The sequence below is a fragment of the Amblyomma maculatum genome, chromosome 6, assembly GCF_055883805.1.
Source record: "Amblyomma maculatum isolate TAMU_Amacu chromosome 6, ASM5588380v1, whole genome shotgun sequence".
Classification (NCBI taxonomy): domain Eukaryota; kingdom Metazoa; phylum Arthropoda; class Arachnida; order Ixodida; family Ixodidae; genus Amblyomma; species Amblyomma maculatum.
The window spans coordinates 124,555,485-124,627,573 of record NC_139349.1 but is presented as its reverse complement, the minus strand read 5'-3'; the positions used below and the strand labels follow the sequence as shown (position 1 = coordinate 124,627,573).

At 44.0% G+C, this 72,089-nt stretch overlaps 1 protein-coding gene across 1 annotated transcript; it reads right to left on the bottom strand.

Moving 5' to 3' along the window:
* Positions 1-17,594: 17,594 nt before the first annotated feature.
* On the bottom strand, positions 17,595-68,113 carry LOC146186709 (uncharacterized). Its single transcript, XM_084608094.1, has 4 exons — positions 67,710-68,113; positions 20,713-21,084; positions 18,672-19,007; positions 17,595-17,626 (listed from the first exon to the last, which is right to left on the bottom strand). The coding sequence occupies exons 1-4, from the start codon at positions 67,762-67,764 to the stop codon at positions 17,595-17,597; spliced, it is 795 nt and encodes a 264-aa protein (XP_084464220.1). The 5' UTR covers positions 67,765-68,113.
* Positions 68,114-72,089: the final 3,976 nt, after the last annotated feature.

Here is a 72,089-nt window from a genome sequence, read left to right as displayed (position 1 = left end):
TGCACCGTTTCGACAGTGCCGCGGAGGTTATAGGAAGGCAGGAGCGGTTCCCGCTATGATTTCGTAGCGATGGCAAGCACTGTGCGATTGTAGCGTGCTTCATCAAAGGAAACAGGCATGCACTTTGTACCTCCGTACCTCAAGCGCGGGGATAGACGGCGGGTAATGAGTTAGGATTTTTACTGTTGGTACCAATAATGGAATGATCTATCGTCTGACAAGGAACTCTTGAGCAGCTTGACCAGCCTGTGCAAGAAATGTTTGGCGCGAAACAATACAATGAAGTTCCATGCTCCGCATACACGGTATACACGGTATCACGGGCCTCCACACTCTGCCAGTTCGACTTTTTCATCCCCTTAAGAACTAAATTACAGGTTAATATGCGTATCCAAATCTGCAATAAGAAGATTTTAACGTCTTTTGGCTTTAAGGCTCCGAATAGACACCGCATTAGAAGTGCAGTTCACAGAGCCCACGAGCATTTTTTTTTGCTTCGCCTCCGACGAAATGCAGAATGAATTTGATGCTGCGGCTGCGCGGCTTTGTTGCTTTTCTGGAAGTTACGCCTTTTAAAAGGACAATGTCACTGAATCCTGCACAGCATACACCAGTACACGGAAAATTTTACAGCGCAGAGCGTATACTGAGGAGAGTGTCCCAACTAACGTACGGCGCCCCGAGACAGAAGTTTGTACCGTTTCCTCTGGTCAACGAGAAATCATCTCATTTTAACCCCTTGGCGTCCGTAAGCCATTGAACCCATAACAAAACGAATTTCAGTTACATTACTCTTTCATGGCCACTATCCTCTTCTCTGATCATTTTTCCCAGGTTCTCCCCACCAAGTGGTACGCTTGGGTTTCCTTCGCGATTTTAGCAGCTTTTTTCGCCTCCCCTGCGCTTATTTTTGTTCTTGCTTGCCTCCGTACTAGTCAAAGAATCGCACGAGACCACTGAAGCCACTGAATGAGTAAATCACGTTCAATGGGATAAAAACAATTGCGAACGCAAAAGCAGCACAGCGGCCGCAACATACGCGGCCTCTGCTTCTGCACCGCCTCTTTGTAGGCTCCTGTCGGCCACTAGGTGTCACCACATGTATCAGCAAACTCCATTGCAAGGTGTCAATACAGTTATCCGACAGTCTTTGGTAAAAAGGAACTCTCACGACTTTATTTGTTAGATGAGGCCTCGACGTCGCAGAGTTGATCGTTAACGGCGGCCGTACAGATGAAGGGGAACTACGAGTTCATCGGGCTCTCGGTGAAAAACATGACGCTTTTCCAGAGGGGCCGCGAGAGAGGCCAGGAAGACTGAATCTTTTCAGAGCGTACAGCCGCGGGCATGCGGCAGTATGCCTTTTTATACTATCGGCTGGCTGTGCTGCGGCCGCGTCAAGGACGCGCGGTCGCTGTCCCGAATATGATGTCGAAGCATGCTTGGAGGAGTGGGGGGATCTCGTAAGTTCCGCTCTATATGTGAAGTAGAAGATCTTTTAACTTCCGCTGTATAGGTGAGGCCGCTTGTGACAGTGACCTATAATCTATTCAAGTGATCTGGTTCGGCGGGAGCCTATTGCTGTCGTACACTACCTAGACAATATGATTTCGTTCTGCCACTGCTGCCATATGTATTTTGTTTCTTTTGAAGTACGGATTTTCTGTGACAGGGGGCAGTAGTTTTGGGTTTCGAAAGCTTTGATATTAGCAGTTAAAAGAGCGCTAAAATTTCTCTATATTCTCTATAAAAAAGGCAAAGTGAACATTCTAAACATTTTTTTTACGCCAGAAAAAATTATACCTGATGTTATATCTGGAATTGTACCTCTGTGCTGCCCATAATTTGCTCCGCTGTTTAAGATAACCAAGAGACTGAGTATTATAAGCAGCTGAATCTCATTGCAGCGATACTATCTTCTAGCGTGCCGCAACAATAATACTGTCCTAAGATGAGTGGGAGACACATAAGTTCCGCATTTAAGGGTTTCACGCGAGAGCTTTAATTGTGAGCATCTATGGTTCCGCTGGCCCATTACAATCACTATGATAAACACGCCGGACCTACATATTGTTACGGGGTGGCAAGTCGGAGAACAAAACGATGACCATTGAGCATAGAATGGTTTTTAATGAGTCCCGATGGTCCTAGCATGAGCTCTCCTGCTCGTTTCTTCTTCCCTGTCGGTAAAGTATAACCCCTCCGTGTGGCTGTTGCTATGTGGCCGCTTTCCGAAGCGCGCGACGGTTGCACTCCTGGCTTCATGTCAGCTAAGAAATGGTAACGATCGCATAAAGTCACCCCGAGCTTCCGACCTTCGCCTCGCCCACGGCGGAGCCGCAGTCGCTTTGAGCCTCCACTGATTGCTTGGCGCGTGATGCCACACCCCGCGGACGCGGAGCACGTAAGCGATTGCTGATTGAACCAGAAGGTATCCATATTATTCGGTAAGGGAATTATTAGGTCACGAACGACACATAAGACCGAGAGGCCTACTGTGTCGACGACTCCGCGTTATCTACGACACGAGGATCTTGCGCTCTAACTTAACAAGATAGCTCAATGGATACCATTAGCTTGCTCTTGCCTATTTATCTCTACTGCTGCAATACGACTCGACCATGGAGAAGCAGAAGTTCAGCGGCGAAATTAAGGGGAGAAATCAGGACATTTCTACTCCAAGCTTTCAGGCGAGTGATTCGGATCAGCCCGAATTGCAGTCAAAGCGCGCCAATTATATAATTTAGTATCACGTACAGCATGTTATGCTTGCTTTCTCGTTTAAACAGTTTGTATTTCAAACCTCTTTATTGAATAGTGAGAAAACAAATATTTTTTTTTATCACCACTGCTTTTCACTTCAATGTGATTGGCTTCTAACCGTACTCGCCACTCCTTCAGTGCCATTTCGCAAGGTCAGACAGTGAACTTGCCATCTTGCTTAATCCCTAAGAAAAGTGCAATAAGCAAACGACACCACGTTGTTGCGTCGTCGGGAAGTGCTGTTTTCTGGCTTCACTTAGACGATTAGTGCTTGCGTGCTTGGGCTGTGCACCGGAGAGTCAAACATTTGCAGCAGAACACATTGTTTCTTCCTCTAGCGGGAGCGCAAGAAAGGGGCCCTAACGAGACGCTGGTACACGACCACGCCGCGCATGATCGACCGGGTCCAGAAAGAGTTACGGCTTGTGTGCGTCACCAGGATCGTTACGAGCAGCTCGCGGTGCCCTGGCAAGCCACGGCAGTGTCATTTGCCGTTAGCTGGTTCTCCATCTTTGGGTCTTTTAGAAATCAGTTTTCGGTGGCTCTTTGCAATTATGGCAACATGGAGCCTCGTTGAGTACGTGACATGCAGGACACCTTCGACAATCATTTATGCTCTAATTCACTTTGCGTGAGAATAAAAAGAGTTGATTTACAGGCACAAGAGGGTGACCTTATTGTCAAAGTTTGGTACTTATAGGACGTCTAGGTTAGCGCCACTTTTTCTACAGTCCTCCTTTATGTTCATCTTTCAATTTTTATTGGGTGAAAATTGCGATTGAAAACAATTATATAGCAGCTGAAAGAGTTTGAAAACAATGATTGTCTTAGACAAGCAAAAAAAAGGATACGCTCATAAGACATCACTTCGTGACGCACAATAATGGAATATATGCTTTGCCTAGGCCCATCCCGATGCACTGCTAACATATAGGATGCCGCTCTAGGTACAGAAGAAAACGACAACGCACACCTCTGTCGACGAATGAAACAACCACATAGTGCGACAAATTTTAGCTCATCGTCTAATCAACTTCCCACACACCGGCAAAGCTGCAGGTAGATTATGAACATGACTGGTGGCTTTGCCGGGAAGTAACCGGAGACATAAATAATTGGAGCAACCTATTACGCTCTAGCCACAATCACGTCTTTGGTATTGGATATAAGGAATAGTTATTTACCTTAAATGAAAAAAGGCACCCCGTCTAGTATCCATCTGCTCCATGTCACAGCTGCCAGTTACAGCTCGGCAAAACAATGGAAGCGTTTAAACGATATTGTGCGCTCCGTTTAGTTTAGTGAATACCTGTGCGCTATATCTAAAAAAAAATGAGCATACATAAATTTCTTCTAAGCTTTTCCGAGTAAAGTAACAAGGTCCTTAACAAAAAGCCAGAGAGAATTTAGTTATATTGCTGGCGCTGGAACTAACCTGGCGCGAAACTCAGCTTTGCGTAGTGATTTATTGGAGCAAATACCGAAGGCCAAAATGCAGAAAATGATAAAGTAAAATATAGAAAGTAGGTATCACCAAAAAGAAACCTGAGTTTGGGGAACATATTTATAAGGGGAATGCAAGAAGCGTGTATGGTTAACGAAGCCAACCAATATCATAAAATGGTGCGATAAAAGTACTTTTTAATATTCATTAACGACCCGTCTAATTACACTGTCTCATTTATTGACATATGTGCTGATGACTGTGTGCTGCTCCGTGAAATAGCAACCAACTTTGACATAAGTGCTATTTATATTAATATTAATTATATCTCTTTGGTTGATTTAAAGGATTAACCGGTTTGAAACATATTGCAGCGCGTTTTGATTCTCATTATCTATTTATAACTGCCGTTCTTATATATACAATGGAATATACCTGAAGGCTCTTACCACTTGCAACTCGGAGTAGGATCGCACGGATAGTTTATAATCTATTTCTTAAGGGTTTTCCCTACAGCGCAATGAACTACTTATTACACCATCATTTGTGTCTTCTCGTTCATAAACTTGGCACAATCACAAGTAATACCGAAACATTATCAGAGTCTTTCATCTCGTAGACAGCGAATGACTGGAATAGTCTTTCATCTCTTCCAATAACCACCGCACGTCCATTATTTCAGTCTGCTGAGCACTGAACAAGGGCGTAGGAGGAGGCTGAGTTCGCAAGCAGCGCCAACGTTTTGACAAGGAAACTTGTCTTCATGCTGGCGGCGCGTTCATCGTTGGCGGGTTTAAATTTGCTTTAGCTTCCGAACAAGAAAATCTATAGAGGTTGGTGGGAAAGGGAGAAAGGAGCAGGACAAGGAGTGAAATTTACAAGTGTTGAAGTGCAGCCTAGTTGTATAGCTCATTGGAATAAACAGCGCGAAGGAAAAGGACAAAACCAGCGCTGTGTTTGTGTTTTTTCATCTTTATCCTCGCCCTTCGCGCTGTTTATTCTAATGAGTGAAAGAAAGTTTCTTTCGGTATATGATACACAATAGTCATTCTTTCACTCATTGCCGGATTCTTTATGAAACGCAAGGAAACATCCTTTCTCCCTTTGCCCTGCTTCTTCTTATCCCCCCCCCCCCCCCCCCCCCCCCCCCCCCCCCCCCCCCCCCCCCCCCCCCCCAGCCTGACTTTTCCTATCGAGACGGGAGCGTGGCGCCAGCTTTTATTGCTTTGATTTTCTCCACAGGGGACATAGCGCTGGCCGGCAGGCTTTTCGCCACTGCCTTTTGGCTGGGTATCTGTTAGATGCCTCACCAAAGCACATGGGCTACAAAACGTGCTGTCTGCAGCACGCAAGGATGAATTCGGAAGCGCGGAGGAGAGCATGATGGCTTTCATGATCAAGTGGCATTATCATCAATTCATCTGCGTCGCAACGTTTAGGCCCCATCGGGGTACATAAACCTCCAGCTCAGTGACCTACATGACACTTGATTCGAATAAATGCCGAGAGGCGGGTAAGCGCCCAAAACCCGAATATAAGCAGGTCAAGAAAAACTTATGGTACCTGATTTAATTTTATAACGAGATTCCACTTCCCAGCTACCTAAATTAGGGTTTCATAAGCACCCACTCAAACCATGAGCTGGTAGCCTTTTCAAGATTATAAAACTCCTTGGTGGTTTGGCCACTGCTGAAGATTAAGAAAAAAGTTTCTTGAGGTCCAAAGCTTTTAAACTCTTTCTCAGCCCACAAGGAGAAAAAGCCGCGAGAAACTGTTAACGTTATATTGTTGGGTCGCTATAAACCTGCGCAGCTATGTCACAGAATTAACTGCCCTGCAATTAAGCGAGCTTGCTTGATCACACGCCAGCCTCCGCTTATGACATGCAAATTTCAGGTTGTGCTCAAAATTATCCTTGACAGTGGCAAGAACTACATATATTGAAGACTCAAATGGCATCATAATAACATTTATAGCAATATTGAAGGAAAGCTGGGTGTGAATTGCATAACGAGTTTCACAAAGTACAGCAGATAGTTATCTAATTACGCCACTATTGTCGCTTTTGCGGCGTATCAAAGAATGCACTCGATGTTAAAAGCCGCCCATAATTTGAAGTTAGCAAAAGACTCTCACCTCTGGAATAAAGCTGCAACGGAACGCGAAATGCTAAGATTATCTTGGCTAGGTTTATTGGAGTACACTTGTAGTTTATTCTCTTCCTTTAGCATTTTAATGGTTTCAAGCACTGAAGGGTCACAATGCTCAGCCTTTCAATCGGCTCTGACTTTCTGCATATCTTCTATTGACTTTCTTCTATCACACTTTCTAGGCCTTTTATCTCCTTCTTTACCCTGTACATTCTTTCGCGTTTTAAGTCCTGTAAAAATGATAGTTCATATGGTTTTTTAAGTTGGTCCGTAGCTTATTTTCTACCACCGTTTGACGTGTGTGAGTGAACGCAGGAACTTCCTCAATTGCCTGCCTACGCATTCTTTTTGTTATGTAGGGCTTGCCTCGCTTTGAATTTAAACGATGACCTGAAAACAGTTCAGTGCCGACCATTACATTTTTTTTTTTTGGGGGGGGGGGGGGGGGGGGGGTGTTGGTTCTGTCTTAAATTGGTAAATTTTTCGTCACTTTTCAACTGCATTCTCCTGCAGAAACCCTGAGAAGCCATTCACCTCAATGCTTTCATTCCAACTCTCGCATTGTCCTGACGCTACGCTGCGAGAGAAAGGCCTTACTACTGAACGCTTTACAGTATCGGCATCTTTGCACACCGTAAATGCTCTGCATAAAGGCTGAAGCTTTTTTTCGTTCAATTGTAGCCTTCGAACGAATATGCCAAACAAAATAGATGCATAGGCAATCCAGAGTAGCCACAGAACAAGCCAACAATGACTAAATTGGCTAAACTATTTCAACGTTAGGTAATCAATAGCCAAAAGTAATAAGCCGATCCAGAAAGATCGTAAATCAATCCAGAAGTCTAGAATCTGATCCAGTAGGCACATAACATGCCAACGTCGGCTAATTTTGGAAAGTATCAAAAACTGGGTAATGAATAGCCAAAACCCAAACAAAAAATAAAAAATATATAAATAAAATTTAAACACAAAACAAAATAATATAATAATAATAAAAGAAAGACTTTCGCCGTACTGCTCATAAGAAGTCTGAAGTGCATCCTAGAATTTTTCTTAACGCCTATTCGATTGTATGACGATACCATCTACGACAACGTGACCCATATGCCGAACAACTGAGCAAGTATGGGTGTATTAGGTCGTGAAAATGTGTGCTGAACATGCTGCTGCACACCTGTGTTCTGCGGATCTGTACATCCACAGGGACTTCGCATCAAGCGAGATGACGCAGATGTGCTGGGATCATCTCCGACGTGCGGTGACTCTGCAGAGGGCTGCCACGCTCCCTCGTGTTCAGCCCAAGAATGGGCGACCATGTACATGCTTGTTGTTCGCCGACAATTTTAGTGGAAATTGCCAAGCCGTATACCGCACAATACAAGGTGGTGGAATAACTCGGCCCAATCTTACAAATAGATTCCGAAAGGTCGAACTCCTCATTTAAAGGAAGCTCTCTGCAAGGAAGTAGTACATGTTCCCGGCTAAAGCGGCCCATTACGTTTCATAACAGATATTAACATTTCTCTCTTGTCTCAATTTGTTGCCATGGTGTCAGTGATACGCCTTATGTTATTGAATAGGAGGTTAGATAACCTTTTGTATAAAACTATTTGTGACGATTGTTGCGCTATAACACGCGATCTAATCTGAAGAGAACACCTTTCAGCACAGAAGCAGTATATCCCGCTTCGTTAAACTGCCTCACTGCTGCTATTGCAAGTGTTAAAACAAAAAGAAAAAGAACCCGCCTCATGTGGTTTACAAACTCATGTCAGGACAGTGCAATAAGCTAAGCCGGTCATTGCATTAGACAACTGTGATATCTCAGCAACCGGCTTTTTGGCTTCTTAAACTGTCAGTACTAACAATTTACGGATACTGCGCTTCAATTGTCGTTGTCATTATGCTCATCATGTCCTCTGACGAAGTCGCTCTAATGACCGTAATTATCTTTCCTTCACCCTATAGAGCAAGGCATAGGACTATTACTTCGTTAAACACAGCAAGGCGTGGGAAAAGAACTATAAACGAATCACAACGTAGCCCAGTTAAGCCCCAAATAATGCCCCTGCATGCTTATCCGTGCTTACCCTAGCTACATCACCCATTATTTTTTTTCATGAACACAATGTGAATTTTTTGTGCTACCTGCGCCTATTCTCAGAGTAATCAATTTCTGCGCCTTCTGGACAGCATACATTCCGTACGTTAGGTATTTGTGCAACGTCGACAGCATACCTAAGTAAAAAATGTCATTAGGCACACGCGCGCCTCTAATCGTACATACTTTTAGCCCAACCAAGTGGCTGTCGGCCGCACAATTTTGACTCTGAGTGGGATATTACAGAGCTTTCTTTTCACTACAAGTGGCCAATGACATGACAGCGTTTTTTGTGCAGGTTATTTTGTTTCATTTACCACCTTTCGTGCTCTGCTTTCTTACTTTTATTGCGTGTAAATTGTATATTCCTCTAGGAGAGCAACATTCATAGATGAGAGCTTCTACAATTTTAAGAGAGAATGCTTTCCAAATTTGTGAAACGTCCCATACTGCATTGCAAATCTACCCAGCCGAATGTCGTAGCGTTTATTTCAGGACACCTGCCGCTTACAGCTGCTGCTATAGTCGCAAATTAACGAATTCCTTGCCTGTAGAAGACATCCAAATGCAGACTTGGTCGCCGAAGCTTTCGTATATTTTTCTAAGGACTTTAACTGCAAGCCGGCAATAAGAATAGCCAAGGCATTCATTCCATAATCGACGCCAATGTGCTTGCGCATAGCGCAGTATGCTTTGTTAAAAGCGCCCCCTTTTGATGCATATTAGTTGATGCGCGGTGTGAGCAGAGTTGAAGACAGGACAAAAATAATTTATTTCGGAAGCACTTCAGTCTGCATAGTTTTTTTTTTTTTTGTAATGAGGCCATCTGCGTCTAATCCACGAGAAGCCGTTTTAAGTTTCCGACACAATTGTCGCGGGAGGTATATTTGTTCACCTGGGAAGCCGCTGCGTGAATTCTTAGCGTACTTAAGAGAATATGTGTAACTCTGAGAGCGGACACCGAATAGCCTTAGACAGGATAGCACACACATCATGCCGGTTTCAAGGAGTAATGGAGGCATTGAAGTATAGTCCACTTTACATCCTACAAAGCTCCACCAAACGGATTTTCATCCCTGTAGACCAGAACTGACAACTATATGTTCTGCGAGACAAGGGAGAAGCATGCACCAGCCAGTTCTTGAATTCATTTGCAGTCCTAAAAATATTTGTAACTGAGGTGAGATGTGGTAACACGTAGGCAGCCAGTGAAATCTGTCGGCTGAGACTTACATTTACTACAATTAAGTTAATAATAGGCCAAAAGATCACGGTTGTGACGTGGCACTGTAGGGCGTTGAGGAATGTTTTGCACTCAGCGTGAAACGAAATATGCAAAAACCATGTACATGACAGTAAGCGCATTGACAAACTCACCTTTCACCGCGGATTCAACAATTTTCGCGAACGTCTTTGTATAAGATGCCGTCTGGAGTTCTCTTCATGCCGTGATGATGCAGTTGTAGCGCATTAAGTACCCTGCTTTTTATCAAGCTAGACTCCAATGCAAAGGGAGCCGGAAGGGGTGGGACGATTACTAATAAATACCAGTAACATTGCCAACATTGCTTTTTCAGAACTTTACTCCAACTTCACTTGCATAAGTCGCCAATCAATCGATCCGTGTTTACAGGCAGCAGATAATTAGTGTTTTTCAATGTAATTCTTTTCAAGCAAAATATGCATAGACTAAACGGAGCAACTAGGTCTAATTGAGCTGGCAAGGAGACGCTCAATAATTAGTTTCACTGGCCTAAACTCAGGGGCCGACAGCACTAAACGGCGTGCTTTCTTTTCAACTCGTAGCACTCGCTGCTACTAGTGACCCTACGGATGTTTTATAGACACAAAGCTTTTGGCAAAACAATGAGAACGTGCTACCACGACACGGTGAGGACTGTATAGTAGTCCTAGGCCATGCCTGAATGTCCTCACTACTGTAGTACAACACCTTGCACAGGGCGCTACGCCGTGAACAGTCAAGGGAACGTTCGGCGATCAGTCGTAGAGCTTGTGTCAGCACACACACACGCGTCGGAGCGAGCGTCGTCGTCGTTGCCTTCCCCGACCGTCAGGCCTTGAACACGGTTTTCGTCGGTGTCTTCAACATTAGGCGCTGAACATATCATAGCCGAATGCTTGTTTTACAACTTCCCAAGGGCAAAAAGGCGCCATCTAGGCGGCTTATGGCGATGTGACGATGGCAGGATCGTAGTAAGGTTTCAGGCGGTTACTGTGTACTATCTCACGGTTGCGCCGACAGTGGTCAGTGGATGGCGTAAGGGGTTTGATGATGTAGTTGACGGGGGATGTTTGTTTTACGATACGGTAGGGGCCCTGATAGTTGCTCAGAAGTTTCATGAAAGGCCGGGACTGGAGGAAGGTAACTTTAACCAGACCAGAGTCTGCACGGTAAGCAGGAAGAAGTGCAGATTGATCTCAGGTGGTTTTCTGCTGTTGCTGGGCGTGATAAGGGAAGGACCGGGTAAGCTGGCGGCATTCTTCATCATATTTTGCAGCCTGTGAAACAGTCGGGAATTCGGAAGAATCCGGTCGGTATTTGAGAACGGTGTCCATGGTACAAGAGGGCTCAGGACCGTACAGGAGGACGTATGGCGAGATTTTGGTGGTTGTTAGAGTGGCAGAGTTATAAGCAAAGGGGAAGAATGGAAGAACGCGGTCCCAGTTGGAGTGGTCGGAAGCGACATATATGTCGCCCATGGTGCGATTGAAAATCTCCACTATTTCATATGTTTGCGGATGGTGCGCGGAGGTGGTATGGTAGACGAATTTGCATTCTCTAAGAAGAGCTTCGACAACTTCAGAATCAACTTCACTAAGCAATTCTTTGGAAGCTCCGTGACGAAGAATAATATGGTGGAGGATGGAGGCAATGTCTTGGGCTGCAGCAGATAGCAAGAGCGCCGTTTCGGCGTAGCGTGTGAGATGATCAATTGGAACGATGATCCAGCGATTGCCTGTTGATGAGTTAGGAAGAGCGCCGTACAGGTCGATTCCAACACGCTCAAAGGGCTGAGCTGGGCAGGTCAGCAGCTGTAGAGGAGCGGCGGGCTGGCGAGGTGGGTGTTTTTGGCACTGACACTCTTGACAGGACTGGACGAACCGATGAACATAACGGTACATCCCGCTACAGTAGTACCGCTGTCGCAGGTGAGTGAAGGTTTTCAATAAGCCGGAGTGGGCACACTGCGGATTGTCGTAGTAATTGGAGCAAATCACAGAGCGCAGATGGGCCTTAATAACAAGCAGCCACTTTCTACCATCTGGAAGGTAATTCCTGCGGTAAAGGAGCTAGTCTCTGATGAAGACATGGTGAGAGTGGCGACGGAGAGCACGGCAAGGAGGTCATGACGCGCGGCCAGATAAAAAGTCTAAGAGTGAAGTGATTCATGCGTCTTTGCGTTGCTCGGAAGTCATATCGGTGGGCATGACGGTGGGATGTAGCACGGATATAGCAGGAGTGGCTTCAGTCGGCAAGGAAGAGCGTGAGGAGCATCAGCATCGGCATGTTTATGGCCAGAGCGATATACATTAATGTCGTATTCTTGAAGCCTCAGAGCCCAACGGGCCAGTCGACCAGAAGGATCTTTCAAAGAAGACAGCCAGCACAGGGAGTGATGATCGGTGACGACATCGAAAAAACGGCCATACAAGTAGGGACGAAATTTTGCAATTGGCCAGAGGATTGCGAGACACTCTTTCTCGGTGACGGAATAGTTTGTTTCATCTTTTTTCAGTGTCCGGCTGGCGTAAGCGACAACGTACTCATCAAAGCCAGGCTTCCGTTGAGCGAGTACTGCACCGAGGCTGACGTCGCTGGCATCAGTGTGGATTTCTGTGGGAGAAGAGTCAAAATGACGCAGGTTTGGCGGATTGTCTCGAAGGCATCAACACAGTACGCAGACCAGGCTGAAAGGTCGTGGCTGTACAGAAGTTGGTGACAGGGTTGATGACTGTGGCGAAATTGCGAACGAAGCGGCGGAAGTAAGAGTAGAGGCCGACGAAGCTGCGGAGTTCTTTCACATTAGTGGGCTTGGGAAATTTTGTCACAGCGCGAAATTTTGCCTGATCGGGAAGAACGCCATCCTTGGAGACGGCATGTCCGAGAATGGTTTGCTGGTGTTCTCCGAAACGGCATTTCTTTATATTTAATTGGAGGCCAGCATCGGTCGGACATCGTAGAACTATCTCAAGGCGCTGGAGGTGAGATGGAAAATCTGAGGAAACGATGACAACGTCGTCCAGGCAACAAAGGCAAGTGTGCCATTTGAGCCCTCTGAGAAAGTCGTCAATCATGCGTTCGAATGTGGCAGGGGCATTGTACAGTCCGAACGGCATGACATTAAACTTATACAGCCCATTGGGTGTGACGAAAGCGGTTTTTTGGCGATCGGCCTCTGGCATCCGCACCTGCCAGTAGCCGGAACGCAGGTCTATTGAAGAAAATAACTCAGCTCCCTGCAGGCAATCAAGGGCATTGTAAATACGAGGGAGAAGGTAAACGTTCTTTCGCGGGATCTTGTTCAGTCGGTGGTAGTCTATAGAGAATCGGATGTAATTGTCTTTTTTCTCGACCAGGACGACCGGAGATGCCCAAGGGCTGTGCGACGGTTGGATCACGTTGCGCTAGAGCATATCGGTAACCTGTTTGTCATTATTGCGGCGCTCAGCTGCTGAAACACGGTACGGACGCTGGCGCAAAGGGGTATTGGTGCCGTTATGAATACGGTGAGTAACGGTAGTTATGCGTCCCAACGAAGGCTGCTGGGAGTCGAACGAAGCCGCGACACGTTGTAGGATGGCGACAAGCTGGGCTGTCGATGGATCGGTGAAAACTTCGAGGGAAGATGGAGTGGCGACAGAAAGAGGCGTTGTGGCGCTGATGTGAAGGCCGGCGGTGGTATCGACGAAGGGATAGGTGGCATTAGAGTCGATCAAAGCAACGCTGCGCAGAGACTGGCCACGGAGCAAAGTAGTAAGACAGGGCACGGGTTACAAACAAAAATAGCACTTGAGCAACAAAAATGTGTTAGCACAGCATGGGGCAGCAACACTAATTTTTGATCAGCGCATCGTAACGAGGGTGTGTAGATAGCAGTGGCGTCGGAAAGAGCAGCACAATAAAGAGGCAAAAGCACTGAATAGAAAGGCGGAAGGTCGGTGTCCTCCGCGACGTGCATGGTAGCAGCAGCATCACCGGGTACGTCGAAAGAAGTGTCACCGAGGGGTGATAACTCAAGTTGAGCACTTATTAGTTGAGGAATTTTTTTCTGCGTGCTCGGGAGCTAAAGAAGGGCATCTAGAAGCCTGTGCATATTGTGCATGAAGAATCCGATCAGACATCTGTAAAACGAAAACAGCAGAAGCTGTTTCGATTACATTTAACGTGTAGATAACCACCTCGTCTAAAGTAGGCTTTGTATAAGATATTTGATATGATGATGATGCAGTTTCGTTAATATTACTATGATGATGCAGTTCTTTCGGGTACGTATTTAAGGTATTTGATTAGGAACTAACACTGCATTGTATGACAGGTTTACACGCACATGAAAATTTTGCAAGAAATTGCTTTCATAAAATTTGATGAGGCCCGCAACATGAGGCCCGAAACAGTCTGTGCGTGTATCGCGTGAGTAATTTGTTTGCAGTTATTAAAGTATTCCACCAACGCATGACAACACAGTCTTATATAAAATTTCTTATTAACAGTCGTTGCTTCGTTTGCGATTAAACTTTATGCGATTACGATTGATGGAGTCGAACACGGATATTTGATGGTATCAAGATGACCAGTTTTACATGAAGAAATAAATTTTCCAGAGCAACTTTAAGATTTATTCTGTCTTGCATGTCGTGATCTTCTGATCGGAAAGTCAGCACAAGAGTTTTCAACTAATAAAACCAATCGCTACAAATAAAACATTGAAATATTTACCAGGACTAGAATACACAACCAGAAATAGTCTGGTGGACGAATTTTTTTTTTGTAAACGCTCTTCAGTACACCAGATACTAATATCAATAACACTTTATTATTTAACAGCAGTCAACGCTCATAACAAATGTAAACAAAGTCGTGGAACCCAAAGGAAAAAAAAAGCATAGAAAGAAAAAAATGAAACATTCAATAACCTAAATTTTGTTCATTCGATTACTGAAAAGTGCCCTTTCTGTAACTGTAATCGAATAATTTTTTTAAAACTCTCTAGTCTTGTTTGGGACGAGAGAGGGCAAACAGAAAGGAATGTTTTTTTTTGTCTTATTTACGAAATGTGATTGCGGTTCGCCTATGATAGCAGTCGTCGCCTCACGTCATAAAATTGTTCTTATCCATGATACTCTGCGCGGGCTTAATATTTTCCATGTGCCGCAGATCGGTTACTGCTGCATTATACTCCTATGTGAGTTGATACGCAGGTTTCATATATGTTACCTCTTAGGAATGCGAAAAAACGCCATTTGCCTTTGTCTGATGGGATCTGGGATCCTAAATCGCCGTATAAATTAACGTGTGAACACTTCGATTACTAATATGGATAAGTCGATGATAACCTGATATTAATACAAGCGCAGGTAGAGACTGGGGAATAGAAGAATAGAAGAGGAATAGAAGCAATATCTAGAGGAATAGAAGCAATAGAGGAATAGAAGCTAGAGGAATAGAAGCAATATGCAGCTAGGGAAGCGTTTCTAGAATAACAATTTAATGCATCATATTTTGCTTGAATAAAACATTTAGGTCTTAATTAAAAAAAAACACCAATTTCTAGTTTAGCGCCTCTTGTAGCAGAACCGGGTAGATCGAAATCTGACCGTTCAGCCAGCATATAAAATAATCGCGTCCGGCGCAACAGACAACGCGCGCTCCGCGTAAGCGCTATGCAGAAGTGAGTGTAAATTTAACCAACACCAAACACTGGCGAAACGTACACTTTCTCATCTCTCCTGTAAGTGAGAAAATAAGCGCTCTAGCGCCATCTCTTGGACGATGATAAAGATTGTGAAGTATGGAAGCAGCCACTTGGTGAGCTGGTGCTTCTATGAAACTACGTCGGCACACCGATGTCCGTACAGCCGCGCTGATGCGGAGCATGCAACAACACGTACTCTGACAACATGAGAACAACAACCACAGTCTTGCAAAATGTTCCACTTTCTGCTTGTATCTTCGCACTCAGCTTTCTTGCAAATGATGAAGTCAGTCTTTGGAAACGTTGCACAGAGTCAGAAGTTCACGGGTAATTCGCGGTATCAATAATCACTCCCTGCAAGTAATCAGATGCAAAAATATTTGAAAAGAAGGGTGATAAAAGCACTCAAAGATTCCTTAAAAACATACGTCCTCCAATTTTGGAAACTATACAACCAAAGAACATTTCAGTTGTGTCAGAGGCATGTGTTTGTACAAGATGCCAATCTCTAGTTATGTTTGGTTGAATATTTCCAAACCGGTAAAATAAAAGAATACGCGTCTAAATAAAACTCTAACGTACCATTCAGCACATGCCGAATGCGGTATGGATGCTTAAGCTCATGGCGACGCATAAAACAGGCAGAACAGCCATGGAAGATGCGCTCGAAGAACCTGCAAGGAAGGACAACACTGCAATTCATTTCATCGGACGGAAATTATAATCGAAGAAGGTGGTCCCTCAGTGGCATCCATACTGAGAAAGGCGTATGGGGGCACACTAGGGTAAAGGGCTTTCTCAGGACTTTAGCAGAGGAAGTGAGATTTCCAATGTCTTACCTAGCTAACGTTCGATGGAACATCATCAAGTCAAAGTGAATCACTATTAACATATGAAGATTGGGTCACTGGTCAAATGTTTCTTCGCAATATGACTGTCAAGATAAAAGGAAACGGTAACATACGCTTCAGGACCCTCTGCAATCGTTTCGCCTAGAAATGATGAAGTGAGCCTTGATCCTTGCTCAGCATGTTGGCCGTCGTTTGGATGATTAGGGACTCCAATTGTACTATTGTCGAAGTGCTCTTTTTAGGGGCAAACTTTGCGAGAGGTGCGAATGTTTTTGCTTATTTTCCGCTGCATTTGGACATTTATTTACTGCGGTTAAAATGTGAAACCTTAGCATTAGGTGTCTGAAAGCATTAGGTGTCTAATGCGCCACTGAGGCGCCTATCGCGTTTCAATGGAAATATATATGCCTTCTTTAAGAATTTGGTTCGGGGTGGTAAAAAATATGAATTTGGGCACGCTTTGAGGTGATTGTGCAACACGTGGTGTTTCTTTACATGGTTGTGTAGGCTTCATTTGTGTGATGCGTCAATAAATTTCAAGTGCAAATCGCTTTCAAAATACCGACAACGATGAGCGCACAGAAATGATAGGAAACAACTATTGCCCTAAACAATACTTATTCGAGTGGAATTAGTAAACTCTTAGCAAAACTTTCGCAGAAAAGGAAGGCCATCACACTTCGTTTTATGTGTCTCTGCTTTTGTGTTTTTTACCTTGATGGCGCATGTTACCACTTACTGCGCTGTGGCGTCATCAGCAGTAGTTCAGCTACTTGCCATTAGGTACGCGGCTCTAAACTATTTTATTTCCAGCCCGTAGCGCATGCCACAAGTTTCATATCAACATTAGGCTGCCGGCTGAAAAATGCAAATTTGCAGTTCCACAAGGCCCTTAATGTTTTTTTTTTTTTGGTACCACCCTGGATGCTTTATCAGAAAGTGTGTCCACATTACAGAATGTACTATGCGTTAAGATAATTGCAGTTTATCTGCATTGCGCACCCAAAGGAACCTATAGCTGAAGAAGGAGAGAAAAGAGAACACTTTGAAAAACTTCAAATCTACCGTTCTGTCAGTAGAGCATGCGCTTTTACCAAATAAGTAAAAGTGCAAACTTTTGCGGTTTTAACGAAGTCGACGTTTTAGTTGTGAAAACTGTAGGGAGATTTTATTCTTGTATTCTCACTGCAGTGTAATATGGTCTTCTTTGCCTGGAAACTTCTTCAGAGAACTCTAGATAGAAAATTGAAGACGTACGCGAGCTGCAAGCAAATCAGATGTGGAAAGAAGGTCCTATTTTGTTCATGGACCCTGCGAGTTAGCCTTCTGGAGCAAGGTACTCTTCCCCTGTTAATACTCACCATAGGCTCCCCACGTAAGCTCTGTCGGGAGAAATAAAACAACAATTATTGCAAGACGATTTTATACAATCCTTAAACTAATGCTCTCTGATAAAAAAGGAATGAACAATAAGAGGCTCTTAAACTTAAAAAAAAACGAAAGCCATTGAAGGCAAAATTAGCGGAACATTCCTTTCTATGTGTTTTTCTCTTCAGAGTTAAGGCAATGTGTAAACTTCTTTCAGGCACTGTACTTCAAAACCACTGCGCAGATATAGGCACTGAATGCACAGATACTGCGCTGATTTGTCACGTCTAACAGCTCACTATTATTCGCACAGTTGCATACAGGGCCAATATGTTTAGTTTATAAACTTGTGTTTTGAAAAATATGAGAGTTACGTTTTTACGGTTTGCTCCGGCAAACGGTATGTGCAATATAGAATTTATTGATCGGAAGTTTAAATATCCGATTAAAAACCTTCAACATCTTACTTTTGATTTCAACGCGAAAGAAAGAGAAATTGAAGGCCGGCAAGATTAAAAATGAGCCCCGTTTTAAATTTGCTTAACCGCAAGTGTAGTTAGAAACGCCAAATGCAAGCAACTCACTGTGCCGGATTTTCAGCACGGCACGCTTATAAAGTTATGTCGCTTCACTGGTTAATGTCGCCAGAATTGTATTGTCTTGTTCAACATTTTCCGATGCATAGACGGCATCTGTGAATGATGTCAAGAATTACGATTTGTACCATTTTAATACTATGCGGTGTCAAAAATACAAGCACCCTGCATGCTTTGATTTGCGTATTTTTGATGCTCGAGAAATTAAACCGAACATTACCACAATTTCAACATGAAGCTCATGTTTCACATTGATGGCCTTCAATTTAGAAGTATATTTTGCCCTTTGAATTAGAAATGAAAACTTATTTATCTAATTTTAGCTAATTACATGTAAATCACTTGTATTTGCGCCGGTGAAACTCGAACTAAAGCGTATGTATCTTTTATATGTGTCCTATTGTTGTTGCAGAGACGCAAAAGTAATTTGGTATCTAGATCGCTTTCCAGAATGCACACTGACCGTGAGCGACATTCATCCTGCGCGTCATAGCGTAGTTGCTGTGCGGAATCTCCAGGACACACTCGAAGAGGTCCGCCAAAGAGGACAACCGGCTGTCGGCCACATCAGCATGCAGGGCCACGTCGAAGAGGCCATCTTCAGTCGCACGCGTGAACGTCCGAAGCGCGGCTTCACTAGCAGCCTTCCGTCTGCTTCCCTTTATGAGGAACAACTTTAGGTCCGGCTTGGGGTAAGTTCCCTGCGCCATGCACAAAAGGCTCACGGATGAATCCGCCGCCTGCTGTTCACAGGGAGCCATCGAACTGCTGTAGTTGAAGGAGAATGACTTCGCAGGCACTGCAAGGTGGAGAATAGAATGCCAAAGGTAAACACTGGTAGTGAAATGGTATAACACCTAGCATATTGTAATGCTATATATCAATTCGTAATATCTGTTTTGTGGTGCAGATGCAAGTGCAGATGCAAAAATCGTGCTAAGCACGTGTGCATTTTTCAGACGTCGATTTACAACCCACTCTGTATTGCCATCTATGCTATCATATTATTTCATTGCACCCCCCTACACTAATTTACCTAAGGGCACTGGAGGTGTCCGAAACAAAGAAATATACAAATAACGGTAATAATAATGATAGCAGAGCTACAACCGCAGCTTTGGAAAATAATGGTTAATAATAGCCAGTGACCAAGGAGATCGGTGTATAAAATAGGGACCGCACTTAAGATTTCAAATGATTTTGTCTTCAGATGATCACATATGGCTTTTACAGTGGCACAGTCCTCGTCAGGTGAACTAACCATTATAAGACCTTCATACACAAATATCCCTATACAGCAAGTTGAGGGGGCTATTCAGCTCCATATAGACAAATGCGTATAGGGGAGAGAGGGGCTTTTACAGTGACACAGCCATCGTCTGGTGAATAGCCTGTTAAAAGAAATTTATACATCAAAATCCACATAAAAAAACGTTTAGGGGGCTATTCAGCTCCCTATAGGTAAATGCGTAAGCTTCTTTCAAATGGCGAACCAGTAAGAAGCCGGTATTACTAATTTCTCAAATGCCAACTGCCATTGATGATATCAGAGCACCTGCCGAACGCACACCACCTTGTTCTTAATCTCTCAGTTACTTTGCTCTCATGATCGCGATCTGCGATAGTTGCCTTCCCCAAATATTTTCATTTCTTTAGCACATTAAACGCTTCGAATCCTATGGTAGATAGGTGTTCTTTTCAAGATTTGCAAATCACAATTTGGTACTGCCACGGCTGAATCAGGTGAGTCTTCTAGAATGTATCAGGAGTCCTAGTTTGCGTCTTGCGTTCCACCAATGAATTTTAATGCTAGAGCGCTAAAGGGCAAGCTACGCAGAAACTCCAACGTCGGCGTCGATGGAAGCGTCTCGGCCAGCGTCGGTGGGCATTGCGAGCAAGGCGCTTCACTTGGCAGCTGGCAGCTGACGTGGCCCAGCTCTGATTCTTCGATGGTTTGCGGCACAACGAGATTGCCTGATACCATAATGTTGGGAGTAGTTTCCAACTTAAGCCACTCATTTGAACGGGGAAGGTGGAATGAGGGTCAAACCTCCAGTATTTTAGGGTGCCTAGTTAAGCAAGCTAATCCTAGGTCACGCAGGCACGTTTATACGACTCGATGATTCATATATCAGGTGGTCGCCCACGACCTGTAGCAGGGCAGTGTTATAGCTTATCAGATTAAAGCTATCGTGCCAAGCCCTTAATGGTCGAATATAATTGTCACCAGCACTTTTCATGTATCACTAACCTCTAGAAATGGATCGGCTGCATGCCTTAGCTTCTAGACGACCGGTCGAAAAAACAGCGGAAGTGTGAGCGGGTAAAAAAATGAAGCGATGAAGTAAATTTCCGTTCTTAGCGCATGTTCCCATGGCGCTTGATATTTTTTTTTTCATTGAGTGGTGTGTATCCACGGTAGCACATTAAGAAATATCTAGCCGGCTTTTCCTCCACGAGGGAGATGACTGGACGTAGAATCAAAGGTGGTGGAGGCTGCTCACCGAAGACGGTCATATCTTTGTGCCGAGAGTCCTGGCCAGCCAGCGACGCCACAACGCATGTGTACTTTCCGCTCAGCTCCCAGGTAGGTTCTACGATTCGAATGGCACGGTACTGCGAATACACATCACGAGAGTTCACGGTGAATGCGTCGTCCAAGCGTCCCCGCAGTACACCGAATGCCTCGCGGATCCTCATTTCGGGAATCCACTGGTAGACGGGCTCAGGCCCGTCGTTGAAGAACCACTTCACCACCAGCTTGAGGTCGTTCTCGTTGTACACGTACTCACAGTCCAACACCACGGGCGTCTCTGTGCCGTTTCGCACCCACCGCGGAACGCTCAGACGCCGAATGACGACCGCCCAGCACATTCCTGCGGAATCAAGAGGCAGAGGAAGAAAGCAATGAGTATTTTTACCATGCGTTTCGAAAGTATCGCGTCATGGTTATTATTTACCCTCAGATCAGCACCACGGTCAGAGCCATTGCAGGAAAAGCAAATGTCCTAAATAAGTATAAAAACTTAGTGGCTGTAGACAGAAGTGTCTTTGAGGTAGATATAAATATATTGTGTGGAATTAAACATTTAAAGAAGGTTGATCTCAAGATGGTGCAGTAATGACGGGACATCTTGATCAGCGAAAAATCCTGGCGTCTGTGCGCAAATAATTCGAGTAATAATGGGAAGAAATTCCTGTCGCGTTGCACATGGTCGTTGTATCGGTACAGAAATGGTTCTGATGTAGACGCCCTAAGGGTAGAAAAGTAGCACAAATGTTATTGATGGTCTCATGTCATTCTAGAAGGCTCCGCCTAGTGATTCAAAACTCACTGGCATAGAAAATGAAATTCCATGACATCCATGCATAGATGACAAGGTATCCGTAGAGATCTGGACTTAGTACCGTACTTCAAAACTGACAAAAATGTGACAAAAAGATACGGCGGCTACAAACTGGTTTGTTATCTGAGAATTCCGAGAAATGTGTACAGGTTCAAATATCGAAGTTTGATATTTTAAGCCTCGCCATTACCTACATACAAGGCATAGAGACATCCAACTGAGTAGCGCTTTTACCAAACTAAAATTCTGATCTCATTATAGAGTGCTTGCTGCTGTAGGTATTGCCTGCTTACCTTTCTAGGCATACGTAAGCCATTTCTGAATCGCACACACCCTATCATATGGGAACTTTAGCGAGTTCACAAAACAAGTAAATGCATTCTCGTGCTAGACTCGCGTCGTTTAGAGGACAGCTCGACTGCACGCCTCTTGGTGGCTGCGTTTATATGCGGATATTTCTTTGGTAGCAAATAGCAGGATAAATGCCAAGAAGAATGGGGTTGCTAACCCAGGTAGCACAAGGAGAGGAGAAGGAGAAAAGGAGGGCGGAAGGCATTGATGTTAACCAGAAGCGGAAGGAGAATGGGGGAATAAAGAGCGAGGGTAGAAGCGGAGAGGAGGTGAGAAAGTCAGTCTGTCAATCAAGTGAGCTATCAAGGGGGGCCCTGGTGGATCCGATGTAGGCAATGCAGGAAAGCCCCGGTGGGCTCAATGTGGGTGCTGAAAGGGGCCTGACGTAGGCCTTAAGGGAGCTAACGTCAAAGCCCCGATGAACTTGGAACCGATGCAGGCAGCCCATTTTTCCCGCAGTGCCAAAAGTGCACATCCCGTAAACTCCCTCCGATGGTCCTACTTTAGACAGATTCGAGCAGTCGCTCTGGATGAACATTTATTTTTATTTTGGTCAGCCCCTCAGATAATAACGCAGAACCGATGAGGGTTCTATTGCGCAAGCCGCTCTTCAGCTTACCCACATTATTCTTATAGGGATCCGACGCAGATAATTGATGGGAAGCCCTAGTAGGTCAGGCCCTCAGATAATGACATAAGACCTATGTGTGTACTATAGCACAAGCCGCACCTGGGCTTGCTCACATTATTCTCATAGGGCTCCTGTGCAGATAATTAATGGGAAATCCCAGTCCAAGTTCTTACAATGAATATTTACGGACATAATTAAGCATATATTTTATATACGCCTACCCGTTCGAAAAAGCCACAATATTAAATTTCACTATAATTCATGACATTAATCTAGCCCAAATGACTTCATGTCCATCTTGATCAGGCTGTGGATATGTCTGTTCTTAACACTAATATTGTGCTGAGAGCTGCAGATTGTCCACGACAACCACATAAGGAGCAACAGTTAGCAGTCAGTATGTTTCAGTATTTTAGCGCAATTTGCATGAGTGAAATGTAATATTTATAACACAATAAAAATGCCAGCAATGTTATACAAATCACCTACAATAGAAATTTAGGGCAACGTTTAACACAAATAAAGGATAGAAAGAATACTTGCACGATAGTGTGAGGAAACGCCGGTGTGTTCAGCCCCGCTACGGCCAATATAGGACCCACATCGACATTAATTCGGCAGCCCTATTTGCGCTAGTGCTAATTCTTGCGACAAGAGCCCGAATTTAAGTAGTGTCAGCAACCATTCTTAAGAAATGTGAGGAACATACGGAAGCTCTAGTTGATATACCCTCCAAGACAAATGTGGGACCTGCCGCGTATTTTTTGTGTGCGGGCACCCAATTGGGCTGGGCGTATTTTAACCTAGAGCCCACTAGCTAATGCAAGCGCTTTCAAGTTCCCCACAAGGGACTAATGGCCGCTGTACGGTTGCTTTTTTGACCCGCTCCGCACGCATGCGGCCCGGACGTTTTCTGCCTCAAGCGGACGGGGTGCGGAAAGGGTGTTGTACGATCGTTTTGCTGACTGCCGGTCAGCCGGACGGTCCCAGCGTCCCGATTGGCGCGTTCGGGCGTCGCCTTCTGTCCAATACCATCATTCTCTAACTGCTGCGTGACCACCGCGGAGCTCTTTCGCGTCTTCCTTTCTAGCGCGCTGCATCTCGGCTGTGTCGGAATCGCCATGGCGTGGTTTTTGTCGAGGCTTTTGGTGTGGTCGATGGCTCTCGTCAGCTACCACATGAGTAGCAGTTCAGCAGAGCGCCCTACTACCTACATGGCCGCCAGTAGTGATGTCTATTGGTCTTTAGTTGGTCAGTTCATCGCCGCCGACGTAATCCACCAGCAGCAACGTAAAAGGCGTAAGCCTACAAAACGTCTTTTGAGAGGTCGGCGTCGACTCGGCGAGTATTTTACGTTGGTGCGGGACATGAGGAGCGGAGACGGCACAGACTTCTTCCAGTACTTCCGCATGTCTGTGGAAAGGTAAGTAGTACATACATGTTCATATCATCCTTGGCTGTATTTCGTGAATTTCTTGAGCGCAGTACGCCGGAGCAGGTAGTGTGCTCGCGTCAGGGATGCATGAGATGGGAAGTGCGTTTTCATCCGTCAGAGCATAGAGGAGACTGGGAATGCAAACGCGGTTACATTTGTGCATTATTAACCTCAACGAAGCCTTTCAACGAAGCACGCCAAAGGCGCGGAAGTGCTCGTCAATGAAAAAAATAAAGTATGGACATCAATTTCTTGCCTAGTTGGTTCTGTTATTTTTTTTTGTGTGTGTGTTTTTTTTGCCTCAGCTTCGCGGTAATTACCTAGGCTCACCCGATATGAAGGAGTACGGCCAACATCACGTTCATGAATTTCTCAGTCAGTAAAAAGCATGAACTAATTTTAATTTTACCCGTGGCCGCTGTAGCATATCGCCCTTGCTACTCAGCATACATGCATCTGCCGTGCTTTTTTGCGTACAGGAAACGTGGGGTTGTCTAACTCATTTTATTCAATAGACAAGTGTTTCATTATGCTGTTGTTATTGTGCAGGTTTGACAGTCTCCTAGAGTTAGTTAGACCTCTGATTGAGCCACTCAAAGCCTCAGTGGTCAGTTTGTCAGCTGGGGAGAAGCTGGCATTCACATTAAGGTAAGCGTGTGTGTGTGTTTTTTTTTTTTTGTTTTTTTTTTACAATCCAGTGACGTGTAAGTAGCATATACCATGTGCAGGTGTATGCAATGCTGTCATCTGTTTAAGGTGCATCCACATTTTAAGCTCTTTAGTTATTGTAGCGCATGTATGAAAAAAAATGTATTGTTTACTTGTAATTCACAGTGCACAGCACCTCATGGGCTTTCTTGTTCTACTTGTGTGCATAGTCACAGCTGTACTAGTAAGCTTTTTAAGTGGTTATGGTTAGCTCCTGCATGTAATCATCCTTTCAGCATTTCAGCATCTGCTCAGTCAAGAAGGCAATAATGTCATTTTGGATTATACTAACTTTTTATTGTGGCTGTAAGCATTCCTTTACATTTGTGGTCAATTCTATATTGTCAAGTATTGCCATGCCTAGTACACCATGTGCTTTTCGTGAGATCTCCCAGTTTGTTTCTTGATTGCACATACCTTATTTTACAAACAATGCAAGACATCCATCGACCAGTGCTAAGTAGAAATGTGAAAATACGTTAGAATATTGTGAATATTTGCTTCACTGTTTAGCTTGCTGTCAGTATTTTCTAGTCAAGCGGTTCCAAAGCTGCTGAAGCGGAAATGCTGAACGCTGACAAAATTTCACAGCAGAATAATGCTGCAGCAATTATAGTAATCAGCAAACACAGAAAAGTAGTCAGCTCCCCTGATTTATCTTATTGTCTTAGGCTAAAAAAAGGTATAAAAATTTCAGGCCACCATATCATGCTGAACTAATATTTAAGCATACTTCTAGCAGAATGTTGACCATGGCCTATTGACACAAAGGGCTCCCAGCTGCAAAGAAAACATGTAGACTTGCTTGAATTTTGATTTAGGTGTGATGATCCTAAGTAAATTACATCTCCATAGCTTAATTGCATGCCTTGAATGTCAGGGTCTATTGATGACTTGTTTTGCAAACATACTGCAATTTTTTATGCATGGCTCATCCAACATCGAATATGTAGACACAATACAAGGAAAACAAAAGACCATATATTTACATAGCATGTAAAGGGACTGTGTAAGTCTAAAAAACAGACCGATAATAAAATATCTAATGACAGTGCATTGCAAATTTGCGTTGTCGTAAGGGAGCAACAGGTCTTGATACTGTTATTTCAATTTAAGGTGGTGGAAAACTAATATTTATAGATTTTGAGTCCTCTGTTGGGGACTTGCATGCATCCAGCACATTTACGTTACTTCCTTTTATAAGGTTTCACACTCAAATGTCCATACATTAATTTCCTTTGGATCCTCGTTGATCAGATATTTAGATGCCCAACCATATAGTGAGAATCTGCACTTTTATATTTACCAAGTGTAAAGCTGTATACATTTTGCTGGCTTTTTACAAGGCACATGATTCCATTTCTCGTGTTAATATTGGCAGAGCATATCACATATACTGGGCCTAGCTCACATTCTCAAGCTTATGGATGGGTGAGATAATGTTAGTATTTGCATCAACCAAGCATTCAGTGAAGAACTGAAAGCTACAATACATGTCATAATCTTTTTACTTCTATAATCTGAGTCATTTTGGAACGTTTAAACCCTACAAACCGAAACCAAACAGTACAAGTGAACAAGAGCTCAGTGGCCTGGCTCGGTACTGAGGAAAATCATTGCCAAAGTGCCTCTGACTTCAGGCATTGCAGCAAGTGTGTTCCGAGATTTGTTTGCATGTTCCCTTGTTTAGTTAACAGAAACATTAGTGGTGTGAATGCCAGTGGCACTGCACTTTGTGTTCAAAGTAGGCACAACCTATACGAAAGAAAAATACCACTGCCAAGCCTTGCATAGTCTCGTTCTTCGACTACTGCTCCTTGCCCTCAAGGACTTTTATGACATCAGATCAGCTCTGAGATATGAAGCAAAGGGGGCAGGTGTAGTAAGACGCCGACTACGCCGATTCTTTTATTACAGCTAATGATTGGTTGCAGATGTAGTGATCTGCTGACTAAGAGAATAATAATTCCAAAATTCTTCGTGCTTGTACCAAGTACTTCATTCTTAATCAAAGAGTGGTTCCATGCCTATGTATTGCCTGTTTGACCCTGTGCTTGCATTTCATGCTTTTCAACAATATGAACTAGTATCTCACCACCATATCAGCTCGGTGATGGACACTTACTCCTGAACTCAAGGATTTGTATTTGATCCAGGCTGTGGTGCCTACTTTTCAATTGAGGCAAAAAGCAAGGTGCCTGTGTACATTGCAATGTTAGCGCACTTTAACGAGCCCCAGGTAGTCAAAATTTTCAGACCCTCCTAACCTAACAGCATCCCTCATAACCTTGGTTCACTTTGCAACGTTAAACACGTAAACCAAATTATAAACTGCTTCACTGAATGACATCTGTGCCTAAAAGTTTGTTCCATGTACAAATAGTGCTTTGCATTGGTCCTACTCACTGGGTTTTCTATTTTTGCAGGTACCTGGCACACGGTTCCACGTTGAGGATTATAGCAAAGTCGTACAGGATCTCCGACTCTATAGCAGGCCGTATTGTGAGGCAAACATGCATTGCCTTGCGGCAAGTTCTTCAGCCCTTGTATCTCCCAGAGCCAACCACAGCTGACTAGAGACGAATAGCTTTTGAATTTGAAGACCTTTGTAATTTTCCAAATTGTATTGGGGCAATTGATGGGAAGCACATTAAGATAGAGGCGCCTGCTAACTCTAGAACAATGTTCCACAACTACATGGGTGGCTTCAGCACAGTTCTACTTGCTGTGTGTGATGCCAGATATCGATTCATTAAAGTAGACATTGGGGAATGCGGTTCTCGTGGGGATGCTGGGCTCTTCAACAGCTGTGAACTGGGGAAGGAATTCAGAGCGGGCTCTTGGCTAGGACGCGGCATGTGTTGACCATTTGTATTCTGGGTGAAAATCTCTTGAATGCCTAACAGTGCTGCTGTTCTGCTGCCGCTGCCAGGTTCTGGTCTGCATCTGGTTCAGCGGGCCCTCTCATAGCGGTCCGTTTGATCCAGGCCCAGGCCAGCTGGTGACTTTTCATGTACTGGCATGGCACCACAGCTCGCACTGCATTGTGAGTGGCTTCCCGCAACTGGTCCGTGTGCTGCATTTAGGAATTCAAGCAATTTTTGGCTTGCAGTGGTAGCACAGCGCTAGGACGCGACATGTGTTGACCATTTGTATGCTGGGTGAAAATCTCTTGAATGCCTAACTGTGCTACTGTTCTGCTGCCGCTGCCAGGTTCTGGTCTGCATCTGGTTCAGCGGGCCCTCTCATAGCGGTCTGTTTGGTCCAGGCCCAGACCAGCCAGTGACAATTTATGTACTGGCTTTGCATCAGAGCTCTCACTGTGGTGCGCTCGTGTAAATGTGTGGCCTTTGCCATTTATAGCAGCTTCTTCATTCATTTTTCTTTCATTCCTTTGCCTGTTTGTGTTTGTGGTTTTCTGTTTTTGTTCTATGTTTCTTTTCAGGTGACTTCAGACTTGTCCAAAAGGCAGCTGTGAAGTTTACAGGGGCGTTGCAGCCTGCAGTGCAGTCATGTGCATATCCTAACCGGATATATATATATATATATATATATATATATATATATATATATATATCTGGTTAGTGAACATATACCCAAGCAAGCGGAGGGGAGGACAGCCGTCGATGTAGCTTAGTTGGAAGAGCACTGAACGCGACATTCGGAGGTCGTGGGTTCGACTCCCACTAGCGGCGCGTTGTTTTTCCTTCCGCTTTGCATTTAATGCTCTTTATTCCAGTAATCAACACACAACATTCCTGTAAATGTCAACAGTATGAATAATAATAAAAAAATTTGCCTTGCACTCTGAGACTGTTCGCTCCTTTAAATGCTATATGTATATATATATATATATATATATATATATATATATATATATATATATATATATATATATAGGCATAATAGAGCGAAGGGTACGCTTCATTTAAAGAAACATTTTATTAGACTCGACGTTTCGATCGGAGACCGATCTTTCTCAAGAGTACGCGGCCAAGTAAGCGGCCAAGTACGTTAAATGTTCTCGCATCCTATATATAGGCATATATATATATATATATATATATATATATATATATATATATATATATATGGGGATGAAGGAAGTTGTCAAGCAAATCGAGGACTGATATAGGTATATCTATATATATATAATATTGCATGCAAGCTAGACCATAAGCATTCATACAGCATATGTACACACATACCGATTGTTATGTGGCGGTATATATAGTTACTGGCAAATAAGGAAATTATGTGCAGTTCACTACACACTGCGTGCCTCCTGCAGGATATGTTCTAGCTGCTGACCCAAATTTGTTCCACTGGGCTCATTGTGCTGCTGTATGAAAATGCTGGTGCGATTTACTGTCAGTCGAGAAGCATATATCTTTTATCACTTCCCACAGATAACAATATTAAATAAAACATCTCGTGTAATGTGTCTAACAGAAGCTAGAATGTTCTCTTAATGTTAACTAATGTACTTCAAAAAGAAGGTCTTAAAAATACTGTCATGTACCCCCCTCTCTCTCTCTCTCACCATCTAGCCTATTAATTTTTATTTTTCTCCAGATAGCCCCCTTCTTACCCCAGATGGCTTCAATGCAAAGTCGCGCAGAACAGCGGGAGAGTTGTCCAGCGGAAGCGCGTTTTCTTCTCGGCGTGGAAAGGGCGGGGGACGAAAAAACCTTATGTGGTGACATGTTCAGCCTATCACATACAGAAGTTGTGCTCAGTCGTCTATCAAAGAAATATTTTTTTTTAGGCATATAGATGCGTATATCCAGCAGGAAATAAAAACAAAGCAACAGAAAGGTATTCTTGAAGTGACAGCTGAAGAAGGATGCTGTGAAAGTTCAAGATGTAAACGAAAGGGCAACAAAAACAATGTAGTCCAGCCCGAACTGGCCCAGATACAGCCGGGAAAGGTAGCAAGATATGGAGAGGGATCTACAGGTGCATAGCCTCAAGTGTGAACAAGTGCAAACTCTCTTTGTCAACCCCCCCCTCCCCCCTTTTCATGAGGACAAAAAGTACAATATGGAACAGAGGTGTGAAAAGGAAATTGGCAGACCCAAGGACACTACCTGAAGAGCTAGCGCTCATGGGCAAACAGCTTATTCCCAACTGACTGATTACTTGGGTGCAGTTCATTTATGATACGTGCAAGCTAAAGCATCAGAATTTCAGCAATATGCATAGCAATTCCTTTGTGGGAATAGAGGCTGGATAGTTGCCAAGGCTGGCAATTAAGGTACATTTACATCACATGCAGTTTGCCCCTGTTGTTGCTGCATATTTGTTCCACAGGGCATTTGTGCTGCTTTATGAAAGCACTAGTTGTTGGGTAAATGCTTTATTTTCTGCTGAGAAATTACTGTGCAACTAAACACATTATTTTAATTCAAGAATTGCAGAAACAAAATTAAAGCATATTGTGTAATGTGTTTAAAACAGAAGCTGGCATGACATTAACAGAACTAAAGGAGAGCCTTGGAGTGTTGTATACACCAGTTGTCCTAGCTTTCAAAAAAAGCTTGTGTGCCTATAGCTAGCCCACTAGCTAGGCGCACCAGCTGTGGCTGTTGAGGGTTACCTGGCTCGAGTTTCATTATGCAGCATTCATTATCAACCCTTTAATGATTAAGACTATACAATTACCATTTCAACCATTGGCTTCAAGAAAAACTAGCATCAATAGAAAAGCAGTAGACTATCTTAAAAAAAAAAGCTGACAGAAATGTGTGCACCCAGGCGCTATTTATTTTGCACTTTTTTTTTTCATAATCTTGAATGGGAACAAGCACAAAACGAAAACTTCTGCATAACAGCAATTCCACTTCAATGTCCCAATGATGTTTTTCATGTGCCCTGCGTGAAAGATATGCATGAGCAGCTAGTCAAATGATAGCTCTGGTTGGAGGTTAGTAAAGTTATGTAAATCGTACCTTGATGCAAACATTGCACGTAACTATTTCTAGACTACTTACAACTTTAGAATTGATGCTTTGTTCCTGAGGTGATAAGTAAAAATTGCAGACTATGTGTTTTTGCTAATAGGATAAATACGGCAAATGAAAAGCCACTGCAGGTATGGCAGACTAAAACCCCTCTATCCTTAATTAGGACAAACAACTAAACAGTTTTCAGTTGCTTTCACTAGCCTAGGCCACTCTGTCGTATTTAAAGGCTTGATTGTATTTAAGCTTTCCTCTCGGGGTCACCTTCAAGTGAAACGGTCATGCCACAGTGGTGGTCCTATTAGGCCGATGTCCCCCCCCCCCCTTTTCTCTTTTAAGAAGCATTTTGTAACAAGTAAAATTTCCTACTGGTTAGTTTCGAAATCGAGACAATGACCTTGGAAGCAGCGCAGCATTATTCAAGCTGTAATATTTTAAGATAAATATAAAAATGATTACATATATGAATATCGCTCATGTATGTATAACAGTTGCATGAAAAGAATAAGTTAATGTAAAAGATTTTTGTTATTCACCATTTATTGTTTAAAAACAGAGCACGAGCATTTCACAGACAAAGGCAGTCTTTTCGCTCCCCCTAGAACCAAACCCTGTGGCTGCCGCTGCCGTGACATGTAAGAGATTGATTACTCACACATTTAAGATGTATGCATGACATGGACTATGTCATGCTTAGCCAGGTCATAGTGACTATAGCTTGAAGGTTACTGTGCAAAGCAAAGAGACATCAGCTTTAGTCACACTGCACTTTGGAAATGCATACAATAGCATGTAACAGTGCTCTGCTGAACAAAAAGGCAGAAATTCTGCAACCTTTTTATCTACAAAGACAGAGCCTTTGCTTCCAGCATCTGCTTGCACTCTAGAGATGTGCCTAAAGAACTGGCCCCATGATTACTATTTTGTGTTTCACTAGTCCATATACCTTTTCATTGATATGTTGAAGAATATGTATTACATTTTTTAGTGCTGTTAGACAGATTCACGAGCTGTGCCAGTTGTAATTTTATCTCTAGAAATCACCTGGACAAAATACATTGTCTTCAATATGAAGTGAAGTATCATTCTTGATTACCAATACATTCTTTACAGGTCAGGCTGTATTGAGACCTAGTACATAGACTGAGCCAGTATAAATAATGTCGGTGGCATATATGCAGTGCTCAAATCATAGTTCGACGACCGATGAGCACGATTGCTACTATAAACGAAGCCGTTTTGATTTACTGTTTTGTGGGTGCAAGTCAGCCCAATAAAGAGCTATTAGTTGCAAAAGTAGCACGCACCGGTCCCATTGATGGCAAGGTATATGAGTGCAGTGAGGATAAAAGACAAGAATCTGCATTGGCGACATTCACCAGCCGTTAAAATCATGAATGCTGAAAGAAACATTCAAAAAGGAATGATATGACGGTTCGGGCATGTATACAATACAGAAAAGAGCTACAAAAAAAAAATCTAGTGGAGCCTGAACCAGCGCAACCCGGGAAAGATAACAATTATGGAAGAAGATCTACCAATGATTAGCCTCAAACCAATGCAAGCTCTCTTTTGCCTTCCACTACATTCCCCTAAAGGAAAATTAAAATGAAATATGTGACAGATGTGTGAAAAGGAAATAGAGACTCAAGGTGTTACCTAAAGAGAAAAACAGCTCACTCACAACTGATTGATTTCTTGGATGCAGTTCAGTGCTGTAACATGCAGGATTTCAGCATGAAACATGTATAGCTATTGGCAATTTCTATGTGGGAATAGAGCCAGGGTAATTAGTTCCCATGACGGCAATTAAAGTATTTACATTAGCTGCAATTTGCCACGTTTTGTATTATATGTTTGTTGCACAGGGCTCTCTTTGTGCTGCTGCTTTATGAAAGCATTGATGTTGGTTAAATGCAGTTTATTTTAATTTGAGAAATGCTTGTGCAATAAAACACATTATTTTAATCCTAGAGTTCCTGAAATCAATACTTAGGATATTGTGTGGTTTACTTAAAACAGAAGGTGGCTGTGACATTAAAACAACTAAAAGAGAAAAAAACAAAAGACTATGCAGTGTGTTATATACCAGGTATCCTAGCTTTCAGAAAATCAATGTGCCCTAGCTCAGTGAAATAATCCAGCTGTGGGCTGTTGAAAGTTGCCTGGCCTAGGCTGGTGTTTCATTATTTAACCTTAAAATTATTAAGGCTATATAGTTAACATTTAAATTATTCGTTTCAAGAACAATTAGTATCAATAAGCAAGTAGAAAACTGTTTTCCAAAACAGCTGACAGAAATGTTCGCACCAAGGTGCCTTCTATTTTGCATAACTTTTTTTTTCTCTGTCTTGAACGGCAAGAAACCCAATAAATAAAGTGTCTGCATGACAGCAATTCCTCTTCAATGTCCCGAAACGTGGCTCGGACAACAAAATTGGCTTTTGTCAGAAGTGCTCTCCATGGTGTGGCTTTGCATGATGTGGGTGAGAGATATGTGTGAGCAGCTAGTCATATGAAAGCTCGATTTGGAAGCCAGCTATGGAAATCATGCCATGAAGCAAACATTGCGGGCAGCTGCTTTTCAGCACTATCTGCAACTTTAAGCTGATGCTTTGCTCCTGGGGCCAATAAATAAGTCACTAATTAGTTTTTACTACCTGCAGAAAAACCATGGCAAATGGAAAGCCACTGGAGACTAGGGCAATCAACTCTGAATAGTTCTCAGTTGGTTTCACTAGCCTAGACCAGTCTACCTAATTTAAGGTTTGATTAAATTTAGCCGGGATACTTGGTATGCATGGTTTGCTGGCATCTCTTGGGGTCAGCTTCAAGTGAAACGGTGATGACGCAGCTGTGGTCTTAACTGATATAGTGGAAGCTGTCCTGTAGTCTCTTATCAGATGCTTTGTATTGGAAGGGGGTGCATGCTTCTGGGATCATGATGAGAATAAGCAGCATTTTGAGGTCAATGGTTTGGTTTGGTTTGTGGGGTTTAACGTCCCAAAGCAACTCGGGCTATGAGAGACACCGTAAAGGAGGACTCCGGAAATTTCGACCACCTGGGGTTCTTTAATGTGCACTGATATCGCACAGCACACGGGTGCCTTGCTTTTCGCCTCCATCCAAAAGTGACCACCAAGGCCAGGATTTGATCCCATATCCTTGGGAACAGCAGTCGAGCGCGCCACCCCAGCGGGGACTTTGAGGCCAATGAGATGAGATGGCTAACTATAATGTGCATTACAAGTGCACATACACACTGCTTCCTGTACTTTCTTTTGTCGTGACTAAGTAAATTCTAAAGGGCTTGATCCCAGTGCACTGTGGGGATAGCTCGTGGGAAAAGAAAAGAGGAAACTGCATGAAGAAACAAGGAGAACAAGAATTGCTACATAGTACAATTGCATTTATTCTTTCCTACTATCCTTGTCCTTTAGCAGTGTTTTTGCCAGCTCCACAAGACCCATATTAATGCGTTGTGTAAAAGTTTTAAAAACAAGTTAAGCCGACATATTTCCACTGAACAAATTTTTGTTCCATGAAACACAGTGTTGTAATTAACTTGCACACTTTCCAAAGAGAAATGTCCTTCTTGAGTCCCACAGCCTGGCTGTTTGTGTCATTACCATAACTAGAAAAGAAATAAGTTCACATATACAGCTCGTTAAAATGTATTTTTGAGACCCATGTAATTTTCATTAATAAGCACAGCAATACTTGCAAACAAAACTACCACTGTGGTACCGAGGTTTCTATTATAGTGTGTGAGGGCTTTTAAGGCTCTTTGTATTTGCGTAGAAAAGTAAAACAGACTGAATTGCATGGCTGTTACTCTGTGAAAAACTGCCGTCATAATACCGTTCATTGCACTGTGTACAATGTTTTTGTGAATTCATGAATTGTGAGGCACACTGAGACCTTCAGCTCACACACTCCGCTTCCCAAATCACTTTTTCTTATGTTAAAATATTTAGCAGTAAAGTCACCACTGCAAGGCTTGGCAGCTCATTTGCTAGTCATTGCACATAATGAATTAGGCTGCCCGCTTAGATTGTAACCATTCTGTTATAACCTTATCCTGCAAGGCTAAGGTAACACTCTGCATAGGTGCAAAGCAGAGTAGTGAATCTGTGAATGCAAACAGCAAATCCAATCTAAGCAGAAAAGGAATGAATTCAGATTAAGTTACATGTGACCTTAGTGCCAACAAGTCAGGTGTTACATCCATGCCTCGCAGCTTTCATAGTGGATCAACATCACCATTATAGAACCAATACCTATGTGATAATGCTCAACACACGATGAAAAGATAAAGTAATGAATCTTTGCAAATGTGGTATGAGACCATGCACAGTGGTGGCCATACAGCAAATGTAAACTGATATGTGAGAAAACCCAGTTGATCACTTTGCAAGGTGCAAAAAATTTAGGCGAGCAGCAAATGCAACAAAGACTAAAAAAATCAGTATTGCATTCTTCATGGTTGTAAGATTTGCACACGTACATCATCAATATCACTCAGTAGGCAAGTAATCATGGGCGTCACAGCAAAATGGAAGCAGCAAATAGGCACAGACATGAGCATCGACATCTGATTTTGATGGCATCGAAAATATCTCAATTGGTACCCCTTAGCAAAGAAATGCAGCTGAACAGCTACTCAATACCATTGAAACTGAGTTGGCATGCAGTCTGGCGAGAGTAGAGCTGTCAAAGCAACAACTATGGGATGTAATGTGTGCAACTCCATAACAGCATCATGTCAGTATAAAGCCTATATACATCATTTGTCTAAGCAGTTGTCCAATGAACTTAACTCATCCAAGTTATGCATGAAGAAAGCAGATTGTAACCACAATAATTTCTTCAGTTGTTTTCTTTCTAACCAAATACGTTTTCATGCTCAACATGCCTTAGGTACACCAAAGTGTCCATATCATGAGGCACAGTTGCATATGGTGTGCTTTTTTTTTCCTTAAGCATAACCTCCCGCCATACTGTACTTTTTTTTGGGGGGGGGGGGGGGCATCGCGTCTAAATGTTTTTTTTTTTTTTACGACCTGATGTGGTAATAAAGTGTTTAGACCATCACATACAGAAGTATTCAGTCGACCGATTCATCGCACAGATACTTATTGCAGACATAGGTGCACCATAGCTAGCAGGAAATAAAAATAAACAGGAAGGTACTCTCAAAGTGACAGCTGCCGTGAAAGTACACGATATTTTCACAGTTTGCACAGTGCCGTCGAGCACTCAATCAGCATAAAGCGCGAACCGCGGAATATAGTGACATATTAGTAGCCCGAAAGCCGTGCAGCTAACGTCGTCGAAGGGCTCGGCGCTCGCACGGGAAGGGCTCGGCAAGCGCAGCACATACACGGACCGCGATCGACACAGGCGATCGACACATCGAGGAAACAACATCGCGTGCTCGTTTCTGTTGCGGTCACTGCGACCAGCGGAACGGGTGCCAGACTAGCTGTCACCAAGTTAATTTCAGCATTAGGAAAAAACAGTGTGTGACGAACTTTGCAAACATGGACAGTCCTCTTCTAGGTGGCAGTCGCTCAAGTCGTGAACACTTTCGCAACACATGCACGGGCACTTTTCGATGCGCTGAGGAGCCGATTCGTGCGCATGAAAATCACCGTGAAACTGTTGCTGGCTGTCGGCCGTGAAGATCCTCGCGGCTAGCGATAATCACAAACACATCGTGACACCGGTGCGACCTAGTACACTTCGCCGGTTGGAAGATCACTGTCTTCAGCTCAGCGCAGATAACAGTGGCGCATATGATCCGACTTGAGGGGAAATCACAGTCAATAGGAACACTAGTAAGCAATGCGCGCAAAGTATATTGGTTTTTGCGGCAGAGCAACAACTACCATCTACGCTTGGCTCGTCGCTTCGCTATCACCGCTGGCGGCCATATTGCCTGGCAAGATCGGGGAGGAGGAGCCAGAGACGTCATGAGCCCTCGCCTACAGCGCAACCAATAGCTGCAATCCGGTCGCCTTGCTGATCAGCACGTGCGGGCAAAAAGTTGAGATTGAGTCAACTTTTCTGCGGACGACGGATGCGGGTGTGCGCTATTGTATGCCCCGCCGAACCGGTCGCCTCGGTGCGGCCGCATACGTGCGGAGCGGGTCAAAAAAGCAACCGTACAGCGGCCTTAATTGTGGTATCATGCGGGCATGCCCACCTTCCAGCCTCATTACGGCCGATGTAGCGCCTAAAGCGGTTTTGTGTGGCCAGCCACAATTTGGCTGGGGGTTGTTTTTGAACCTAGAGCCCACTTGCTGTTGCACGTGCATTCAATTCCCCACAAGGGACCAATTTTGGTACCATGCTGGCCCGCCCGCCTTCCAGCCCTATTACGGCCCATGCGGGACCTAAAGCAGTTTTCTCTGGACAGCCCCGATTGGGCTCAGTGTTGTATTTACAGGGGTGGAAGCAGGCTTGAGCATTTTGAAGCAGTTTTAGGAGCAGTAGTAACGCCATTTTCGTGCAGCTTTGAAGCCACAAAATGAGAGTTTTGAATCATTTGAATTACATTTTGGAGCACGTTTTCAAGGTCAAACACCTTTGATAATTGCAGTTGTTTTTTTCTCAGAGTACAAAATCTACAATTGGATTCTCTTTTGTGCAAGTACAATGCCTGTCCAACCTCCCACTCACCTCTGACAAACGGCCAAAGCATGTAAATATATATAACACAGGCCAACTTTCGTAAAAACTTGGAAAAGACTAGCAGCAAACGTTAAGCTTGTTAGTGCGCTTTATAGCTGAACCCCTTATATCGCGTACCTAAGTGTTTGCCTATTTTGACCTCATTCTAAATATACTTGCGAGCAAATACTTATTATTCTCCATGCTTCCTTCCCTTGCACAAATTTCATTTGTATTAAGCCCAGTGCAAGATGCGTTATATATTTGCAACTGAAGCAATGGCAATGTTCCCGTGTTCTGCTAAATTTAATGGCAGAACAATAAAATAGCTAGTTTGGAGCAGTTTTGGAGCAATATAGCATTGTGGAGCAGGATGATGCAGAGAAAATGGTTTTGGAGCAGAATGGAGTAATTGCAGCAGCACTTGCATCCCTGTGCTTATTGCGACAGCAATACTGCGCCAGGTTTCGGCCTGTCGCATCGTCCAGGGAAGGGCCACGTTTGACTTTGAACAGCCGCGAAGAAGAAGAAGAGGAGGAGAGTTCGGTCACCGTAAGCTAATTCTTTCGCTCAACAATCGGTTTAGCAGCATTGAACCCTTCTTGTTTACATGTGGGTTGGTAGCTTACGCTCTCGCGTCATACTCTCGAAGGATAAGCTTAAGTGTCCCCAATAATGTAGCACCTTACACTGATAAGCTGTGATAGAGGAATAATGTAGCAGGCAAAAGACGTTTCCGCCATTGCTATCGTAATTCAACTACGGTTAACCAGAGTTAAACTACCACTAATTTTTGAACCTAGAGCCTACCTGTTTTGCACGTGCCTTCATATTTCCCACCAGGAACCGATATTGGTATCATGCGTACACGCCCGCCTTCCAACCCCATTACGACCGATGTGAGACCTAAAGAGGTTTAGTTAAGGCTGCCTCATTTGGGCTTCAGGACGGCTTTCGCAGATTGAGCTCTTATTCATATTCCATGAGCCTTCAAGTAACCTACAACGTGCTGATTGAGCAGCATGTGAGCATGCCCATTTTCTTGCTCCCCTACGGCCATTGTAGGTCCCCCAGAGATTTAACGTGGGCGGCCTCATTTTGGATCTATGAGGGCGTTTCCATTAAGCGCCAACATTTAGGCTGGATTGCCCTCAAATATCCTACAACGGACTCTTGCGGTCTGAATGCAAGAGTGTACTCTGCATCAACCCGAGCAACGCCGCTATGGCACCCATGCAGCAGAAACAGGGGCAAGCCCTCAAGGGGCTTGCCCACTTTTGCTCCATCGGGGACCGATGCAGGTTTTATAATTGTTGCGCCAGCCCCACTTGCCTACATCGAACCTACTGGGGCCCCTAATTGTGCTACCTGGGAACCTAGCGTTATTTTACGCCATTCAGTTAAGAAGTGGGATGTGAAGATAGAAAGGGATTTTTCGATGGTCGATTAGAAATATCTTTAGTTTACTTAGCCTCCATGGTTATCAAAAAGCGGTCGAAAATTTGCCGTGGTTTTGTTGCCGAAACGCACTATCATCACAATGCTGCAGGGCAGATTGTTATCTTTCAGCAAGCGGAGATTCTTTCTAAATTTAATCTACTAAAACGTGTATAGCTAGAAACGTCTATTCGGTATGTGTACGTTTTTACTGAAAGAGGCCGAGACCGGCAGCCATTATGTTTCCGCAAAATAATAGACTTGTGCTCTGCAAGCCATGAATTATTATTTGTGCCTCTTAATGTCACCGATAGAAATTTGATCGAAGAAAATATTTAGCTTTAATAGTTATCGCTTATCCCATGCGATCTGATAAACCGCCTTCGTAGTGTCATGAAGACAACTACCATCCCTAGAGTGGACACAATATTTCTTTGAGCAAAGCACTGGCGGCGGTATTGAGCTCGCGCCTGCTGTTAGTTGCATGATGAATGGTTGCACGATACTGTCAGAAGTCTATACATAACGAAAGAATGAAATGAAGAAAATATGCGTCGACCAAAGACGAGATTGGGACCTCCTAGCGTTTAAATATCTAGCGGTAGCGCATACAGAGTACACATGTCAATGGTTTTGTTTTTTATTACCGAAATATTAAGAGAACCTTTGAAGCTTTGCTTGGATTTGTCTGAAAGGGAAGAAAAACAAAACATATGGCAGTTGTTGCTTCCAAGCTACTTCAAACAGGATGCCCAAAACAATGTATGATCGGTCAATAAAGCAGCGAAAAGACAAGAAAGACGCTTTCCATTTTGTTTCGAACTTTATCATGTTGAAATGATTTATGCTCTGCTTCATAGACCGCAATCTCTATTGGGTTTTCCACACGCAACATATTTAATTTAAAAAGGCACTGCTGACAGGTGGCGTCACCTCGCAGTTGTCGCCGCAAACCTGAAAGCATAGTCGCATTTCAGCTCTTTAGTTACACTTCCTATTGGCCACTGCAAGCAAGAGATCATGAGCTTTCTACTATTTTCACTTTCGTCTCGCGTGATCCAATATTTGTCTCTCCTTCGACGGGAGGACGGCAGCGACCAGACAGAAGACAAACAGCCCGGCACGCTATCCACGCCTTCCGAGCGGGGCCTCCGCTCAATATCCTTTTCGCCGGTCCCTTTTGTATTTATCACTACAAGGAGAGTCATCGATGCTCTGTCAACCATTGCTAGTCTGAAGAGCTTCGCTTCGCCCACAGCACCTCATGGCGTCTCGTTGCACGAGTCTTATTGAAGCAATCTTGAGGCTAGCATTATGGTTTTAGTAGTGGGGATGCTGTCGAGCGCTGACAGTCCATGCATTATACCTTGCTAAAACGCGCGCCTTTTGGCCTGCCTGTCAAGACCTTCTTCATGCTTACAGCAGAAATACTGAAATTGTTAGGCATTTCGTCGTGGAGATCAAATTCTTGATGCAAAAATGAAAATGTCGCGCGGTTTGTTCACTGTAGTCACCGCTTTGTTACCGAAGTATGTGCTACATAAAGTTTGCCGCAACTATGGCACGCAAAAGTTAATTACCAATAAATTTATGACCAACTCTATAGCATTTAACAGCAGCCGGTTGATTGCAAAAGAGCGTTATGCACACATATGCAGCTGTTCTCACGTCGGAGATAATAATAAGCATGCTCTTGTCACTATGGTATAACGTGGGAGGACGGCGGAAAAGAACTCGGCCGCACGCATAAACAGAAGATATGCATAACCGTTCAAATTAATGGTTGATATTTCATACGGCCCATGAGGCCGGTATCGGGAGGTGGTTAATATGATTTTAGAAGTGAATATCGACGAGAAAATACAGCACTGAATTTTAACCATCTAAAATTTCTATACTACTGAAGTACTTTGCTGTACCTTTGCGCGGCAGGATGTTTTTATTTGGCGGAGAAACGAGATTATTTATCTGCTGACCGCGGCCACCGGTTTTTAGTGGAAGCAAAAAGCAACGCGCCCACGTGCTGTGCCAGGTCAGTGCATGTTAAAGATCCTCAGGTGGTCGAAATTTCCAGTCCTCCATAACGACGTCTCTTAGAGCCGGGGTCACTTTGTAACGATAAACCCCATAAACCAAACCAAACCATTTTTCTGCTGAGAGAGAGAATAATATTGGACGAAAACGTGACCCACGTAATAACTCCTTTTGCATATGCAGAGCAGCCGATTATGCGATAGAAAGTTTTCGCCTTATGCGGGAGAACAAAGCTTCAAATAGACCCTGGTCGACCTAGGGTTTGAGCCTGGTTTATTCGTTTGTGGAAGGCTGCATACATTACTTTCTTACGCAATGACCCACCACCTTCCCTCCCTGCGAGGACACGCCGACCACGCCTTCATGCCCGCAATCTCCACGCCGTAGCGACGGGCAGAGAGCGAAGAGTGCCCCTGCTTTGTTGGTCAGAGAGGAGCGACAGTCAATTGTGCCGGGGCTTGCTTGAAGGTAGTGCTACGCTGCAAGCCCTAAGGACCTAAAGAAGTGCATTACGTGGATGCTGTTAGAAAGAGTGTGAGATAAAGAGCTACTTCAGCTGTGCCATCTGCGATCCCAGAAGAGAAATCCTTCTACCCCTCCAAAACTTTCCGCGACAAATGCCCTATAGCTCAGCCGTTGACACGCTAAGCAAATAAGCTTTGAAATACTTATTTTTCAAGCGTGAAAACGTTTGAAGCTGCAATTCCATAAACACTAAATGAGACCTCGTAAGGAAGACGCAGCAAAACTGAAGCCGAACAGGGTGGAGAATCTTAAACCGTACATCTTATCTGAAAATGTCCGAAGCTTTTCTTATCAAGGGTATTGAGAGCAACAAAACTATCCAGCATTTACGCTCTACAGCGTGAAAACCTATACCCGGTGAAAACTCAAAGGGTGTCTATTATAGTCGGCACTGCGTCATTACATAGCATCTGTTGTTAGGGATGCACCGCAGTCGAAAGTAATTGTTAACGTTGTATTAATCCTAGAGCATATATTGACTATTCATTCAGCAACTTCGTGTGTTAATTTACCTATTTTGATCTTCAAGCTTTTCAACATGCAAAGATGTGTATATTATCAGAAAGTAGAGCTTTAGAGTCAGGAAGGGCCGCTTCCAGCTCCGCAAAGATATGAACCACGTGTTTACCAGTTGAATCATTTTCGATGCCAGCTCTCAATTCTATTTCATCCTTGTTCGGAACACGTTGCCTGACATGAAATATGATATAACTGAAGCTCAATTTCGTGACCATCATGTGTGAGTCATCCTTTCCGTTTATATTCGAAATGTAAGCATATAATGCGTTTCTAGAATAGGCATTTTGTATGTCCCCGCAGGCCGATCGTTCTTAGTCGCACAGAACACTAACATTTCCGCCATGAGAAAAAAGAAGAAAGGTTACACTGCATTTCAGGAGCCACAAAAAAAGCAGCGAAACATTTCGAAGCAAGCAAGACCGTGCTGGGAAGGAAACGGTATTTGGAGGAGGGGAAACAGGGAGACGATTTATTTCCCTTCCGGCTCTTTTCCGCTCTTCGCGCCACCACCAGGCGGCCTGGCGCCGTCTAACAAAAAAGGTGGAAAAGATATTGCTTCATTTATTTCGGCTCACCCTCATTTCGCAACGTGTAGTGGTAAGGAGCTCAAGACATATGGGCACAGTGACGTTGAAGTACGCTCCCATTGGGCTTCTTTTGTCCAATAAATTTTGCCTGGTTCATTCATTCTAGGTGTTCCATGGAAACCTGGACCATCACGCTAATGCTGCGACCACTATACTCGCATTGCGTCAGAGCAGTATATTGGAGCATTAGCTTGGAACAGAACGAATATATTTATATGATCGATTAGTCATAGCTGCTATGAACCTCTTTGTGTTTCCTTCTGTTTCTCTACTGTATGGTTAAATGTCTTATCGGGCCATTTTAAGCTATGTCACCACTGTGTCACTCCTTAATTACTTCATTATTTCAAAACTTACTTTTTGTGTTTTCTCCTCAGGACCTCCATATCACTATGCATAGTCGACGAAGTAATGAGTGTTATCTTATTACCGACTGTTTTGAAAAGTGTGTGCTTATAAAAAACTTCTGGCAACAATGGCTGAAGAGCTGATTAAAATTGCTGTAGTTGTTCAATGGTATTCTTGCTACAAATATTGGTAACTGCCCGGTTAGTAATTTTTCAAACTGAAAGCGCACGCGCACGCAAACACACACACACACACACACACACACACACACACACACACACACACACACACACACACACACACACACACACACACACACACACACACACACACACACACACACACACACACACACACACACACACACGTGCGCACATACACACAAGCATAGACAAGCTCGAAGTGCCGACTCCAAAGGTGGTGCTGAAGAATCGCGGATTTCCCGGTAGCATATGATAGACTATGTCCTTAGTAGAACGAGTGAAAAAAGATGGCTTCAAAGTATAAAAGAGGCAATGAATAAGAGTAGAGGAGAAAGCCTCAGTTCGCAAGCCCATCCAACGTTTCGACAAGTTGACTTGTCTTCGTCTAGGCCCAAACTATGCACACACCTGAAATATATAGAATTGACGAGGTATTCATATTCTTGCGTGCCCGAGTCCTACAATATATCTCGCTACGGGGCCTAAAGGAATATTTGGGCATTTCGAGTAAAAAAGGCTAGGGCGTGGGCCAGGCTACTGTGACCCTGTCTGTAAAGCAAGAAGGTCGCGCAAACTATTAGATCGGAGAAATATGGAGTAAAATCACAGCTCGAGTTCTGTTGACTCAAGCCCCCCTCGTTGTTTAAAATGGCACCAAGAATTTGCTACGACGCTGCTGTAAACATTATATTTTGCTCCACCGTGTTGCTTCGATTGCTAATTACACGAAAACATTTGTCGACGATTACGTTACGCCGCGCCGGGGTGGTGCAGTGGTAAGACGCCCGACTACTGTGCCGGAGTACCCGGGTTCGATCCCGACCTCGGCGGCTGCGTTTCGATGGAGGCGAAACGAAGGAGGCGTCCGTTTGCTGTGCGATGTCAGCCACGTTAAAGATCCCCAGGTGGTCGAAATTACTCTGTAGCCCTCCACTAATCCTCTTTCTCTCTTTCCACTTTCACACCCACCTCCCTTTTCCTTAAGGCGCGGTTGAGGTGTCCACAGAAAACAAGAGAGACAATTACCGCGCCTTTCCCTTCCTATAAATCAATCAATCAGCAGCGGAATTGTGATAGATACTGCGGCTTTTTTTTATATCAATTTCGAACGCCATTGATGCCTGCTGTATTGCGTCTACTTCTATATGCTCTGTGGCGTGGCGTTTGAGTAAGCGCCAAATGAAAGGCGCCGCATGGACACCAGGTTCGAACGCCCGATGGGATCAGCTTCGTATATGCATGAATCTCCTGGTGACGTCTTCAGTCATGACGTCATGACGCGATGTGACGTCATTATCACTTTCGGTTATTCATCATCATCATCAAAACGTTTTATTTGCTCCGAAATGAGACTCCTTTTTGGACGCCCTGGCACGCAGGCCTAAGGGAGCCTCAGGAGCCTCGCAAACTAAGGTCTGGTAAAGACACATTGCTGCTTCATTGCCTCAGCCGCCAGGCGAATGGCTTGTTGCTGTTGAGGTCTCCCAGGCTTCTCTATCTATATTTTGCTCGGCGCCCGGAATGCCAGCACATTCCCAAATTATGTGTTCTAGAGTGCCCCTCTCCCTGCATGTTATGCAATACTGGTTTTTCTCCTCTTTAGAACTTGTCACGTATACCCAGAAGGGGCTTATATGATTTCCCCCCTGCAGTCTTCACGCAATTGCCTCCTCGTTTCCGGGGAAACGGTCGGGCGGCGGATAGACCCTGATGCTTAGGTTATAATGTTCCGTGATCTCGTTGTATATAATCAAGCTATCTTTGATGTCTATGCGAGAGGGCTGCTCTTAGGCCGCCCGGTGATAGAGAGCTCGGGCAAGCTCGTGTGCAGCCTCATTTCCTGCAATAGACTCGTGCGCTGGAATCCATATTATTTCTATATTACGTTCTATCGGCCTCGCCTCGAGGACGCGTTTGGCCTCTTCCGAGATTCTTTCTTTCCCAAAGTTCCTCACTGCATTTTTGCTGTCACATAAAATTGTCCTGGCCTTGGTACCGACGCAAGCGAGCGCTGTCGTCAGCTCTTCCGCCGCGCTGGCGGTTATTATAGATGCCGGATATGACATCACAATAACGTCACATCCATTCATGACGTCACGGCCAATGACGTCACCAGGTTACGAGGCCGACGGCGATGCTAACGGCGACAAACGACGCGAAACGCAGAAACCGGCGCCAAAGAGCTAAGCTCTAAAACCCTGCTCCTGTCCTATATCTTCTTAGTCATTATCGCTCCTTTGTTATTTTTTTTTCGTTCGTTCTCCTCTCCGATGAAATTGATAGAACAACCTACATTTGTATTCTATGCACACAAGCATTTTTACCTCGGAAGGATATGGACGCTACCCTGCCTTCTGTCATTCATCTCGAAATTTTGAAATGTGAACGTTGGTGCCCAGTCAACTTTGCAAGGCATTTGTAAGCGTCTCAAAAAAAAAAGGTCGAAGCGGTGAGACCTTAACAGGAGAGTAGGCATTGGTAGCAGCGGCATGCAAACTGGACTGATGCGTGTACACATTGCCGTATGAAGGCTTCCTACGCAACCATTGTATCATAGTCGGGAGGGGGGGGGGGGGGGGGAGGTGAACGGTGGCTGTTCGTGGCTCTACGGGGCTGGGACTGGTAGGTCAACGCCGTTTGTGCGGGGGCTGGCCTGCCACCGAATTTTATATGTTGTAGGTCGTCATTGCACCCGCCACCACTTAGGTGGTGGACGACGGCTGCTGCGGCGCGCGTCTTTCTCTCCTTTTCTTTCTTCTCTACCATCTCTCTTCTGTCCGCACGAGGCAGCGGAGGGCCCCGCCGGGGTGGTGCAGTGGTAAGACGCCCGACTACTGTGCCGGAGTTCCCGGGTTCGAACCCGACCTCGGCGGCTGCGTTTCGATGGAGGCGAAACGAAGAGGCGTCGTGTGCTGTGCGATGTCAGCGCACGTTAAAGATCCCCAGGTGGACGAAATTACTCCGTAGCCCTCCACTACGGCTCCTCTTTCTCTCTTTCCACTTTCACTCCCACCTTCCTCCCTTCCCTTACAGCGCCGTTGCGGTGTCCACAGAAAACAAGTCAGACAGTTACAGCGCCTTTCCCTTCCTACAAATAAATCAGTTAAACAGAGGCAGCGGAGTGCCGGAGTTCCCGGGTTCGAACCCGACCGCGGCGGCTGCGTTTCGATGGAGGCGAAACGAAGTGGCGTCGTGTGCTGTGCGATGTCAGCGCACGTTAAAGATCCCCAGGTGGTCGAAATTACTCCGTAGCCCTCCACTACGGCTCCTCTTTCTCTCTTTACACTTTCATTCCCACCTTCCTCCCTTCCCTTACGGCGCGGTTCGGGTGTCCACAGAGCAAGTGTGACAGTTACTGCGCCTTTCCCTTCCTGTGAACCAATTTAATTAACAGAGGCAGCGGAGGTGGCTCCGCTACAGAGCCAGTAGCACGCCCGCTACAAACGCGCACAGCCCCATACCCCATCCTTCGCCACGCCCGCTTTCCTGACCAGTTGTCTTCTTCTTGCAAGCTTTGTGGCAAACCTGGCGACTTTCTACATACATTACTCACCTGTCCCTCATTCCCTCATCCTCCTTCACCAGAGGTGGCCTTAGAAGATTGGGAGAAGATACTCACCAGTACCTCTTATAAGGACCAGCGCAAGATCATTACATGCGCTCACTCTCGGATAGCCCTCCAAGGGTTTTCTTTTGTTTTGTAAGAGGGCCCTCCATACAGGAAGAGGGCTCTCAAATGCCATGTAGATGGCAACACCACCACCCTATGTAATATTGGCAGTAAATTTTTCTACCGCCACCACCACTACCAGCACGCCCGTGCATTTTTCATTCATTCTTCCTACAGCCACAACAACGACATAACGCCGACGGTGCGTTGCAGAAAGGTGCTAAAGATACACAAAAGTGGGTTCAATAATAACTAGCAGGGTTCTTCTTGGAAGAAACAAATATTTGGTTGGCGATGATTCAAACGTATTAGAAGTGAAGATACGCAGCAACATCCTGCGCCTGTAGCGCAACTGTTCTTGCTTCTTAAATAGCGCACCTAAAATGTAGATATTTTTTCTTCGAACAGAAATTCTTCACGCGCTACACGAAACTCAGTCCCATAAATGCTTCAAAATAAAAAATTGTTGCATACATTTAGCCGCATTCTCATTTTTTCCAAGCTCCTATTCCACTAAAACTTTTTTGACGCTGGAGGCTTGCGCTCCTCACATACAGCGATGTGCTATTTGTCGTCGGTAACCGCATGACAATTTTTTTTCTTTGGTTGTGTGTTATGTCGTAGTCATAGAGTTCAGAGGATTACACTTTCGTAATTAGTAAATATGCCATTAATATTGTGGTGCCAACGCGCAGCCTATAGTGGCAGAGCAGAGAGTAAAAACTGTCGTTCTTCCATAGAGTCCACTGTTTGTTAGTTACCCAGGGGAGAATATCTATTTCCTAAAAACGACCGACGGCTGCCCTGTTTCGCAATTAGCCGAGTCACATTCGGAGATGAAGGTATATGTTTACTCCTGACAGCAAGTAAAATAACAAAGTTAGATTGCAGGGATGGTGCTTGATCACCTAACGACTATCATTAACTTTCTTCCACACGACACTAGCCGTTATGAACAGTGCCAAAAAGAAAAAATACTCCTTACCTTCTTGCAACAACTTTTATGTAATACCAATTTCGTAAACCGCGCGTCTTGCTTCATTTTGCCCTTCACCGGCATTGATCACTTTAGAGTGTTTCGTAATTGTATCCAAGAGGTATTTTTTTTTTCAATAGTATTGCTGCTTTGTACAGTTGAGGGCTCCGACAGCCGTAACAAATTCGACCCGCAGTTTGGAAGAGGCAAGTGACTTGAACGGCCAGGAAAGAAAGTACAGAAGGAGTAGCAGTTTAAAACACTGGCTGCACAACTTAATCAGGCTGCTATTTTAGCATCTATCTGTTACTTTCCTTTCTTCGACTACTGCAATCTTGGTTCTATTGGACGTGCGTAAAAAGCTTGGTGAAGCAACTAAAGACAGCAAAAGCTCCGATGTACAGTACGCAAGGCTACCGTTTTTTTTTTTTTGCTCGACTCGTCGAAACTTTCCCGTCTAATGGTCTCGCTCCTGCTCCGCGTCTACTCTGCTTTTTATCTCGCACTGCTGACCGCCGCTTCGCAAGGTCGTACTGCGCAATCGCAGTGCTTTTAGGTTTTTAATTTTGTCCAAGAACTTGTGTCTGCGTTTGCACGCTCGAAGCCATTTTGCTGAACTGCAGAAATATTTTTTTCTGCACCATAAATCTTATCATCGCTAGTTTTTATTGAAAGGTGCTGCCAAGAAGCAAGGTAAATAGAAGGCGTGTCAAATAGCATTGAAGGAAAAGCATAGATTGTAGTCCTAAAAGTAGCTCGGAAGATTTTAACGTCTTCCTTCTCTCGCACATGCTCTTTGCAAATTAATTCGCTTATTCACTTAGGCAGGCAGCCAGACTGTTCGTCACTGCCTTTACTTTGCATGAAATCGGATGTATACATATAAAACTATGCAGGTACTTCTCCCAAATAGTGGGGTAATGCACCTCATAACAATTATTTAGGCAGTATTTTGCCAATGGGGACATCTCCGCCTGCTATTGTGATAACTGATATCGGGAATATTAGGTAGAAGGCAAAATTGCAAAAGCTTTTGTAGACTTTAGGCCTTGCTTTGCAAGAGACGAAGATAAAAAACGACCACAGATTAACAGTGACTAAACAAGTGGCAGCGGGAACAACGGAGCAACAGTCAAGAAACATCAGTAATCTGTGGATGTTACGAAGGGCGCAATTGTAAATATATGCGCATAAATGCACAATAATAAAAATTACGACAATAATATTACAACACACCTTCAGATCTGCAATGAAATTCTTTAAGATATAGAATAATAATAATGAGCGTTAATTTAAAAGCCCTAATTGCATGAAAAGAAGTTTTAGATTGGCATATCCTTTGCAGAGCTCCGCGATGAAGCCAGGTTGCTGTCATTGCAACCTTCCTCAGAGCACCATAATTTTTAACACATTACCCGGTAGCATATTGCCAAACCATATCCCGTAGGCGCACTGGAGCAGACGGCGCTCTCAGCGAGCTAAACAGCGATTATTGCTGAAAGGTCTCTCTGAACGCAATCTAAAGGTAACATACACTCACTGTAAAGGGCTATTGTTGCTGAAAGATGCCTCTGAACGCAACCTAAAGGTAACATGCACTCACTGAAGGCAGGAAATAATAACGATGAAGATAATTGTTTAGTGTAACCGTTCTCCTACCGATTGTTACTCAAAGGTGTCTGGGAACGCAACCTAAAGGTAACATACATTCACTGAAGGCAGGAAATAATTGCGCTGAAGGGATTAAAAAAAAGTCAGAAAAAAAATGACAACACAGGAGTCGAACAGATGTTTCAGTGCATAGGTGAGTGGTGTCAATCTAGTGCGACGGAAACGGCGGCCTTTAAATGCATTATTATTCGTTCAGACAACATATCTACAATTTGTCGCCAGGTGGCGTTGCACAGGGCAATCTGGACGATTAGCACTAGGTGTCTACGGCAAAACCACAAATGAGGCGGTACAGGGTGATATGGGTTGGGCATCTTTCGAAGTACGGGAAGCTCAGAGTAAAATATTATATGAGGAACGCCTGAGGAAATTGGACAGTAACAGATGGCCATCTATAGTATTTAAATACCTGTACTTAAAAAGCGTTGACTCACAATGGAGGAAAAGAACTAGGAAACTAACTAGTAAGTATGAGAGTCAGAAGGACGGAGAAATAAAGAGCATTAAGCAACAGGTGAAAAACACAGAAGGTAAAAATTGGATAAATTCGATGGAAAAGAAACAGAGTGTGGAATTATACCGAAAGTGGAAAATGCAGATCAGGAAAGAAGATTTCTTTGATAACTCAAGAGGCAGTGCCCTACTTTTTGAAGCTAGATCAGGGTGCCTTAGAACACGCAGCTACAAAAAGAAATTTAACAATGGAGATGACGCATGTGCTGTATGTGGTAACTCCAGTGAAATAATTGACCATATTATACTCGAATGTAATGGTATCCATCCGGAAGTTGATGCAGGCGCAATCACTGTTCCTGAAGCTCTGGGGTTCAGAGATACCAGTGGCCGGGTGAGTAAACCGGCGGTGGAAACTAGCAAAAAACGACTGGAAGATTGGTGGTTTAATAGCAGAGAAGTGACATAATGTTAGTAATGTAGAAAAAAAATAATAAATAGAGTGATGGTTTAGGTAACCAATCTAAATCAATAATTAAGATATAGGGAGAAAAATGACCATCATAGCTACTGCTACCACCCCGTTTCAAAGGGGACGCTGCTATATTCCATCCATCCATCCACGCGCCAGAGCGTCGTCTGCTCGAGTGCTCCTACAGGATATGGTTTGGTAATAAGCTACCTGGTAATCCGCATTTTGCGGGAGGATGTGGCGCCATCATGAGGGAGCAACGAAAAACAAATTCGACGGCAGTGTAGCAGACGACACGAAAGCGCACCATGCGAAATAGCCGTGCCAACGAAGGCAGAAAGCGAAAGCTCCCAAATTGTTTGCTTTCGGGGCGGAAAGTAGTGACAGTGATTGCATTATCGTGTTCTAGTAGTATGAGGGAACGTTTCGGCGTTTCGCAATCCACTCATAACGCGCGTATATAGTGTCTTAATATTGTAGGAGTGTGTAGCCCGGGCCGGGCATGGGCTGTGTCCGACGTGACAGAATGAGACGTGCTGTAAAATATGTTGTCAAAAAAGAATTCGAAAGGAGAGTGCGGAGTCAGAGAAAGAGAGAGAAAGAGAGGGGGATCTCAAAGGGCAAAGCAGCTAGGGGTTTGTTGATTCTGCAGAGCTAGGGGGAAACAACTCCTGTGGCTTATGAGCGGCGCATATGCGCGGGGTGTCTTGGGTTGCAGAGCACAATGCGATCCCCAAGTCGCCGGCGTGGTGCAATGGGCGTCGCTTGCTCCTCGCGTCATCTACAAGCGTGCAGCTATAGGGCTTCATCTACGAAGCTTGGCAGAAAGGCACTTATCCACTCCCCCTGAACAGGACATTGTCCCGGCCGGAGTGCACAACATAAGCCTTCAGGAAACGCGCGGCATTTTTCTGGCAATGAATGATTCAGCGCTGTAGCCGGTTTCTGCCCCCATAACAAATGTGGTCGCAGTGTGAAACGGTTCTCGATGCGCAGAGAATGGTCATTTTGTGGTGAAAGGAATGCCGCCGAAGCGATTTCTGCAAAATCAACGACCTGGTGACACATGCGCATCTAATACTTATCGGATGCACATGTCGGTCAGGAACCAAAGCTGTTCTACATCCCGAGCACTCTACTCCGCACGTGAATAAGCATGTACCCTCCCCGAGACTCATTTGTGCCGGACGGTTCCCTTGCCGTAGCAGACGGTTGAACGAAGACGACAACTTTGAAGCTCCCTAACGAAGTGCAGCTGATTGCGTACACAGAAGGAACAAATTCCGAATGCTTTGTCAAGAACGGAGACGAGGCTGTAAAATAAAAAGAAAAAACACTGAGCATCGTGCGAAAATGTCAAATGCGCCATATGCTCAGAGCGGCAAAAAAAAACACAGATCCTACAGTTATGTATGCGCCTAAAGAAAATGTGTATGATGAAAGCTACCTACTGGAGTTAGCACCAAGCCTGTAATCCACCAGTGATAGTCGCAATAAGGATTGGTTCGGTGCGTACGTGTTTGGTTCATGTGCGACAGGGCCTGATCGCGATGTATTTTGCCGTTTGTTTTCTTTATGTGCGAAGGGGCCCGGTAGCGCAGATATTACAGGCGGCTATGTGCGCTAGACCGTAATATTTAGCGTGTTTTATTGCTACTGCCGCCTGACTACCAAGAAAAAAAAATATGGCTTTTATTCTGATTCCTCGCCTTTCGCGAAGCGAGTGGTATAGCTGGTCATGAGGCTCACGTTGCAGATATCGCTTACCCACTCACGTATCTACTGAACAAATATACACTATTCAAATGGACCAGCGAATGTGACGCAGCTTTCCGTCATCTGAAATTTATTTTGACCTCGTGCCCCATCCTAACCATCTGCCCATCAGTACTAATTGAAGTAAACACTGACGCAAGTGGTTGATCGCGATTCCAGAGGTTCTACATAACTCGCCCGACATTCATCGTCTTTGAGGAGGTAAATATTACACGCCTTCGCAGAACATCTACGGAAGAAGAACGGTCGGCTGGATCGTGTTGATCGAGGCCATGGCGTTGTATAAGTACGAAATAAATTACACGGTTACGGAGATTCTCACCGTTGTTGTTGCTCTACAACGCTTTCGCTCTGGTATATACCGGAATGCTTTCCCCGTTTCACCATTCCTTTGCTGGCTCGTGAGTCTTCGTGACCCCTGGGGACGGCGCGCTCGATGGGCTCTGCAGATACAAGAGTTTTATTTTATTGTTGAGCACAAAAGCGGCCATTTACACACAGATGCTGATTGTATTTCGCGTTTGCCACTTCAAACGGCTGATGATGACGCAGACAATTTTGATGACTACTTGGCTTCACTTTCAAAAGCCTTTCCCGATCTTCGAGTGTTATTGCGAAAGCAATACTGCTAGCACTTTTCTGCCGTCGGCGGAGGTCGTTCCTTCGCTCCGGCGCACCACGTGACAGCGTGGTCACGTCCAGTCAGTTATTCCTTTGCTTGGTGTGGCATCTACCACGTGACAGCGTGACGTCACGACCAGAGGAGAGCAGGGGCCCCAACTCGTCTCTTCGGCCGTAGTCGTTCCTTCGCTCGGCGCGGCGGCTACCACGAGACGGCCTCCTCTGCCCGCCGCGTGAGGGCGCCGCTCGCTAGGAAAGGATAAACGGGGCGTCGCAGGCGCGCTTCGCTTAGTCATGTCTGAGGAGTTGTACAAGGCATCGCTGGCACAACCGTTTATTCGTCGTTCTGGACGGCAGGTTTGTTATGCCAGCTTTGCCATACCAACCCCCCCCCCCCTTCTATTGTTTTCCTCTCTCTGGGGAATCATGTGTTTCATTATGGGTATGTGCAATAGGGTGTTTTGTATACTGCTTTGGTCTGTGATTAATGCGCGTTAATATATGTATGTACATGCACAATAAATTCTCTTTACTGGAGCGACGTGCTGCGCGCAAACGCCGGCGCCATGTCGAGGAGACAGATGAAGAAAGGCAAGAGCGGTTGGCTAAGCAGCGCGCCTATGCCGCACAATGGCGAGCCCGGCGGCATTCTGCAAGTTCACTGAGCGAGAGTAGTTTCATGGACTCGCTGAATGACCGAAGAATCGTCTATGAGTAGTGCAGAGCGAGAGTACTACTCAATGGGGTAGCGGTCTAGACTTGGTGATGTGTAGAAATTCGAACAACTATGTAATTACCAGTGTTCAGACCAAGAGCCACTAGTTTACGGACCACCAAAGCCTGTTCATTGGAATAAACAAACAGTAGAAACCATGTTGTGTCCAGAGTAAACCATTTAACACTATAACCAAACGGGCGAGTTGGTGCAACATCCTTTAGTTGCACAAAAGGCGAAGCCATGCCAAACCACCAGCAGAGCCAAGCGCAGCCAGGGAGGTGTTGCTTTCGCAATCACTCAGGCTTAACCAGAGCTAAGCCACAGCTCAATTTTTTCGAACTGAGCAACGAAAAGACCAGACATTTTTGTTTGTTTAATCCGGCCGAAAATTCTATAAACAATACTTTTTGATTTCTCGAGGGATTGCTTTACAAGAAGAATTTCGCCTCTGGGGGAGCAGGCACGCTTCTTGCCGTGCCGGAAAGCTTACATATCAACGTTTTTGACATGATCCACGACCATGCCACGTCTGGGCACTTGGGAGTAGTTCAAACACTCCACCGCACACAGCAGCGCTTTTACTGACCAAAGATACGTTCAACTATCTAGCGATATGTAGCCAGCTGTGTGCAGTTCCAGCGTTTTAAGCTGCCGACTTCAAGCCCAACGGGAAAACTGCGGCCAATTTCGCCTGGAACAGTCCTGTTCGAGCAAGTTGGCATTAACCTTCTTGGACCTTTTCCACGGTCCGCTAAAGGAAAGCGATGGATTCTTGTGGGCGTATATATTTTAAGCCGCTACTGTGAGACAGCCGCGATATCGTCCACTACTGCGTCTGAAGTATCTCATTTCGTATTTCGATTTGTCATTCGTCGGCATAGCACTCATACAATCCTCATTAGTGAGCGTGGACGCCAATTCACACAGGACGTGGTCCAAGACTTCTCGTCCTCATTGCATGCAGTTTTCGCCGCGCGACACCTTATCATCCCCAAACGAACGGTGTGGTAGAATGAACTAATATGACTCTCACCAACATGTTGGCTATGTACGTCGCTACAGATCATAAGGACTGGGATGGCGTTCTACCGTTCATTACTCATGCATATAACACAGCTCAACATGAGACAACTGGCTAGAGTCCCTTCTGCCTGATCTATGCTCGCTCGCACCGCTGTGGCCTCTACACTATACAGCCATTTTTCATTCATGACGAACCTTCTCTTGCTACCACACTCTGCAGAGCTGAAGAAGCTAGCCAGCTGGCCTGAAATTGTATTTTATTTTCAACAGAACGTTTTAAGAACCACTACGACGCCCGACACCAACAAGTTTCTTATGTTCCCTACGAATATGTGTTGTTGTGGACACCTCTATGTAAGTGTCGTTTTGTCAGAAAATACTGTCACACTACACTGGACCGCTGGCTGTGTTAGACCGTATAAGCCATCTGAATTACCGTTATAGCACGCCCAAGTATTTCAACTCGCCCGACGGGCATCGTCTGCGAGCAGGTAAATGTAACGCGCCTTCGCAGAACATCTAAGAAAGGAGAACGGTCGGGTGAATCGGTGGAGAAGGAAGAAGTGAAGTTCAGAAGGATATTTGTGCGCTTCGCTGCGGTCCTGTTTCGACAGATCACAGTAAATACAGCCCCCGTGCGCACTTAGCAAGCAAAAATATTGTTCCTAAACTAAAATAATATTAATATTTCAGTTTTCAGTTATTATTGATATAATTATAAGGCAACGCATCAGGAAATACAGGCAGGAAGAAGAAAAAGCATTCCTGTATGAGCATTTCCTGGTGCGTTGTCTCATAGTCAATGGTATACCAACTAACCCATTTATTCGCTCTACTGAATTCAGCCATTACTTATTTTGATACTCCGTGAGCACTACGCTATACCATTTCGATTTCTAACTGTAATACCATCAACGCTAACGTTTTGCCTTTGTGAGTACTGAATAACTAAATATGAACTATTGTGACATGTAATGAATGTCCCCACCCGTGTTAAGAAATGACGCACTTTAACAGCATTTGAGCCAGAATAGCTAACATAATTTTGAGGATGATGATGTCGCACAGGGCACGGGCCTCTTGCTTTTTGTCAACATTCAAATGCGCCTATCAAAGATGGGGCCGAATCTTTGTCCTCGTCATCAGAAGTCGGCGCCCTAAACACTCAGCCACTGCGGCGAGCGAACATAATCTAGTATGCACGATGGTCATAGCGAAAATAGCCGACCATGACAGGCAACTGCTGCTTCATTTCATTCGACCCCCACGTGCGACAGGCAGGACTTCTGAGCAAATATTTACTTAAATAACGAGGAGCTGGACACTGTTACGTAATTGGACAACTTTTAGTCATGCACAGAGTTCAGTGGCCGACGCTTTAATTAAGCAAAACAACATCAGAGGTCAGGTTTCATGGGTAACACGTACAATTGCTTCCTGGGAAGGAAATCTACATTACACATATCCAACTGCAATTCCATGGCACGAAAAATGCTTTGCATATAAATCCTTCAATAATGATTCGCAGCGGTTTATTTCTGGATATTCTCAGTGGCCTGAGTCGCTTTGGGACGTTTAAACCCCACAAAAACTAAAACCAATCAGTGCGTACCTTCTGGCGATGCAGTCATTCGAAGTGCACCTTTTTATTTTATTCAAAGGCTAAAGGTAGACGCCAAAATCTCTCGCTACTCCTCTTGCGTTCTCCTTTGGGAATAATGGGTGCACAGCTGAAAGGCCCCGGATTACTTAGACGGCATCGAACCATGGATGATGGCACCCCGAAAAGATTTGATATCCATGCGACGGGCATCTGTGAACTCAAGTATGAAAAGAAACTCGACACGAGGTATGGAGAACGCTGCTATAGCAGGGGCGTGAAATTGGATCTCTACGAGAGGAGAAACGACACAGGTGGTGTGACGGGCTGACTGCATTGCCAGTGAGAAAATTAAGCTTGAAATTCTGCTTCTGCAGTTTTAAGGGACTGATCAAGGGGGCCATTCGTAATTTCATTAGGCTTGCTAAACAACCGATGGGCGAGCACTGTCCCTTTTTCATCTTTTAAAATTGCGCTGTGGAGTGCCCGGAACCACTTTACGGACTCAGAACTCAATTATGTTTCTTATTACATTTATTACATAGTTGTACGCACTCGGATTCTTTTTCGGCACTTTCTTTTTTTTTTATAAAAAACAAAAACGTCTGCAAAGGGTTATGCCCTCAATTGTCTACCCCCTAGCATCACCTGCTTTGACCTTGGCATTATAAAGTACCTAAATTATTCTTTATATATATGCCATATATATGCCACAAGGTTTATATATATACCATACGTTAAAACTTCAACGTTCATTAATTTGTTAATATTTCCATTATGCAAACACCTACCGTCCTACCTCCACCCGCAAGGTCTGCAGATTTCAACCAAAAAGTGTTCGCTCGTTGTGTTTACACGGTAGAACCTTCCTATTTACACCTTACGTATAAATGGTAGAGAAATACCCTACGCAAGCAGTCATCGCGAACTAAGAGTGGCCATCGACTGAAATCTTTCGTGGACTCCACATATTTCCTTCATGAAGTTACAGACAAGGATTGCTCCTTTCATCGCCTTTCACCATCATTATTATCGTCTTTATTTTCATTATTAGATACATGTACATAATTATCAGTATTCCAGAAGGATGTCCCGAAGTATAAACTATCCGGAGGCCCTCCTATGACAAAATGAATAAATTCGTGGGCAACTTACAGGGCAGTTATTAAGAAAAGAATATACAGGCGTGCAGAGAACAACTTGTAGACTAACAATAAAATAATACAATAACTATAATACAACGCAAGCGAGGAAGTACAGAAAATTCTAAATAATCAATAACTGGAAGAAACAATGCACAAAGTGCAGAACTCTCAGAATGTATTTATTGAAAAAAGAATTAAATAATGTAAACACGAAAACTTACCACCCACACAAACAACTTTAGTCCGTGGGGAGAAAACAAGGTAGAAAATAAGTAAGTCTTTATATAATGATGACATAAATGAAATATAAGCTGTGTTTTGATTTCGGAAAACAGTGAATTTCACTCAGGTATGCCTGAAAAGTATGCAGGTTGTTTGCCATAATTAGTCCTGATTTTCGGTATTGGAAGAAAGTCGTGAGGAGCGTCAGTCAGTCCTAATAATTCTAAGGGAAGTCATCAAACGAAATAAGAAGGGCGTTGCTGGAAAATTTTGCAAACCTTTAGCTTCCCACATTGCACAACTGCCAGAAACGTTAATAGAACCATACAAAATTCATTCAAATAAGTCGCTTGCTCCTGTGACCTATTCAGAAAAAAGTAAGCGACCAGGTATATTCCTACGTCAACTGCGATGCATTATTAGAGGGGTTAAGATTGCGTGTGCAGACATAACTCCATCGGGATTATATCTGCAGTTTTGCAATGAAAATTCTGCACAATGTATTAGATAGAAACACTACTACGTTTAATTAAGGACCCCGCAGTGGGATATTAATTATGTTAAAAGCCATTCAATTTGTCGAAACTCTCTTTTGTCGAGCACATTTATTTTCACGGAGAAAGCGTGCGCTAAGTGTTAGGCAGCAAGACACACACAACTGGTTCAAATGGGCAATAATGCAGCTCACGGAAATACCGTTGCACATAATGCTCATTGCATATTCACTATTTGCTTAGTGGTGCCTTTTAGAAATGGACGACATTAAAAAACGAAAAAATTGCAAGAAGGATCTGACTAAAGTAGTACTTCTAATTAGGTTACGCCTCAAATACCCAAGGAAAGCTTTTGATTATATCACCTCCTGCAAAATTTCATTCCCTATGTCAAAACGGCAATAACACATTAACATTGACAGAATGACCTCACATTAAGCTATTTCAGTTGTGCGTAGAGTTTACCTCGTAGACGCCCGAGAGGCAGGAATTCTCTAAATATATCAGTGGCTCCTTCACTTTATGGGGTTGAGGCACACAGTAGCATAACGAAAATTGAAAACTTTCAGACATTAAGTCCGCTTCATCCAGCGCAAAGCGGTAATTTGGCTTCGTGGGAGACAAGTTTCGCGAATTTATGTCTGGTTCATAATAACCTGAAATAAGTCGTGTGTATGAATCGAAAGCAGACGTGGACACCAGCGCGAATCAAGCGTACATAGCCTGTGGTTTTTGCTCATCTTCGTCATTGCTGAAACGAAAATAAAGGTACTTGAAGAGACGTTCATCCCAGAGATAGATGCGCTCGCGAAGACGGGAGGATATGGGGATAGGGCTTTTGCGATTTAAGCATGCTCTCTAATAGAAGAGACTTCATGAAAGAAGAGCTTCATTTTTCCTATACTTGGGCAATTTGCGTAGCCTCAGGAAGCGCCGAGTTTTTCTCAGCTCCAGTGTAGTTTTTGTTTTTCTTTCTGCTTTATATTGACGGATGCTGTAGAGCTCCCGTTATTTTTTCGGTTCTTTTATTAAAAGCCCTTGAGCGCGCTGCGCCCAATAATACTGTTGCTAATGATAAACTGTTCTTGCACGTCGAGGACTTTGCGTCTGATGAAGTGAAATGTTGCAAAGTTAAATTACTCTCAATTTATTTGTTGTCATTTCATATAGAATATTTTTATTCTATTTTACTCCCTTTATTCTTCAAATGCAATTTTGTTTTTCTTTTAGGCTGAGGTCAAAGGTATCCAAGAATATATGTTAAGGCCCAATTTGCTAAAGAGGCATTAGACCGCATATTTGCGCATAGTTTATAATATACGGATTCCTAGTATTTGTGTGTAATATATAAAAAAGGCAAATTCTTCTTAGGAAATAAATATACAGAATACCACCACAAATTACTCACTATTCGTCTGCGTGGTGACATAAAAGCCTGGCAGTTTCAACGAGTACTAGTGCGTATGCATTCTGACAGCATGTTTGTGAGTGAGCTTGCGTCCACGAAGAACCATGAGCCACCCTTATTGCGGAGATGTCAAGAGGACTATCCGGTTCCGATAATATACACAAAGGGTGACACAAAAGAAACGAGACTGGTCCGGTAAATTATTAACTTAGAGAATCAGTTCCCTCTGACATTACCACCTTCAAAGTAGTCGCCTTCAGCATTCACACACTTCTGTATTCGATGTTGCCACTGCTGTTGGCAGTTCTGGAACGATGTTTTTGGAAGGCCCTTCAAAAGATTCTCCTTTTTATTCCGAACCTCTTCGACTGAGGTAAAATGGGTTCCCTTTTGCAAGATTTAACTCTGGAAATAAAAAAAAAGTTGCATGGAGCCAAATCAAGTGAATAAGGAGGATGCTCGATCACAGTATCAAATTCATTGATCAAGCATAATTTGTGCTAATTTGCAGGTGAATCTGCGGTTTTTGTCGGGATCTTTATCTGGAATCACTGTGAATGTTACATGCCCGAGAGAATGGTGTCTTCAAAGTGGCAGTGTTAATTCAGCTCTATGTTAATCGCGAAGTATGGAAGCATTTTCATCACGCTGGTAGCTTCTGATCAATTGATTGAAATTCGTCCTAAGGATAAGCTGCTTGCTGATTCATTCAGTGAAAACTATTAACCGCACATGATGGCTATACGGCGCCACAATTCTTTCACAGACGTTATTTCTGAAAATGAATGCCGATAATACAACTCTGAGTAAAATAACCAAGTGAATGTTAAATACGGATCACATTTCCGTTTCCTAATTTTATATCGCTTATATAAAAGTAAGAAATATCTTGCTAAGAATTTCAAGAGGGTGGTCTTTAGCACTTTGAAAGCAAGATAAGAAATTAAAAACTTATCGCTTAGAAATATTAGGCGTTAGCATAACGCCATTTGCTGAAGGTTAACAGAGAATACACTTCATCAATGAAGCGCCATTCATGGTTGGCCTTGGGACTGGTAAAACCTATTAAAACCTTATTGCAGTTGTTTAATACTCTTTCCCAAAAGCGTAACTTTAGTATCACAGTTTTCATAAAACTATACTCTAACTGAAGAAACGTTGCTCAGGGCCGCACAAAGAGACGCAATGTGTAAAGTGCCTCGCATACATTCGGGTTTAGCGAGTACTCTTAAAAGAAAAACTGCTTTTCACCGGAGATCTAAACTAACGAACTTAAAAAAGAGAAGAACAGCTGACCAAGATTGTTTTAAAATTTCCCTGCAGTAAATATTTCACTATGATTATATTCTGGATATATGTATGTTAGCTTGGTACATGTTACGTGCTTATATATTAATCTTCATAGGACTCCAATTTTTAATTTTATTTAGACTCGTGTAGTGGTTGCATTCGCTCTCTCTTCACAAGCACTTAGAGAAATATTGTTCCGAAGATCGGCAGTATCGCAAGAGGAGCCCACACGCTAGCCCAGCCATTAAATCATCGTTGATCCTGTCGTCATGTTGTGCCGTCTCTTTGCTTGTCGCCAAGTAACATTTTGGTTGAGGTGCGGGGTTCGTCATCCCCATCCGCGCTTTGAAGCATCGACGCGATCTGTACGCCGGGACCGTCGACCGAAAGTCGTGGGATATCGCCGCGCAGCTTCGCCTCAGCCCTTCCTGCCCAGCCTCGACCAGCTGCAACTATCGACGCCCAGCCCCAAGCCCGGATCTTAAGACAAGGCGTACGCACGAACTGACAAGAGACCAGATCAAAGCAAAGATCCGACGGTCCCGAAGAACCGAAAGACACGAACACGCAACCCCCGCCCCGCCCAGCCGCCCGACGCGATCTCGAGACATTGTTCCTATGGATACCTTGTTAGCGGATAGCTGAAGAGCTCCAGGGGAGGCAGATCACCCAAGCATCATCGGCGTCATCGTCTTCGTGGTGGCAAGCGCATTATTCTCTTCTGTCATTTATTGGACATCCTGACCCTCACGTGACCACCAACTTCAATTAACCGATCGGGACGATTGCTCGGTGGTCCCGGAAAGTGTTGCGAAGAAGATCGGCAGAGGCGAGGTGAGCCCTCACGCTAGGCCAGCCATTAAATCATCATTCATTCTGTCGCCATGTTCTACCGTTTCTTTGTCGCCACGTAACAATATGAAGCTTTAAGGTACTAGTGCCAGAAGCGCAAAAATTCAGAGTGGTGCCGAAGATTCGTGTGGAATTAGTGGTTTTGTGAAGGAATTGTGAAGCCAGGGAAGTGACATTGGTTGGGACGGAACAGAAGAATAAACAAAGAAAGATATCAGTACTAATATAAATCTTTGTGACGAAGAGGTAGGGAAATTATGAAAAATATGCAGATATTTACGAATTTGATAACCTTACATATATATCATCGAGGTTCTGGAAGAGTAATAAAGAAACCATGCTCACTTCGAATACCGTGACGAGACACCTCCGCCTACGAGCGGAGTAATTTATAACACACATATTTAGTGGAGACCGTGTTAACGTTTGAAGTTTCAAGGGGAAGAGTTCTTCACGTACCTAGGGCATCTTCTACAACGTTATTCTAGCCTTAATTGCTCATGATTTAGCTGAGCTTCGAAAAAATAATTTCAGTAAAATAAGTTTAGTAAGTTTGCTTGAAGGCAGAATTTGGCAAAGTAGACGGGGAAAGTGACTGGCTTCAGGTCTGCAACACGGCTTTCATGACTGCTTGATATAACATGTTTCAAATGAAACTGTGAAAAAAAAAAGAGGTTTTGAAAGTAGAGAGTTGGATAAAACATAGATTTGTTTGGATATAAAACCTTTTTGGTTGCATACAAGTTTAACTGAAACTCCTTAAATAACTTAATAATTGTTGCTCAATTCCAACTGCACTGTCAAAGGGATACCGATGTCATGGACAACATAGGAAAAATTCAGCATTTGAAATAAAAATAAAATATTGTTTCAAGCTTGTGGGAATTAAAAATACCGGCTTTTTGCCGCACTAAATAGAATATTTCAATTGGATGCGCAGAGCTGTCAGTGGAAAAGGTAAAGCGAAAGACGACGCGTTGCTGTGATTATAGTGTTCGAAAACGAACTGCACGCGTAATCAACTTACACATTTTAATTGGCTTCTTGGTGCACACAAAATGACAGTCTCTGAGGATTTCGGGGTCGCATTTTGTAAAAAGCAACAGTCAAAACGAAAGTGCGTAACAAGGCACAATAGAGCAGGCGTAGTTAGTGACTCACGTCACTAGGCAAAGTGCCGCTACCAACGACCTCACTGCGCGTCTAATTCCCTGCTTTGGTCTGGTGGCGAAAACGGCACGGAAATTAATCGCTCTGCGAAGCGTCACAAAAGGACTGTTTCTTCATTTAAAAAGTTGACATGGCATTTCCCTTCCTGCTGCTTTGAAATTTCTGAGAAACATGCGGCCAAATTGGTTAAAAAATTATTCAGTTAGTCTTACTTTACTACCTCTGTAATTACAAGCGCTTCTTCTGCTTAGATTGAGTGGCTCTCCTAAATATTCTTTTTACTTTCCTACTGTTGATTTTTATAAACTTTCCAAATTGTTAGCTCAAGTGAACGGATTTTCTCATTATACGCGTGTGTGTCTCAACAAATATACAAACCTACGGGCCTGTGATCTTCTCTTTCCACAAGCCAGTAGTAGTAAGGCCAAAGATAGCCTCGCGACTGACATCCAAATTTCTTATCTCATTTCTTTTTCACACAGAAAGAATAGACGCTGTAAGTTCGGAGCCTTTGATGTTGAACAAAGATGTTCAGATTTTGTTTGAAGTACTACGTGGAAGAAAATTCAACACAATATTATCTGTAGTAATAGGTCTTAATTGATAACAAGCAATTGAGGCTTGTGCAAACAGAAAGGAGGAACCAGTATTTTGGGCCGACTTTGAGCACTGAAATAGACTAAACGCCGCACGTCACGTTTAAGGTTGAAACATGATAGAAGAAAAGAAATAAATTTACAATGTAACGGGAAACAAATTTAAAGTGTGGCACAGAAACGGAGGTACAATACCCAAGACGCGGAAAGGATAACAAAGGGAAATAAGTTTGTTATGTACGAAAGCAAGTATTTGTAATGCGACTACAGCAAGAAATGAAAGAAAGTGCATTTAATAAAACTGAAACGCCTACTTCGTGGCCAACGCAGGTTCGCAGCTACAAACTAAGAGTTTATGCGAAGGAACTGGTACAGTTCTGCAGACAGAAAAACATCTTGTGCCAGAAGCGTCCAAGATACACTCTCGCGCTTAAGAAAGGTAAAAGGGTCATATATTGTTTTTGTAATAAGACTTCATAGGGCCTTCTTCAGTGGAACGGTAGGAAGCTGTTATTCCGCGACCGGAAACAAAACAGTGATGCCGGCTTACGAGCGAGATTGAGCCATGACATAGAACAGGCTAAAGCGTTTAAGTCAACGGACTACAGACCATTTCCTACTATTGCATTAAAAGCAGCGACGCATGCACTCTTTCGCAGGGGTATTATTTTTCAGCTCGCGCAAGGCAGGTATATATATATATATATATATATATATATATATATATATATATATATATATATATATATATTCGTTCTTCGTTCCTCTAACACCCGTTGCGATATCAGACATACATGGCTGAAGGCAGACAATAATACAAGGACAAAGAAGTACCGCCACCGTGAAACACTACCCCGCCCCCTCCTTTTTCGTTTCTAGTCCGAATGGGCGGATTGTGAGCATCCCGAAACTCTATCTCGCAAACACGAAGCTGGTGCCTCTGGAAACAAAGTACATGTTTTCCCACGAGTCTCCTTTGTTTACATCTGCGCTCCAAAACTCGGATCTCCTATCCTCTCACGAAAGAACGTGTATGCAGGTATGCGCTTCTCCGTTCAGGGTGCTGCCGCAACAAAAGAAACTACACGAACGGATTGTTTTCGGCGAACCACACGAAAGCATATCACAAAACATGCTTCCTTCGTGCACAGCGACCAAGTCTTTGAATAAATTGTGCGGATTTAGTCCGGATACCATTTAAAGGAAAGTAAATGTTCCTATTTCTTCGCAAAACACGTAGGTTGGATTTAAAGAGGAAAATATCGCAGGTATTAAAGAAAAGGTTGGAGGACGTGATAAATTACGAAGTTTGCGGGAATGCGCTGGGCGCAAAAAAGGCAAATAACTGCAGAGAAATGGGCGACATGTTTGGTCTAAGCGAAACTCTGCTAGTTAGACTGAAGATGATTATTTTTTGTCATTTATCTGTGTTCCGGAGGGGCGGGGACCGGGCCCCTTTGTTTTGTAACCAGAAATGAAAAGGGAATAATTGGCAAGACCAGAAAATTATACAGCATTGTTCATGTTCTTTTTAACTTCTGTTGTTCGCATGCATTAGTACTACAATCCTTTTATGGCGGCAAATAACTAAACACAACGCAGAACAGTTGCGCCCTCAGCAAAAATAGCGGGCGCAACTGTAAACTCCCCAAGGACGCGCTTGCCCATTCACGGCGGCGCGACGCAGCAGGCCGCACCCAGTGCGCTTCCATCGAGCGGCCGTGGCTGTGCGATGTCAGCACAAGTTAGTGATCGCCAGGTGATCGAAATTACTCCGTGCACCTCCCCTATGACACCTCTTTCTCTCTTCATCAATCCCGCCTTCCTCCCTTCTCTTACGACGCTGTCCAGGAATCCACAGGAAAGTGTTAAAGACACAGCGCTTTTCCTTGCCTTTAAATATAAGTTATACTTTTCTACAAACAAATTTTTGAGGGGACAGGTTCACCACCGCGTTTCGATAGAGGCGAAACAAGAACCCGTCTATGTTCTCTATGACGTCAGTGCACGTTGAAGACCCCAATTCGCCGTGTTTACTCCGTAGCCAGGCCGGCACCTTTTTCTCTTTTGCCGCTTTCACTCCCAGTTTACACCCGTCTCGTACAAAGCGGATAAAGTGTCCACAGAAAAAGTACCAGATGATGCGCTGTTCTCGTAAACCACTTCTGATTGTTAATATATTATTATTGGGGCGTAGGTTTAAATATCTGCCATGAACGCGCCACACAACGAATCATTCTGCGTCTCCGCTAAGACAGTTTTGGCCGCGAAAAGAGAACTGAAATAAGTAGGAAATAAATGTAATAAATACCATTCGTGCGATCAGGGCAACTAGATAGTACTACTGCCGTTGCGTGAATGCAGGTTATCTTTAATTGGGCACAAATGTACTAAAATATTTGTTTTATTACAACAGCTCGAATCAAACAGACCGTGACATGCTACGGTGTTGTGCGAAAGGACGCCTAATTGTACTACCTGTTGAAAGTGCATAAAAATCAAAAACGTTCTCCGCCTTATGTTTATTTTCTCCTCCACACTTGTAAGAATATTTCACTTAGTAGATACACGCGGGCCCGGCCGCAGCAGATTTTTTTTTATGGAGGTGGCAAATGAGGCGTCCGTGTGCTGTGCGATGTCAGTGCACGTTAAAGAACCCCAGGTGGTCGAAATTTTCGGAGTCCTCCACTGCTGCATCTCTCATAGCCTGAGTCGCTTTGGGATGTTAAATTCCCATAAACAAAACTAAACCAGAGGCGCGCGGCGCTGATCTTAGCTTTATTGTTACCCGATGCCTGTAACGCCGCACACAATAATTAGCTGCTGGCATCGACGCAGATCTCATGTTCGCGCAAGGCCAGGAAGATCATACCAGTTAACTTGGGCATGCCATCTTGTCTCGTGACGTCAGAACGTGATGACGGCAGTAGACACCGGGCGTTTGTGCCAAACAGCAGTTTATGGTGCCCATAAAAAGAAACGGCGTTTTTTTATTGAACTGCTGTGGCGTTCAGATTTGGTACTTCATTCATGAACTGAAAGTTGCGATCACATTAATGCCTTCGCCATTAAACACGATACAACAGGAACGTCAATCACTGTGTAAACTGTAAATGAAGGAGTGTATCGCGGTTTCATTCTAGTATCGCACTGTACAGAGACACTGCAGAACAAAGGTCTTGAACAATTTCCGACCTTTGAGTTTCTGGCAAGAATGTGCATTATGGAATACGTCGACATAATCAGTCAGCGAGAAACCACAAGAGTTTCTAACTTTTCCCATTCATTACTATGCTTTTAACGCCTGTAATGCTTGCCTCACCGCTAGGAAATTACATTCCTTTTCCTTGTTTACATCTGTCATAATCAGCTCACCACAGAGTAATTGGTAAGAGTCCATAAGCAGACCGAAGAAATGCAAGTCAATCGGAAAAAAGCGAACTTTCAAACTCCTCCTTTTCGCTTTACTGGCGCTTTTTCTCTTAGAGCGATGAGGTGTCTTTGAGGACAGACATTTTTTTTTTATTATTATTTACAACCACGATTTAACTGCGTAAGAACGGCGCGTACATGCTCAACAATGGACATCGACGAAAGCGCAGTTTCTCCCTTTGCGAGGTCTTTCATTGTTCTTTTGTTGGATCCGAGCAAGCGTTGTCTTCGACTTCGATCGAAGATGAACTCGTAGAAGCGGAAACCGATCGAAAATCCGCTGGAAGATACGAGGACAGCATACGCGACACGCCAGTGCCAAGCGCTCGTTATAGATCTTTTATACCTCCGAGCCTCCCCCCAAAAATGCGCGATTTTTATTTTTAAATGCGTTCACCTCAATGTAACATCCCTGACCTTTGCCATTTCTACACAAAACATGTAATCCTATTTTTATCTCGTCTGTATTGACCATCACCTTTTGTAGCAAAGCAGACTCCCGTACACGGTTCACACACTGTTACACTTAGTTGCATTAAACGCAAAGCACTCTTTGCAACACTATGGTAATTCAGAAACCTGGAATAAACCTATCAGCGGTGGCATAAGGTGTAAACATCCCTCATAATTAGGAGCACCAAAGGCCCTGTGCTTCCCTATTGTAGTGATCACCAGGGACTATACACTCGGATCTTCATTTATACATGTTATGACGGCGAGTGTCATTATGACACTAGGGGAGTGAACACAGCTTGAAGTCAATCAGTTATTTAGAACAAGTTTCAACTTTTCAAATCTCCCATTCATTCGAACTAGCGCAGACCTTGGCAGCATTTCACCAACATGATAACATCCTAAGAAATTGTTCCCAAGGACACTATTCGCAGCTAGTAGTAATTACCGATAAAGGTTGGACTGTCATAGCAAGGAAATAATTTGACTATATTTCAGCATCATGGTGCGTCCTGCTCTAGTTATACCTTATTTTAAGCTTATGCCCTCAAGAGCTCCTGCGCACATATGATTAACGTATGATGTACTCCTAAAAGATAAAAAAAACATTTATATGCAATCCATAATTCTGAAACAGGAGAGGAAGTCTCGGGAAAGTAAATACCTGGAGGACGAGGGCACTAGCACTGAACTCACCTCGCAGAAGTAGTAGCGCCAGCAGCAAAAGCAGACCACGCGGGTTCTTTCCCATCCCTGGTCAGCGGCTGCTAGCAGCGCAGTTGTCTCTCTGCAGTGCAGAGAAACAGTGCGTACTCTACTGGTTGCGGACGTTCACCTTACCCGCAGCGTCCCCATTGCTTAAGACAGACGCCAATGAAGATTTGATCCCCAGTCATCAAAGGTAATCCGATTCTGGCTGGGCACCTCCCATTCAAACAACAACAAGGAGGCACATCTGCACAAGAGCATAACACGGTATGGTGAGCATTCGTGGTTCGATGCGCGGCAGTGGCACTCGTCACATCGTAGTAGTGTCAAGATTGCGAGCGAGCGCAACTGCGGGAGGAGCACTAACTTGAGGCTGCACCCTATACGGCCGTCGGAAGTTCACTTGCGCTCTTCCGACCACCGCCCCTTCTTTTGAGAGCCGGTGCCGCGACACGTGGCCCCGCAGGCGAACCGTGACGTCAGATGCGATCAGCATGACACTAGCTACACCTGGTGGAGTCGAGCTCAGACGCACTCTGCTACTCGGGCGGTTCTCACAACCGACACGCCTGCCCAGGATCTGAGCTCAGCTAACTCCAGTAAATAAAGTGGGTCACGCAAACAAAGCGAGGATTTATCCAGCAAAATGTTTGTCTGAGCGGTTATGCTATTTGCAGGATAGGCTCCGATATCAGCTAGCACTCAACCCCTCAATTACCATTTCTTGTTTGGAATACCTTTTTTGTTTCTTCAGGCTTTCCCACGTGCTTGCAGTTATGGAGCGGCCAACCAGTTGTCAGCACTGGTGTTCGAGACGAATGAAATGGGGGGTTATAATAGGTTATGTATTTGGTTTCATTCCGGTGTGCTATATATAAAACAAATTACCTTTGCAGCAGGAATATTTATCTATTTTTGCATATATCCTCTTTTTGGTTCGTTGAGCAAGAAGGTGTCAAAATATATATTAGGAGTGTGCGGAATCTGTTGCTTAACAGAGGCGATGTTAGGCACAGAAAAAATACGGAAGTAGTTTGTTGAAAAATTTAAAAGGAATGCAAAATTTCTCCAGGGGGCATTATTTTCTCATAAGCACCGGACTTCAGCTAGCGCATACTGATTCTTCAGACTGATCAAAGCTCGATGAAGGACAGCGAACAGCTAAATGAAATGTTTGGAAACTACGAGAGGTAAGCAAGAATCCAATGACAGCTCCCCAGTGGCCACGAAGCGTCCAAATTACAGCTGCATGGGAGCGACTTCTGTACAGTTATACTGCAAATAAAAAATGCACTCACCAGAAAAATTTGCAACCTTGTCTGTACCAAGACAAATTTAGAGCGCGGAGAAACGCATAATCGGGCTGTGTTGTGCCACCTGACGACATAAAACAGCACGAAATCGCCCTTTAGCACCCAGCACACAGAGGCTGCATAAATTTTGGAAGAATATTGTTTGGGCCAGTTTTATCACTATGGCATTTTAGAGCTGTCAGCTATTGCCCTATGTCCAATCAGAGCTATCAGCACAATGATGGTAAAGACGTATCCAGTTTTTCTTTCTTTCTAACATTTCCATTTGCGCAAACCCTAGTGTTCGCTGTTCAAACCGAAAACATGCAAAAACAAATATGGAATTTCCTCTAATTATATACAGACTGTTCGGTCGTCAAGGTGATGCTGTCACCGTAACCCATAATTGTGAAGATTGTGTTGCAAAAACATCGACGTACTTCAGGATCAAAATTAGGGCACGACCGCACATTTCTTTCCGCAGCTTTCAAGCTGGTGCTAAACATTTTTGTTTCCACCTTAGCATCCATCTGCTGCATAAGTTGGAGGCTGATCTGCGAAAGGGATACTTACAGATGACGTATGTACTTCAAATTGGATGCCGTTCACGTAAGTGTAATTGCCCACAAAATGTAAGAAAGATATTTTTTCTTCCCTTCCCCAATAATCACACTAACTAAAGACTGTTCTTTAAGACAAAGTCTGTACCAGCCGCTCAATGCTAAAGATTCATGGAAAGAAAACGCGGTGTTGAAGGTGCTACAGCATGCATTCCTAAAGCGAGGCTTGGGCGTCAGCTAATTTTTCGTTTTTCTCTTACATCTTCACTCGAACACGACTCTTCAAAAACATGATTGAAATTTGATATTTGTGCGGCACCACGTAAACGAACGTCTATGAAGATGCGTTAATCGGCGTCTTTTTGAAGCAAATAACCACGTAGACGCTGCAGGAATGTTACCGCTTGTTGTGCCAGTCGCTATATACGACACAAAAGAATAGAAATTTGCAGTACTTAGGCATGTGACATGTGCCTGTATGCAGATGAAAGCAATCTGTCGCGCAGTGCGTTTAGGTTGGGTGCCGCAATTGCTTAGGCGTTTTGTAGAGCGCTCTCCGGCTGAGGTTGTGGTCTTGCTTTTCAAACATTTCTGCAGAGAACCCATTTCAGTGAAAGCAAAGTGCTAAACCTGTATATGCTGCGCAATTACAATACTCGTCAGAAAACCTTGGTGGCCGAAGGTTTCACAGAAGCATTACTACGTTATAAATATTTCTCCAAATGCAGCCACGGGACATTTTCACCATAAGCTCTACCTTACTAATTTCCGATGTTAATATCAGCAACTGTTACTCTCCTGCATTACGATGCGAGACGTCCTCTCCCCTCCCCCCCACCCCCCCACGAGTATACCTCCCACCAGATGAGCAAAAAAAGAAACTACCAATTCTACGCGTTAATCTTCTACGCCCACTAACATACCAAGATAAGCACGAAATGGTAATTTTATTCCCACTTTTAACATTAAACCTAACATCACATTGCATGCTACTCACAAGCAGTTAGTACTAATCCTTGTCTGGAAACAACGGCAGCGAGATATCAGTTTTATAATTTGGAAAGGCCACAAGTTTATTATCGCATGTATAGATACTGATCGCAAGGCAGCAATAACATAAAACATTTTTATTTGTTGAACAAGTACTTTTATCTAAGAGGATACTGGACGAATGTGTTCAAAATTTTGGTGTTCAAAATTGAGGTGTATCGCTGAAACTCAATGATGTGTTGTTAGAAGCTGTGCATCGTAAAAGTGCCTAAAAACACTTATTATCTCAAGGCTGTGCACTACAGAACACATCGCTGACAAAGCTGATCACATGCTCGGTATTTGAAACGTAACGTTCACGCATGTCTATAGAACATCCAGCTTTCTCTATACACCACAATCGCGCTGTAACACATAGATTATGATTTCACAATTTGGGACTCCGGTTTTAATGTTTTAATTTATTTGTTTTATTTATTTATGTAACGAACACTGCGGACCCTAAACGGGCCCTAGCAGGAGGGGTGACAAGGATGCAAAAGTGTCGAACCTCAGCTGGTTGCAACTATTGTAAGGAGCGCGGCTATTAAGCATATTACAATGAAACATGCTCATCACTAAAGAGAAAATATGCGAAAATACGAAACACGACTATGGTTAAAACGCTGCAGAATTTTGAACGCAAGCCAGCTTGTTTCGTTCCTCAATATTACGTCTGTATAAAAATAACGTTCGAACGCACTAATTTTCGCTTTTTAGGGAGTTAAAAATTGTGCATTACTATGTACTTCTGGACTAGTTGTATGAGGCGTGAAGTCAGGTTCGGGACAAATAGCAGGTTTGTTTTTCAGCAGAAATAGAAATTTTAGTTCCTGTTTGCAGTGGTGGGATAGAATTTTTTTTCATTAAAATGGAGGGATTCAGATGTGCGACATTTTGAAAACAGGAAGTGCGCGGCTTTTGGCTGGATGTTCTCCAATGGTCAATATTCAATTTCTCGTGACGGGTCCTAAACAGTGGAAACATACTTTAGCTCAGTTCTGATCAGGCTGTAGTATACCTGCAGGTTTACACTGGAAGGGTTATTTGTTAGTTTGTGGCGGAGAAGACCAAGTTTTCTATAGGAAAACGAGCATGTTCTGGCAATATTGTTACGAGGTGCAAGCCGATGAAGAATCGGGATAGAACATGACCAATGCCGATGGTAGCTGGTGTTTAATGAAAGATGGCGGACCTACTGCGAGTGCGCCTGTCCAAGCTAGGGCCCGCTTCTTTGTCACCCATAACAGTACCCGAGGCCACCGAGAGATCGCCTCTATCGGTGGACGAAGTAGCAGATGATCAGATTTATGACATGGTTGGTTGGTTGAACAACTTTTATTTCCATAGGAAATGGACGTCCTCTTCCCCGCATCTGGCACGCATGCCGGGGAAGACGGGGAGTCGTGCGCCCGCGGATTAGAGGCTTGTTTCGGCCTCTTTCGCCAGATGGACGGTGCAGGGTATCCCAGGCTTCTCTACTTGTC

Excerpts from the sequence above, each read along its gene's own strand:
- LOC146186709 (XM_084608094.1), bottom strand. The coding sequence starts at position 67,764 with ATGGGAAAGAACCCGCGTGGTCTGCTTTTGCTGCTGGCGCTACTACTT. Across the intron at positions 19,008-20,712 it reads CAAAGATATGACCGTCTTCG|TGCCTGCGAAGTCATTCTCC; the intron begins GTGAGCAGCCTC and ends TCCACCTTGCAG. Across the intron at positions 17,627-18,671 it reads CAGGATGAATGTCGCTCACG|AGCTTACGTGGGGAGCCTAT; the intron begins GTCAGTGTGCAT and ends TTCTCCCGACAG.